This window comes from Bos taurus, chromosome 20, assembly GCF_002263795.3.
Source record: "Bos taurus isolate L1 Dominette 01449 registration number 42190680 breed Hereford chromosome 20, ARS-UCD2.0, whole genome shotgun sequence".
In the NCBI taxonomy this organism is placed as follows: domain Eukaryota; kingdom Metazoa; phylum Chordata; class Mammalia; order Artiodactyla; family Bovidae; genus Bos; species Bos taurus.
Window position 1 is genome coordinate 24,523,200 of NC_037347.1, and position 72,089 is coordinate 24,595,288.

The following is a 72,089-nucleotide window of genomic DNA, read 5'->3' on the forward strand; positions in this document are numbered from 1 at the left end:
TAGATAGCATATTCAAAAGCAGAGACATTACTTTGCCAAAAAAGGTCCATCTAGTCAGGGCTATGGTTTTTCCTGTGGTCATGTATGGATGTGAGAGTTGGACTGTGAAGAAAACTGAGAGCCAAAGAATTGATGCTTTTGAACTGTGGTGTTCGAGAAGACTCTTGAGAGTCCTTTGGACTGCAAGGAAATCCAACTAGTCCATTCTGAAGGAGATCAACCCTGGGATTTCTTTGGAAGGAATGATGCTAAAGCTGAAACTCCAATATTTTGGCCACCTCATGTGAAGAGTTGACTCATTGGAAAAGACTCTGATGCTGGGAAGGGTTGGGGCAGGAGGAGAAGGGGACAACAGAGGATAAGATGGCTGGATGGCATCACTGACTCGATGGACGTGAGTCTGCGTGAACTCCGGGAGTTGGTGATGGACAGGAAGGCCTGGCATGCTGCGATTCATGGTGTCACGAAGAGTCAGACATGACTGAGCAACTGAACTGAACTGAACTGAACTGAAGCATTCTATGGTTACCATCAAATCTAATCCCTTGAATCTATTTCTCAAGGGATTTCTCAGGGATTAGATCTGATAGAGTGCCTGATGAACTATGGACGGAGGTTCATGACATTGTACAGGAGACAGGGATCAAGACCATCCCCAAGAAAAAGAAATGCAAAAAGCAAAATGGCTGTCTGAGGAGGCCTTACAAATAGCTGAAAAAAGAAGAGAAGTGAAAAGCAAAGGAGAAAAGCAAAAATTTACCCATTTGAATGCAGAGTTCCAAAGAATAGCAAGGAGACATAAGAAAGCCTTCCTCAGCGATCAATGCAAAGAAATAGAGGAAAGTAATAGAATGGGAAAGACTAGAGATCTCTTCAAGAAAATTAGAGATACCAAAGGAACATTTCATGCAAAGATGGGCTTGATAAAGGATAGAAATGGTATGGACCTAACAGAAACAGTGGAGAAGGCAATGGCACCCCACTCCAGTACTTTTGCCTAGAAAACCCCATGGATGGAGGAGCCTGGTAGGCTGCAGTCCATGGGGTCGCTAGAGTCAGACACGACTGAGTGGCTTCACTTTCACTTTTCACTGTCATGCATTGGAGAAAAGAAATGGCAACCCACTCCAGTATTCTTGCCTGGAGAATCCCAGGGATGGGGGAGCCTTGTGGGCTGCCGTCTATGGGGTCACACAGAGTCCAACACAACTGTAGCGACATATCTGATCTGATATCTGAACAGAAGCAGAAGATATTAAAAAGAGGTGGCAAGAATACACAGAAGAACTATACAAAAAAGATCTTCACGACCCAGATAATCACGATGGTGTGATCACTCACCTAGAGCCAGACATCCTGGAATGTGAAGTCAAGTGGGCCTTAGGAAGCATCACTATGAACAAAGCTAGTAGAGGTGATGGAATTCCAGTTGAGCTATTTCAAATCCTAAAAGATGATGCTGTGAAAGTGCTGCACTCAATATGCCAGCAAATTTGGAAAACTCAGCAGTGGTCACAGGACTGGAAAAGGTCAGTTTTCATTCCAATCCCAAAGAAAGGCAATGTCAAAGAATGCTCAAACTACCACACAATTTCACTCATCTCACAAGCTAGTAATGCTCAAAATTCTCCAAGCCAGGCTTCAACAGTATGTTTACCATGAACTTCCAGTTGTTCAAGCTGGTTTTAGAAAAGTCAGAGGAACCAGAGATCAAACTGCCAACATCTGCTGGATCATCAAAAAAGCAAGAGAGTTCCAGAAATACATCTATTTCTGCTTTATTGACTATGCCAAAGCCTTTGACTGTGTGGATCACCACAAACTGTGGAAAATTCTGAAAGACTACCTGACCTGCCTCTTGAGAAATCTGTATACAGGTCAGGAAGTAACAGTTAGAACTGGACATTGAACAACAGACTGGTTCCAAATAGGGAAAGGAGTACAACAAGGCTGCATATTGTCACCCTGCTTATTTAACTTATATGCAGAGTACATCATGAGAAATGCTAGGCTGGATGAAGCACAAGCTGGACTCAAGATTGGCGGGTGAAATATCAATAACTTCAGGTATGCAGGTGACATCACTCTTATGGCAGAAAGTGAAGAGGAACTAAAGAGCCTCTTGATGAAAGTGAAAGAGGAGAGTGAAAAAGTTGGCTTAAAGCTCAACATTCAGAAAACTAAGATCATGGTATCTGGTCCTATCACTTCATGGCAAATAGATGGGGAAACAGCGGAAACAGTGAGAGACTTTATTTCTGGGGACTCCAAAATCACTGCAGATGGTGACTGCAGCCATGAAATTAAAAGGACTCTTATTCCTTTGAAGGAAAGTTATGACCAACCTAGATAGCATATTCAAAAGCAGAGACATTACTTTGCCAACAAAGGTCCGTCTAGTCAAGGCTATAGTTTTTCCAGTGGTCATGTATGGATTGAGAGTTGGACCGTAAAGAAAGCTGAGCACTGAAGAATTGATGCTTTTGAACCGTGGTGTTGGAGAAGACTCTTGAGAGTCCCTTGGACTGCAAGGAGATCCAACCAGTCCATGCTAAAGGCAATCAATCCTGAATATTCATTGGAAGGACTGATGTTGAAGTTGAAACTCCAATATTTTGGCCACCTGATGAGAACTGACTCATTGGAAAAGACTCTGGTGCTGGGAAAGATTAAAGGCAGGAGGAGAAGGGGATGACGGAGGATAAGATGGTTGGATGGCATCACTGACTCAATGGACATGAGTCTGGGTAAACTCCGGGAGTTGGTGATGGACAGGGAAGCCTGAAGTGCTGCTGTTCACGGGTTCACAAAGAGTTGGACACGACTGAGCAACTGAACTGAAATGATGGTTACCGTGTACCTATGAAATGATGACAACAGATCTATGTTAATATGGGTAACTGTATTTGGTTCCTAGGGCTGCTATAACAAAGTACTTGTTATAAACTCTGGTGGCTTAAAATGACAGATATCTGTTCTCTTACATCTCTAGAGAACAGAAATACAAAATTAAGGTGTCAGCAGGAACATGCTCTCTGAAGGTTCTAGGTGAGGGTCCTTCCTCAGCTCTTCCCAGTTTCTGGTGGCTGCTGACAATCCTTGATATTCCTTGACTCATAGATACATCACTCCAATATTTGCCTCCATCTTCACATGGCATGCTCCCTCTGTGGCTGTGTGTCTCGTTCCAATTTCTCTCCTTATAAAGACATCAGTCATTAGATCAGTCTTTAGCTTCAACTACCCTGAGGGCTACCATGTCGTGAGGAAGCTCAAGCCACACAGAGAAGTCACATGCAGGTATTCTCACAGACAATCACAACTGAGTTAACTCTGTGAGTATAAAAAGAAGCTTCCAGGTATTTCCATTCCCCAGATATTCCAGTTACCCCTAGCCATTTGAGTTTTCCTAGCTGATGTCCTAGACTTCATGGAGCAGAGGAAAAATATCCCAGCGCTGTCCTCTGAACTCTTCACCTAAAGAATTCATGAGCTGTAATAAATGGTTGCTCTTTTATACCTCTAAGTTTTAGATTGGTTTTGTGTGGCAATACATTTTGGTTTACAAAACATCATGAATAATAGTCACATTTTTTTTTAAGTATAAATGGATGTGCATGCATAGGAAAAGCTTAGAAATTTTGATCCAAAATTTTTAACCAGATCATTTGAGGGTGGGGGTGGGGGGTACCCTCTTCTTTACATCTTTCAATATTTTCTGAAGTTTTTACAGTGACTTCATATTATATAGACAATCAGGAAAAAAGAAAACAGTTTTCATTTAGAAAAAACGTACCACTTAACTCTGGGGGTTTTCAGCCACAAGAAATGAAGGACAACTGATGATGATTGAGGCCTCTCTGCACTCTAACCATTATGAACACCCAAATTATTTTGGAATCAAAGTTTATTTTAGCTAAGTCCTCTGGGACTCACACTAAGTCTAGTCTCTTCAGGGCTGGGTTATATACAAGAAGCAGGAACTATAAAAGAGGTTGGGGCAGTTTCTTGGGCACTGCCCTTCAGACCCAAAGCTCTCTCTCCTTTGGGAATGAGGAGGGCAATGGTTGTGCAGCAGTTTGGGGAGGGGAGAAGGTGGACAGGACAACAACAGAAGTGGGAGTGTGTATTGAGGGCCTAGATGATGGAGGCCAGGTGATGCGGCAGGGAAAGGCATAGCTTCTGCTTCTCCAAGGCTTAGCATAGGGATGCCCACACCTGCCACAGAACTGGGCTTGTGTACTGTTGTTATTTCTTTTTTCTGAAAAAAAGAAAAAATTATTTATTTGGCTGCACTGGATCTTGGTTGCAGCATGCAGGATGTTTAGTTATGGTGTGCCAACTCCTCAGTGCGGCATGTGGGATCTAGTTCCCTGACCAGGGGTTGAACCTGGGCCCCCTGCATTGGGAGCTCAGGGTGCCAGCTACTGGACCACCAGAGAAGTCCCCTGCTGATATTATTTCTACCACCGCTAACAAAATTTCTAACATAAAGTGTGTCACTGGAGCACATCCTTCTTCTCCAGAGATGTAGCACTTAAAGGTTAACAACACGTCCTGCCAAGAGCACAGACACAAATCTTGGCGTGACAAATGAGGCCTTGGCCCTCTTGAATGGTCACACTTTGGAGACTGAGGGAAAGCAGAGAGAAACAAAAGGCCACAATTAAAAAGCACAGTCCTTGTGACTTCCACAAAAAAATAAGTGTCAGGACAGAGCCAAGGGTGAATTAAGTATTATATGCAAGGTTTCTAAGGAAACTTTAAAAGCAAATAGTACATTAGGAGGCAGACACTCGTTACACACAGAAGAAGTTCCCAAACTCAGGGACCAACATTCCCTTCCAGCAGCAATTCCCCACAAACACAGAACATTCCACGCAGAGACCCGAGGCACAGCTGGCACACCAGCAGTCTCCACAGGGGTGGAGGGAGCCCCAGGAGACCAGGCAAGAAGTGGACGCCAAGGTACTTTGAGCTGCTGGGCCAACATGAGATACTTCCTGAGTATCCTCTGGGGTGCCATCACTCTCATTACAGCCAATAGCCACTTCTGCTAAGTCTGTGATCTTGTCTGTACCACTTGCTCGTTAGCAGATACTCTGGTGGTTTAGAGTGAACTACTTAAGCAGCTCTGGTTTCTATAAAGAGAGTAAGATGTGCAGTGGAAAGCAAGGCACATCCTTCCAGTGCCATCCTTTTGTCCTTCCCATCACATGGCCCTGATGTTTTTGTAAGGACAAAATGAACCATCTTTAACTCCCAGCCAAGGCAGTTTAGGGCTGGGGAAAGTCCCTAATCTGCCTAGTCTAAAATGCACAGGACACCTTCTGGCTGTTTCTGGTCCCCCGCTGATTTGCCTTCACTGTACAAACAGCTCCAACAGATCTTTCACACCCCGCCCCTCCTCAACCTGTCCTGGGTCAGAAAAACCTCACTCTAATTCTTTCCCAGTGACTTTGTCCTCACACACAATTCATGAGGGCCATAGCATAGTATCAACTCTCCCCACCACATGTGCGTGCACGCACACACACACACGCACACACACGCGCATCCATACTTCTGCTTAAAGGCTAAGTCACCTTTGTTCCCAAATCAGCAAAATTTGATTGTACTTGCACAAGTTTGACAAATCTAAAGAAAGAATGTGGGGTGGAGAGTATTTTGTAAAATCCTAAAAGAGAAGAAAACTAAAGAAGCAAAATTATTCCCTTCCTCAAGATTATAAAAAGAAATTCCAGTAAATGTCCACCTTAAATGTTTATGGTTTATGTTTTGTAAAGAAAGGACTTCCCTGGTGGCTCAGATGTTAAGGAGTCTGCCTGTAACATGGGAGCCCCCAGTTCAATCCCTGGGTCAGGAAGATCCCCTGGAGAAGGAAATGGCAACCCAATCCAGTACTCTTGCCTTGCCTGGAAAATCCAATGGATGGAGGATCCTGGCAGGCTACCGTCCATGGGGTTGCAAAGAGTCGGACACAACTTGAGTGACTTCACTTTGTAAAGAAATCTGATATATATGAATTTATTATTTTGTTGTAAGAATTATAATTTGTTTTCTGGGGACTTCCCTGGTGGTCCAGTGGTTAACACTTCATGCTTCCGCTGCAGGGGGCATGGATTTGATCGCTTGTCAGGGAACTAAGATCCCATATCCCTGTGCTGCAATGCAAAAAAAAAAAAATATATATATATATATCTATATATATATCTATATATATCTATATAGATATATATATAATTTGTTTTTAAACAAGAAGCAAATTGTCCCCATTTATTTATGAATAATTATGTCTTTTCTGCAATGATTTGAGGGCCTTCTTTTGCATCTACTTGTTTCCATTAAAATTAAAATCTATTTCTAGACATCATATTCTGTTCCATTGATCCGTTTAATTCTGCCTTCATGTCATACTATGGTAATTATTATAACTTTATAATAAGGCTCAATATCTAGAAGGCGAAAAATTTCTTTTGTACTCTTCTTCTCTAGAATAGCACACTTTAATTACTAGATTAAGTTTAGCATCATTTTAATAATTTCCTTCAAAAATTTACTGGAGTTTTGATTGTGTTTATATTAAATGTGGAGACTAGAGGCAAGTTTTATGATTTTTAAGACTATACTTTCTAAAAAATTCTCTCTCTCCATTTATTCATTATAATCTATAATACTCTCATAAAATTTCATAGCTTATTTTGATGTGTTTAATGTTTTTTCCTATATGTTAAGCTTTTGCTACTCTCGTGAATGATATTTTTCTCTGTGTTTTATAAATGATTATTATTTGAATATAAGGAAGCTGGGTTGAATTTCTTTGATATTAATAATAGATTGCTTCCATTATAATTATTACCTTCTAAACCATAATTGGGGAATGTTACAGAGAGTTTCAGAAAGAGATTATTACATAATGGTGACAATAATTCTTTATGAAAATATGAATTCATAGTAGAGAAATCTTTTTTATTTCACATTTTTATATATTATACCATAAATTTCTCTGTAGCTTGAAACAGCTACAGGTTTCTCATTACAGAATACACCATCCATTTTCATAGCATAAATACAGCATTAAGATCTAATGCTGGAGTTGCATATGTCTCTTCAGAGATTGAATTTCCTTCAATATGCCTTTGCACCTACAAAAAAGTAGAATCCTAATGCACTCATGCTTGTAAGTAAGAGACAGGGTCTCTATATGGTCCATCATTGACTGAAATAAATCTTTTTCATTAAAAAAATTTATTTATTTTGGCTGCTTCAGGTCTTAGTTGTGGCACATGAGATTGGGTCCCCACCTAGGAATTGAACCTGTGTCTCTTGCATTGCAAGGTGGTTTCTTAACCACTGGACCACTAGGAAAGCCCCCAAATAAATCTTAATTGTGGTTATTTTAGAACCTTTAGTAACTTCTAGATCAGAAATATTATATTCTAGATCAGAGATATACGTTATAATATTATATCTATTTACTCACACCAATCCTAATTCAAAAATCTATGAGGAGATCAGAAGAGTGTGCATAGTATATTACCATGTATATAAAAAGGAGAGACACTCTACATGAATGCTTATATATGTACAGATTATCTCTACAATGATATATAAGAAACGCATCAGTGGTAGCCTCTGGAGGATACAGGTAAGCAGGAGACTTCTTTTGTGTATTCTTTTGTACCTTTTGAATTTTCCATGACATGCAGGTGTTGTGTATATTAATCTTCTATGCCAGACAGTAATATTCCAGGCTAGCAGCACTGTGATGAGAATGAGATGGGAATTTTTAAAACTTTCCAATGGGATATAAGTTGGTACAATTATATTTGACATGTCAGAAGCCTTTAAAATTTTCCTTTATCCGCATCTCAGCTTTTTGCGGCTGGATAGACTCCTCAGAGCAGAATTCCTGCATATGGTAGGCAGAATCCTGGCTCTCCCAAATGATTCCCCGCATCCTGATTCCTGGAACTTGTGAATATGTTATGCTATATGGCAGGGAGGAATCAGGCTGCAGGTGAGACTGAGGGAGCTGAGCAGATGACTTTGAGATGGAGAGATGACCATAGATTACCTAGGTAGACACAATGTAATCACTAGGGTTGAATAAGCAAAAGAAGGGGACAGGAGAGTCAGTGTCAGACTGATGCATCATGAGAAGGATTCAACCAGCCATTGTTGTCTTTGAAGATGGAAGGGTACAGGAGCCAAGGAATGTGGGCAGACTGAGGAAAAGGCAAGGAAGTGACTCTTCCCCTAGAACCTCCAGAATGAATGCAGTCCTGCCCAACACCTGGAACTCAGCCCAGTAAGAGTAATTTTGGACTTCTGGCTTCCCAAACGTCATGCTGTTTTAAGCCGTTACATCTACAGTAATCTGTCATAACAGCAATACAAAACGAATGCACTATGTCCAAAAAGTACTCATTTATAACAGTAAAAATCTGAAAAGAATCTAAATGTCCATTAATAAAGGAATAGAAGATAAGTGATGCTACATTTATATAAAGGAATAGCGGGGCTTCCCTGGTGGCTCAGACCAAAAAGTAAATACTTCGTTGTAAAATTTATTCAATACTTCTGAGAAAATATTAACCTGAAAAAATAACTTGTATCTCGTTTCAATTATAAAAATTTCATGTATTATAAAATGCATGTAATAGATATGTCATTATTAGTCCAGGGTTCAGCTCTAGAAAAGAAGCTTTTCAAGCTATTTCAAACAGAAAGGGAAATATAAAGAATCAGATCCATACAAAAAACTGTAGGAGTGGCTCTTAAGGGGTCTCCCGAGAGATCAAACCAGTCCTGCCAGGGTTAGAGCTACTACTGCTCGGATCACAAAGCAGAGGGTCAGGTGGAGTCCTAGCTTGAGAGCGTGTATCCAAAAGGCAGAGGAGAAGAAACAGTGCCTTTTCTTACCAGTCCCTTCTCATAACCATCACATTCTACTCAAATGATATAAAGAATATTTAAATATCACAACTGATCTGCCTATATATTTATCATATTTTTAGAAAACAGGCCAGAAACAAACAGCGAAGATTATATTATCATTAAGAACACAGGCTCTGGAGTTAGATGGCATGCGTGCATGCTAAGTCACTTCAATCGTGTCTGACTCTTTGTGACCCTATAGATTGTAGCCCTCCAGGCTCCTCTATCCATGGGATTTCCAGGCAATAATACTGGAGTGGGTTGCCATTTCCTCCTCCAGGGGATCTTCCCAACCCAGGTATAAAGCTGTGTCCCTTGAGTTAGATGACCTGGATTTAAGCCCCTCTGGAGAGTTACCTCACTCTTGTTGCCTGAGCACCTTTGTCAGGAAAGGGCTCTTAGGATGGAATGAGCTCATGGAGGCCAAGCACTTAGCAGGGAGTTCCATGGGTAAAGGAAAACTGCTTAATTAATGGGAGCAATTATTTTTGTAATACTTCCCTATACTTAATAGGTATTACTTATCATGTACTAATTTTATCATCAGAAAAACAAAAACCTCATTTCAGAAAAATCCAAACTGAATGCTAAGCTTCCCCCAAATAAGCATGGTCTGATGAAAAAAATACATAAATTTTTAAAACTTGCTGCCTTGTATGAGATTTTGTCCTTTGTATATCTGCTTCCTGTTGATAAGGGGAATAATAATGACACACAAGCTCTATTTAAAAGTCAATAGTCAGAAGACCCAGAGCATTTTTCATTCTCAAGACCATGAATTCAACAAATGACATTCTCCATATGTGTTTCAGAAAAAGCACCCTATTTCAGCATTTGACAATGAATGAAGTAAGTTTTAGGAGACAAAGGGAAAATTTCTGCTCATAAAAAGGGGTAAAGGAGATAATTGGCTTAGTGATTTACTAGCTTGACTCTTTATCATAGAGCCATCTTAATATGGACATTAATAACTGATAAAATGTAAACTTCTCAGAGCTCACCTCTTGGTAGTGGCTACTCGATATCCAACTGGTCTCCTAATGAAGAGCACAAATTCAGACATCACCATCTCTCCTTTCGGGATCGGGATCCTGAAGGCTTACATTTCACACAGATTTGTCACTCAGTGCCACGCCTCCCTTTGGGATCAGCAGTTCCACATTCTCTTGCCAAAATGAGAATACAAGTCCGGTGCGTTTCCCGTTACCTCACACTGCATAGGGCACCATCCAAGAACCACATGGGGGTGATTAGTTTAAACAGCCGTCTTTTAAAATTAATTTTAAAACCTCCATGCTTTTACTCCTTTCCAATCTTCAGCAAGTTTTGGGGTCAGAAAGACATTCACTAGTACATGAGTAGTAGTTAATCCAGGACTCCCACTGAATTTCAGCATGACATTTTATGGCTTGTTCATTGTCTGCACCAAACAACTTTATGGTTCCCAGAGACGAAAAAGGCATCCAAGTACATGAACTTTAAGGGACCTAAGTATAAACTCCAATAGGAAGTGGTTTTACTTTTATTCCTAAATTCCATTACACATAAGTAAAGGAAGTAAGGCTAATAATTTAGTCAGCATTCGAGATAAGGACCAAGCAGGAAATACCTTTTTATGTGATGTCATCCAGGGCCCACGTCAGAAGAGGAACAGGAGGGGCAAGCCCTTCATCCATTACAGATCTTTCCCAGCCCTCTCTGGATGAAAGAATGATATGGGCAGAGGCAGCTCTAATTATATATATACATTATATTTATACTATTATTATACTGCTCTGTGTGACCATGATGTAGACATTCCTCTAATATTGAAAGAATGAAAGGATGGAAGAAAGAAAAGGAATTAACATCCTATTAATTAGTAAGATAAACCTTAGCTGGGGAAGCCAATGAATGTTTCTAGGAATTTTATATTTCAGCTCAGTAAGTGTGTGCCCTGTGTCACTTTTAATATGACCATGTCTACCATGTCCTTGGACAACAAGGAGATCAAACCAGCGAATCCTAAAGGAAGTTAACCTTGAATATTCATTGGAAGGACTGATGAAGCTGAAGCTCCAATACTTTGGCCATCTGATGTGAAGAGTCGACTCATCAGAAAAGACCCTGATGCTGGGAAAGATTAAGGGCAGGAGGAGAAGGGGGTGACAGAGGATGAGATGGCTGGATGGCATCACTGACTCATTGGACATGAGTTTGAGCAAACTCTGGGAGACAGTGAAGGACAGGGAAGCCTGGTGTGCTGCAATCCATGGGGTCATAAAGAATCGGACACAACTTAGTGACTGAACAACAACTTTAGAGAATATTTGGGATAGTGTTCTCAGTGTAAATCACTTTCATCTCACTCATGCACCTTGAGTGATTAGGCATGAGGACACAGGAGAAAGATAAATGTAGTTCAAATCCCAGTTTGTGTGACTCTGGGCAAGTTAATAATATCTACCACAGAGGATTGTCGGGAGGATTAAACAAATGATGCATGGAATTACCCAACACAGTTGGCACTTAATAAATGTTTGCAGTAACTTCCTCCTATGACTGCTTAGTAGATAATCATCTCTTAGATTTTTAAAAATCATGGGTAAAACACATAAAATTTACCATCTCAATAATTTTTGAGTGTACAGTTTAGTAGAATTTAGTATATTTCCAGTGTTCTACCACTGATCTCCAGAAATCCTTTCATCTAATAGCAAAACTGAAACTCTCCACCCATCACACAAGTCCCATCTTCCCCTCTCCTCAGCTCTGGCAACCACGAATCTAATTTCCATGTCTATGAATCTGACTACTCTAGGTAACTCTTATAAGTGGAATTTGTTTTTTTATGACTGGCTTATTTCAGATAATCAAATTTTTAGATTACTCTTTGAGACTTAAATTTTTATACTCAGACAAAAGTTTGGCCACTACATGTTATATCGATATATTGCTCATTTATCTATTTGACTAAAAATCATAATGTTTTCCAAAATAAAGGTAATCTATTATAATGTTAGATCATATAAATTTCAGTGGATGAATTTTACACAAGTACAGTCCATCCTCAAATCATCTGCCATGTACCAGCACTTGTGTCTTATCCCCTTCACTGCTTTGGAAATTCTTGGAGGTCAGGCAGTGCCTGGTGTGCATTAAGAATATATTAAATACTAATGAACTAATTAATAAATTAATAAACTAGTGGATTCAGATTCTATTTTATGAATTGCTAGCAAGAAAATGTTCAACACAGGGTATTTCGCTTCTCATTGATTCTGTGCCACATCTTTAGTCATCAACTGATGGTACTTAGAGAATGCAAAATTATTTAAATATTAACCTAAGCAAAGCACAGTTTCAAAGATTAAGTAGATGAAGAAAACACTTGCATTAGACCTTCAAAATGCAAACTCAATCAAGTTTTGGATCACAAACACTTTTGTGTCTCATCAGCTTCTTAATGTCAATGTACATGTCAGATTTCCTTAGTTTTCAAATTCTGGAGTACTAATTGACTTTTAAGAGTAAGACTGGCAAATGTTTAAACATTAAAGATTCAGAACTTAGGAATTCCCAGTCTAGTGGTTAAGACTCAGGGATTTCACTGCCAAGGGCCTGCGTTCAATATCCCTGGTTGGGGAACTAAGATCCTACAAGAAAAAAAAAAAAAACGAAATAATTCAAGAAAAATTTTGTGTGTCTCCCATCAATCCCCAACTCTGCAAGTTCATTTCTAGTTAATTTATTCAACAAAGACAGTCATATAAATGTTCAAAGATGTGGCTATGTTAAGCTAAATAATGGTCACCCAAAGATGCCTAGCAATTTAATCCCTAGAACCTGAATACCTGTGAGTATGTCATATTCATGGCAGGAGGTAATAAAGGTTGCAAATGGAATTACAGTTGCTAATCATCTTGCCTTAATATAAGATGCTCCTGGACGATACCAGGTGGGCCCAATGAAATCCCAAGGGTTATTTAAATGTGGATAAGGGGTGGGTGGCACAAGAGTCAGTATAGGAGTGATTCGGTGCTGGTGTGGGAAAGACTCATTCAATGTCTGCTGGTTTTGAAGATGGAAGAAAGCCAGGAGGCAAGGAAGGCAGTGATATTCAGAAGCTGGAAAAGGCAAGAAAAAGGATTCTCCCTTGAGTCGCCATAGAAAAAATGCAGCCCTGCCAATACTTTAATTTTAGCTCAATGAAATCTATTTTTGTTTTCTAACCTCCAGAACTGTAAGATAATATATTTATTTATTTTTATTTATTTATTTCCTCAACTCCTTAGTTGTAGCATGCGGGATCTAGTTCCCCAACCAGGGATCGGACCTGGGCCCCCTGCATTTCGGGGCGGTATTCTACCCACTGGACCACCAGGGAAGTTCCAATATATTTGTTTTAAGCTTCCAAGTGTGTGATACCTTGTTACAACAACAATAGGAAATTAATACAGTAAGTAAAGAGCTCACTGCAGCATCATTTGTGACAAAAAAAAAAAATTGTAAGCAAATTTAAAGTGAGTAAAGTAAAGTGAAGTCACTCAGTCGTGTCCGACTGTCTGCGACCCTGTGGACTGTAGCCTACCAGGCTCCTCCGTCCATGGGATTCTCCAGGCGAGAATACTGGAGTGTGTTGCCATTTCCTTCTCCAGGGGATCTTCCTGACCCAGGGATCGAACTTGGGTCTCCCACATTGCAGGCAGATGCTTTAACCTCTGAGCCACTAGGCAAGCCCAAGCAAACTTCACACCCATTAATAAAAGCCTGACAAAATATTGCATTGTTACCATGGATGTTGAGGATGTTAGGTTTTCACCAAAGAGCAAGCTGCTCCCCACGAGGTACTCTCTCTTTCTGTTTTTGGCAGGGGCCTGCCCATCAATTTAAAATAGAAAAGAGAGGGCTGCCCTGGTGGTCCAGTGGTTAAGAATCCACCTCCCTGTGCAGGGGACACAGGTTTAATCCCTGGGTGGGTAAGATTCTACATGCTGCGGAACAACTAAACCCATATGCCCTAGAGCCTCTGCTCCACAAGAGAAGCCACCGTAATGAGAAACCCATGCACTGCCACTGGAGAGCAGCCCCAGCTCGCCGCAACTAGAGAAAGTCTGAGTACAGCAACGAAGAGCCAGTGCAGCCAAAAATGAAATAAAAAAAATGTTAAATAGAACAGAGGTTCTAGAATATAGCAAAGAGATTTCAGTTAATCGTAAATGCATAACAAATAGAACACACACAACACTGAGATTATAGTACTCTGGGTTCACCCAGTCTAATTTCCTTCTTATAATCGACCTATAAATACACCAAGCACTTGTTAAACCCTGGAAAATACAGAGAAAAGCTGGCTGACTAGAGGAGGAAGAGAAGAAGCAAAAGGATATCATTCAGTGCAAGACATGGCAAAGCAGAGGGAAGACTGGGTACCTTGGGGGCACAGGAGGTTCTCATGCAGGAAGTGAGGGTGGGAAGGCAGGACAGGGACAGTTGCCAGGAGGAGGCAAAGCCTGAATCCAGTCCCACAGGAGGCGTGAGATTCAGCCAGACAAAGAAGACTTGGAAGCCCGTCCCAGTAGAGGCAACAGCTTACACAAGGCTGGTTGGTATGAGGTCCACTGTGGGTGTGTGATCCAGGTGGCATTTGAAAAAACCAGTCAACTTTAAAACCCTACACAAGGACTTTCACATAATTAGCTTTGTTACGTTCTCTGAACCTCAGTTTCCCCACCTTCATGACAGAATCATAAAAATCTTCCTTTCAAGAGAGAATTAGTGGATCTGCACAATCTTGGGTGGGAAAAGGAAGACCTGGCTCCCAGAAGTCCCTGCCCTGCACTCTGCTCTGCAGGCCGAAGCCACTCCTAATTCTCCAAAGCCCTGATGGATTAAAGAAGGAAAAAGATTTTATGGTATATTCTATATTTAACAGATCATTCATTTTAACACATACGAAACACAATGAAATAACATTATGTATTAATTCACAGTTCATGACAGACCATGTGTTCTGGGAATGGAACAGATTTGAAATTTATATAATGAACGGTTTCTTCTTTCAATCCCTTCCCTGTATCTGACTCTCTGTAAGGCCTCACGTAGAGGGTACATTTGAAAGCCTAGTGAATAAGATGCTGCAACAGCCTGCCGGTGCCAGGCCCTGTTTATATTGACTGGAAGAAAGACAGCCAAGTTGTGCATCAAAATCATCTGAGGAGCTCACTTTCTAGATTCCGATTCAATTGATCTAGAGTGGGGTCCAGGCATTTTAATATATATATATATATATATATATATATATTTTTTTTTTTTTTTTTTAAAGCTCTTGAAGTGATGCCAATGTAAAGCCAGGGTCAAAAAATACCATAAATGAAAGTAGGAGAGACTACGCAGGAACCCCTTAAAGTTTTATCAATTCATTTGTGATATTCAAAGAAAATGGTAAAAAACCAAAACAAAACACAGATGAACAAATGGGAGCCAAAGGAAGTTTCAATAAAAAGTCTCACTAAGGACAGACAATGGTACCACAGGGGCACCCTGGGCGCCCAGCGGGTGTTGGTCATGGTGCAGGCCCGACCATGAACAGCAATGCATCTTCATGCGTTTGCAGATGCATAGTGAGAAGGACTGTGAACAGTCTGTTAAAGTTGTCTATTCAGTTTGCAAATATCATGTGGCAACATCCTGACTAAGCAATTGGGAGGTCCCCAGGGTGGATGGAGAGGCAAGCACTGGGCCCTCAACCCCTGTGCTGGAGATCCCAGTACTGGTCAGAGGTAGCCTCCATGGCAACCAGGCAGACATCACCATGCCAAGAGAGAGACAAGATTCTCAGGCTGTGACCAGGATAGTCAAGCTACTGTTGAAATACAGATGTGTGCATACAGAACCATGGAAGTTAATATTCTGTGTCAGAGCTCTCAGGTTCTTATACCTGGGGACAGTGATGAAGGGGCCCCTAGGGACTTCCATAGGGTATTCTCTGAGAGCTTAGTTACAAAATCAATACTTAATAGGAAGAGTCATGCTAAGGAGAATGAATGGCTCTTGAATCAGAGCAAGACGGACTGTGAAATTACAGAGTAAGAAGTTATCTAATTGGAAGGAGTGGTCATCAGCCATGGAGCCACAGAAAACCAGGAAGGCACTGTACCTGTGCTTCATAAGTTCCATAGTGGGGACACAGCACCCCGGTCAGGGGTCTCCACCCAACTGTCCTCATCTCCCACTGCCTCCATTTTAGTGTGGCCTCCACTGTGTCTGCTGCTGCTGCTGCTGCTGCGTCGCTTCAGTCGTGTCCAACTCTGTGCATCCCCATAGACGGCAGCCCACCAGGCTCCTCCATCCCTGGGATTCTCCAGGCAAGAATACTGGACTGGGTTGCCATTTCCTTCTCTAATACATGCATGCATGCTAAGTCGCTTCAGTCATGTCCGACTCCCATTGTGTCTGGACTAACACAAAGCCTCCCAACTTGTCTCCCTGCTTCTGCTTTTGCTGCTCCCAGCAAGCAGGTAAAGTCACCCTGTCAAAATATGAGGCAGGTCATGCTCTTTTCCCACAAACCTTTCATTGGCTCCCATCTCAGAGGAAAAGCCAAAGTCCTTACAACAGCCTATATATGGCCACCTATGACCTGAATCCACACCTCTGGGCCTCATCTCCTCCTACTCAGCCCTGTGTTACCTCTACCCCTCCCCCCACTTCTCACTCCCACCCCACCCTGCCTTCCTTGGTGATCAGTCATCATTTTGACTGTCAAATCCTCAAACATGCTGAGGCCTTTGCATTTGCTGTTGAATTTCTGGAACGTTCTTCCCCTGGGTGTCCACTGGGCTTACTCTCCAGTCCTTCAGGTCTTTACTTCAGGTTGGGAGGCCTGTCCTGACCTCTTTATTTAAAATAACAAATTCTCCCACCTCTACTTATCCCCACCCCCACCCCAGTTTATTTTTATCCATGCCACTTATCATCATCTAAATATACCGTATTTCACTAATACATTGGATTATTATGTCTTCCCCACTAGAATGTAAATACGTGAGGGCAGAGATTTTGGTTGGTTTTGTTAACTGCTATATTCCTAGAGCCTAGCACAATACCTAGAAAATAGGCATTCAGTAAATATTAAACAGCCAGGATATCTCTACTGTGCCAATGGATTCATCAAGCTTTCCAAAGTAAGTGGTGATGTTGGGGTGACTACATTTTCACAGCAACCTTTTGATGAGGGTTTGGTTTCCCATAGAGTAGAGCAGGAGAGGATATGCAGTCTAGTTCCAGTCAAAGTTTTCCTATTGAAGGAGTAAAAAAACACAGCAGGGCAGTGGTGACTTCCTCATCTTATTTAGGGCTTCATACTCCAAACAGCTTCCATTGTACTGAGTTCTCAGTGTTGACCCATGAGACCCTCTGCCCCAACACTCAGAGGCCAGGAGGCCAGTTTTCCTCTTGATTCTGGAGCTCAGCTTGTGCCTTTGTGTTTAGGGAAACTCTGCCAGTTGTGTTTAGGGAAAACACACAGCAGCAACCTGGCGTTTGTGGATTTGACAGGCAAAACGATGGCTCATCGCTGCTTTGGGCTGACTGCACTGCCATTCCCCAGCCTCCTCCTCCTGCGGCCACAGGCTCCTTCCTCCTGGAACCAGAACACAGGTCTGTCTTTGTGGAAAACGGCCCTCACAAGTAGGCTAACCACTTAGGCTGGTAGTGTGAAGGCAGAGGGCTAAGATTTTTTTGGCCTTTCCTTTTTTCCTAAAATGCAATTTGGTGTAATTCGTGAACCGGGCCAGTCCCAGACATCTTTCGTTCTCTAAGCACAGTCCCCTCTCCCGCATTTACTGCCTGGGCCCTGCATGCTGCCTGCTGGGCCCCCAGGAGGAGGACAGGGTGGGTCCTCAAGGGGAATATCACACCTACTCCTCCTAGGCTCAAGTAGTTGCACCTCTGTTCTCAAACAGGAGGACCGAGCTGTGGGGTTAGGTGATCCCGGAGTCAGGTGAGTGCACGTGTGCTAAGTCGCCTCAGTCATGGCCGACTCTTTGCAACCTCATGGACCATAATCCACCAGGCTCCTCTGTGTATGGGGATTCTCCAGGCAAGAATACTGGAGTGGGTTGCCATGCCCTCCTCCAGGGACTCTTCCCAACCCAGGGATTGAACCCGTGTCTCCTGCGGCTCCTACGCTGCATGCGGGTTTTTTATTTCTGAGCCACTGGAAGCAGCGCTGGAATCAGGTGACCTGGGTTCGGATCCCAACTCTGCCTCTTTCTGGTTAGTGTAACCATCACAGAACGTCTAGAAGCCTGTATCCTTGTTTGCAAAATGGTTTTGTTTAAGTCAGTTCTGTAGATAAAGTACTTAATGGCCAGTAGTAGTACCACCCCTAGAGCATAACAGACACTCTAGATGTAAGCAGCAGGAAAAAGAAATCCATCTCAGCCCAGGATCCATGCATGCTTATTTGCTAAATGTCATCACAAAAGTGACAGGGGTTCAGGGAAGGGACCAGACGCAAGGGCGCATTGTGGAAGGTTTCACTGGGCAGGGAGGAAGGCAGGAGAGCAAACTGGACTACAGAAAACAGGACTATGGTTTGGCCCTACCTCGCTTCACAGTCTGGCTTACCTAATAGCTTGGTTGGGAAAGAAACCATCTGCAATACAGGAGACCCGGGTTAGGCTCTTGGGTTGGTAAGATCCCCTGGAGAAGGGACAGGCTACCCACTCCAGTATTCTGGGCTGGAGAATTCCATGGACCGTATAGTCCATGGAGTCGCAAAGAGCTGGACAGACTGAGCGACTTTCACTTCACTTTCACTCTTTAGTTTACTTTACCCATGCTGGTAACAGTATACTTAGTAATGCTGTTGCATTTCAACAAGGACTATCACAATGAAGGCTAATTTGCTCACTATTGTGAGTCCATTGTCCACAGGAGATTGTTCCTTCTACATCTGGACAACCTGCTTCCAGGTCTCAGAGGTGGCTCTAACCTCCTTTGTATATATATATATATTTTTGACTAGTACCTCTGTCAACTTTAAAATTTATCCTTATTTTTAAAATAGAAAATACATTCAACCTTTCAAAGATATAAAAAGTCATATAACAAAAAAAACTCACTCCCACCCCTGTCATCCAGTTCCCAGACCCCAAAGCAAACAATATTACTCTTGTCACCAATTGCTTGTCTCTGCTTCCAGAAATAATCCAGGCATGTATAACCAAATAGAATTTCCTCTTTTACTCAAAGGGTAACACATTCTTTTTGTCATGTAATTTTTCTTGAGAAAATTCTATGTTAGTATATGAAGATATTTCACTTTTTAGATGTTTAGATTTTTTTTTTAGATATTCTATCAAACATCTAAAACAGTTATCCTTCAGGTAACTGTGCAATTTATCATGGGATCACCTATCAGCATGGATACCTAAAATGTCGTATTTTCTTTCCATGGATTGTAGAATAGAAGCCATTAAAAAGCAGCACTTGTTAAGAAGCCCCCCCGCCCCCCCCCCACCCCCCGCTTCCCCCAAGGGAAGGCTTTGCTTTCCCACAGGTATTTGGGTTCAGATAAAGGACATGGACTTGGTCTCACGTGGCTGCAGCTTTCTACTGAATATGCAGCTAGCACCTCACTACTCCAGGTGACTCAAAATGAGTTCACAGAGACCAGGACATAAGTGATCAAAACTACAGACTCTGCACATCAGCAGGTACACTGAAACACTGCAGGATTTAAGCTGAAACTAATTTGCTAATACTAAACCATACTCCAACTTTTAAAAAACATTCTTCTCCCCAAGTGAACCATTCTGAATTAAAAACAAAAACTTTGCATTTCCTAAAACTGTGAGGTTGAACAAAAGCTGAACTACCAAGTTGTCTAACCAAACTTGGTTACATGGATGTCTTCTTTGATACAGGGCACGGTTGCTCCAAAAGTCATTCGAAGGTATTAAATTCAACTTCCCAGAATGAACACAATGACAGCCATTTAGAAATGTGTCTAAATGTGCATGAGGTCAGGGCTGAGACACTGAACACAGAGCATGTTGCCCTTCTTCGTTCATCCTAGGCCTCAAGTATATAATTTTAGGGTGTGAACACAGCAGACATCAATAAAATTGTTATTAATTTGGTGAACAAAAGCAGAATTCTGAGCTGTCTTCTTCATCTTGGTAAGAGCTACAGGACAATTTTGTAAACATACTGGTATTTAAACTCTTTAAAACCAAGTAGGGAGCCTTATGGACAAGGGCTGATCTCTAGAGAGCTGAGCCCCTGCCCACCCCAGCAGGAAGAATTTAGAGTCCGAGAAGCAATGAATTATGCTGTTAGGCAGAGCTGTGCTAGGATTCTGGGAACCTAGAGAGGGGTTTAGACCTGAGCCAGAGCTGCATGGGGGAGAGCTGGCCAAGACAGGTACAAGGTGACAGTGGGAACTCCTGTCTGACAGGGACTGGGGTGTGGGTTCTTTATAGCTTATACGAGGTCCCTAAAACATCTCATCCCTTCTCACATAATCACCATCTATCATTCTTACTCTTGCCATGCACTGGGCTCAGGGCTCTTTCTGTGTCATTCAATTCTTGCAATTTCTGTGAAGCAGTCTATCCTATTCACAGACAGAAAACTGGCTCAGAGAAGTTTAGTGACTACCTCAAGGTCACACAGCATTTGGGAACATTACTATCATTTACTAAGTACCTACTTCTGGAGTTTTTATCACTTCCCATGGTTGTTATTTAGAGAGGGAATACGCTGAATGGTGAAGGACTGTACATACTGGTTAATCCACTACTGTCAATAATTCAATAAAATCTAAGTAGGCCTGTCTTACAATGGAGGAAATAGAAGCTCAGAGATGGGTTGGTGAGTTGCCTGAGGTCATTCAGAGAGGAGCTAGGATATGACCTCTGGCTCCAATGCATTCTCTTTCTCACAGACATGCTGGGTCAGCTTCCCCATTATGTTGGCAGAGAAGTCCAGCAACTCAGCAATTACTAAGTCCTGAGAGCTATTTCTTGGAGTAACTGAAAATTTAAACCACTAGGAAAATAAGATCTGATGCATCTGGCCACTTCAAACTTAGAAATCATTTCCACATATGCTGATGGGATGCACAGCAAAGGAATGTCACACATCTTGTGTCTTTCTAAGTTCCTTTTAGGGTAGCTTCACAGGTAACGCTGGCTTCTGGTACAAGTTCATCCAAGGAAATGGAACTTCCTCAATGGCTCAGCAGGTAAAGAATCTGCCTGCAATGCAAGAGACCCAGGTTTGATGCCTGGGTTGGGAAGATTCCCTGGAGAAGGAAATTGCAACCCACTCCAGTATTCTTGCCTGGAGAATCCCATGGACAGAAGAGCCTGGCAGGCTACAGTCCAAAAAGGCACAAAGAGTTGGACATGGCTGAGTGGCTAAACATAACTTAATAAAACAAGCCACTTTTGGAAGCTCTATCTCTGCCACAGGAATAATGGGATTGGGAAATCAAGACCAAGTAGGAGGAACTCGTGATCCCTAGAAAGGCTTTAGCTATGACTCAATCCTAGATTACCTGCCCACAAAGTCAGAGGCCCGGGATAGAGGCAAATCCCCGAGTTGGGTTTTTCCAGGAGCCTGATAGCACCCTTCTGTACTCTGCCTAGAAGTTTACTCCACCACTCCTCAGACTCATCAGAACTTACCACGTGGAAAATCGTGTGTTGCTTCTACCTGTGACCAAGGGGAACTTGTCATGGCTAATTCTGACCCTGACCAAGAGGAATTAAATGCTGAATTTCACATTAGTTCCTGTGGCCTCCTTTCTTCTTTCAAACACCCTTTAAGAGACCTTCTCCTTCTCATGTCCCACCCTCCAATCTTGAGCCACAGATGACGTCTCCAGCTTGGGTCAGGTTTCCACCACTGATCTAAGGAAATCTGTGAACTGCAAGATAGCTTGGCCATTTTAGATGTATCAGAAGAGGCTGAGAAAGCCAAGCCACAGGAAAATAAATAAATAAAATAGACCCATACAGATAAGACCCTGACAGATTACAAAGCCCCACATGGATGGCAAGCTTAGTTCTAGATGGGGAGTTTGGCCCTGTGTGGGATTTCCAGGTCCCTGTACCCATCGCAACCCTTCACATTTCGGATTAGGCTAGTTGGAGCTGGCTTGCCGTTGGCAACCAATAGTGACAATTCCCAACAGGGAAAACACATAACTACTTAAGCACCTACTATGTGTCAGGTGCTAGACACACAGTATCTACTATTTCAAAACACCTCACTCACAATTTATTGTTATAAGTTCAATAGTTACTGAAGTTACTAACACAAGCAGATATTCAGTGGGACTTCCAAATGGCTTACGGATTTAAATTAATCAAACAGTACAAAATTTCATGAACAATTTATATGGCAACTGCAGATGGACACTTAAGACAGTGAATTCAGTCTTCTATTTTTCTGTTTAAGTCTTTCACATTAAATAAATGCCTCCTTGATTACTGGAGAAAAAAATAATTATAATATTCCATTGAAGCTGAGAAATAAAGCAACCTTTGTTTATTTTTTAAAAGATAAACATGGCTGATCTGCACTAATCATAATATTTTGAAGGAAATAAAACAATATTTGATATTTTTAGTCTAGAAATAAATAATACTCTGTTTTACTTAGTCTGTGCGCCAAAGACAAGGTTGGAAATGAGAATACTGGATAATGCCTATGGATTTAAAAGTATCAACCATGGTTACTCAATTCTGAGGAAATAAAAGCATAAATGGATAAGCATTAAAAGCATAAGCTTATTGCATAAGCATTATGCAATAAAAGCATAAGCATTAACTGGCTTAGTAAATTAATAGAAAAAAATGAACTTAGGAAAGAATGACATTTAAAGGTTTATATATAAACTTTACATGCTTCATTTGAGAGACCAAAACATTTTTCAAGTCCTTAATGATGAGAACAGCAGCAAAATTCAAGACAATTAAAAACTGGCATTTAAGAAACTGCTGTATTGTTATGAATAAATGTAAGACAACAGTACTAGTGAAGCCCAAGAAAATCCCAGTTAAACTCCATTCAAGCCAGTGAGCACTGGCTTTCCATTTCACTTTCCAATGTGTTCCCTTATTCCAGGTTTGAAACATACCTTCAGATAAGAGAGCCTAGAAGAGTAAGAGTCCCAGCGCACAGCTGCAGAACCAGTCTTGCTGCATTACAGTTTCAGCACATGAACAACTACAACTGTTTCTAATTAAAATAGCAAAGCCAGGCTCAAGTGCACACCCTGTTCTAAATACATATTTGAATCAAAACTTATGAATTATAGAAAAAAAGACAAATAATGGCATGAAGGGCATGATAGTTTATTTTTAAAAAATTGTACCACACTGATCAAAATGACCAGCATACACATTATGATGGCTTTTCTCTTGGGTATTAACATCGCAGTATTTTTGTATACTGAAATGTTTCAATAGGACCAAGAACGTTAGAGAGATAAAAACCTTAGATGAAAATGAACACTAATGATTCTGGTGTCCTACCCCATAGAATTAATTTAAACCCCTTATGAATCAGTGGCATTATCATGTTATGTAGCTCTGAAGAATGAAAGTTCTCTTCTAAATAGGCAGCATGAACCTATACCTTCTTCCTCTTTTATCTTCAGCTCTTACAATTTGAACTATGTCCACCCTGGCCAAAGCACAATCATACAAGACACCTCAGATAATTTCCATGCTACCATTGCACAAGTTTAGTGATTTTTACTTAAACAAACAAAAAGTCAAACCACTGTCAAAAAAAGGAGGCAAATAAAAATGATTTTCCAATCATTTGAAAAGCATAGTGCTTATTTGTCCAATACAGACTCAAACTTAAATTAAATGCTATCATTATCATCTCTAAACTTCTGCAATAAAATTAACATATATATATATATGGGTTTCATTTATAGAACTGTATCTTGCAATCAACAGGAGAAAGTTATTTTTTTAGAGAACAATATATTTGGTTACAGTTCCACATGTCGGTAGTAGAGACAAAGCCACATGATGTTAAATCTGGCTCTAAGTTACCTAAGGTATAAAATTTTGATCAAATCTGATCTTAAAAATTCAACCCATGTGAGATTACTTTTTAGAGTAAATGTGCTATTGAGAAATCATTTCAATAACCTTCACTTTGTATGACTATCTGCAAATTGACCCTTTTCTTTTAATCAATGTGACTCACCAACATTTCAAACTGACCTCTTTACTTCTACGTTACCACTTGAATACCCAGGGATTTCTGAGGCAGCATAAGTTTGACTTCATTAAAAACAGTAGACAGTTTAACCTTTCAGTGACAGCTTTACAATCTGTAAACTCAAGAATCACATTATTGAGCTCAGCAACTATAAAAACATTGAGATTCTGGTATTTCAAACCAAAATCTCTTTGTGCTTTTTAGATTAAGCTGCTTTTGAATATTTTTGGTATTTATCAGCCATTTGTATTTCCCTTATAGAAATAAAAGAATACACTTAAAGTAATTTTTAAGGTTAAATGTCCTGGGGGCTTATCAATACTTAAAGAAAAAAATTACTTTTTTCCATCAGCATTTGGAATAGTAGAAATTATTTCTGGTCCCTCATTAGATCAACCAACATTACTTTTCATCACGTGTAACACTGAATTTTATAGACATCCCTGAAAAAGTTTTTGATTAAGTAAACAAGTGAATCACAGTGGAGTCTCAATCAGTTAACAGTGTAGATCCATTAAAACACACACACACACACACACACACACACACACTGAATATTAAAAAGAAAAATTTCAAGCTAAAAAAAGAAAAAAAAGAAAACTCTCATAAGAATTAAAACCGAGTGTGTATTGTCACTGATTCTGTGCTCGTGTCCCCAACAGATTAGACCCCTTCTCCGGGTTGTAAGACATGTTCGATTAAATCTCCACGTCAAGTTTCCAGGACACTTGAGTGAAGAGACTAGCTACTGCAGCATCTAAGGGAGCAGAGTGGCACCATTTTCTTCCCTAACAGACACCCTGTCTGAAGGTGAACGTGAGGCTCCCTCCGCTGTGCTCGCCAGCATCTATCAGGAGACAAAACTCGCTGGGCAAGCTGGTGACAGCTGATCCTCCCGCCCTGCCCCCAGCGCCAACAGGAGGTTCCCAGCAGTTCGTCATTACGGGCACTGGCCTTTCACTCTTTCCATCAGAAAAGTTGTGGTTGCTTTAAAAAGAGGGTACGGGGTGGAGAAATGAAAAAACCAAGAGTCTAAAGGCACAAAGTCGCATAGCTGCTCTAGTTGGAGTTTGTAAACAGAGAATAGGCTGAATTTAGGTAATCCCAATCTATGAGAGTAAAAAGGCATCCACAGCAGGCTTTTAACCAGCCAGCTTCTTTGAGACCCTTCATGGGTTTTGAGGTCTACAAAGTATGCACTAAAATACCCATACTTCAAAAAGCAATAAGGCAAATAGTATACTCATTATTCCAAAAGTTACAATGGTAGTGTAGGCATACAGAGTATAATTTAGTTACAATGTGTGGTACTGTTTCTATTATATAAACATATTAACTGCTTCTTTCCTACATAATTATATATTCAGCCCAGTTTCAGTTGAACACAAAACCATCCTTGTACCACTGCTGATAGTTGGCAATAGTTCTTTGATAGCAGTTTGTATTCTGCTGTAGAAATTATCCTTGAACTGAAAAAAAAGTCCACAATCCAACGTCCAGTCATTAAACACTATCATATTTGTGAAGAGCCTCTTCCAACTTCTGCGTCACTTTTTGGAAAAATATTATTTGTTGTTGTAAGAAATGCTGCATTTGTGATTTAAAGTCTCTTACTCGAATTTGATGGAAGTGGTGAATTTCAGCCAAAGTAGCAAAAGAAATAGTGTTACAGCGATCCTGAATGCCATCAGCCTTTTGGACTTCCATCTTCCCTTCTTCCACGTGTCGCCTACTCTCCTTTACTTTGGTAAGAGCTCCTGTGGTTTAAAAAAAAAAATTAATTAAAAAATACATATAAAAAAATAAAAAATACATATGTATCCCAGTGTTACAGCTACATAGTAAACAGAATGTTGGGCATTATAAATACTTGCCTGAACTATTTTGAAGTCCTTTGGCATTTAAAGGGGTGACTATAATTATTTATTAAAAAAGAAGAAATCTGGTAAAGTTTCTGAAAACACCTCCACTGCTACAAATTCACTTATCAAAACTAGCCTTTGCCATTGACCAAATAGTATGTTTCATCTCTTCCAACAGCAGAGATATTATATACTATAGACAAAAACTGCAAGGAATTTTTCCTAAAAAGACAAACCAAGAAACTCTGCGATTTTAACATTCTTAAGGGACAAAGTGTAACACCACTCTGTATGTGTGTGTGTGTGTTAGTCACTCAGTCACATCCAACTCCTGGCAACCCCATGGACTAGCCCTCTAGGCTCCTCTGTCCATGGAATTCTCCAGGCATGAACACTGGAGTGGATAGCCATTCACTTCTCCAGGGGATCTTTCCAACCCAGGGATCAAAACTGGGTCTCCCATATTGCAGATAAGATTTTTTTTTCTGTCTGAGCCACCAACACCACTATATACACATACATTAAGAAGGTCATCTCTAAAGTGGAGCATACTGCAGGCATGCCTGATTCTGACTGCACATTCTACCAGATCCATACCTGTAGCATAATGGCCCTGTGCAGTAAACATATGCCTCCTTCTCCTTACAGGCTGTAAAGATCAGTGAGTGTTGAGTTTGCCCTAACAGTCACCTGGGAATGAAGCCAGAAGTGTCATAGCCTCCGGCCAAGAAACATCACCAGAGGATGCGGGCCGGGGGGTTGGGGATGGGGTGGGGTGGAGAGGACGGTTTCTGTCGCAAGTGCCACAGGAGGGCAGATCTTCCCCTAGAAGCACAGTCATAAAAAAAAGCACAAAAGCCTGAGGATGCATAGGAGGTAGGAAAAATAAAGACTATTCATGTGTTCTTAAAAATGAGTGATGATAAAGTTCAAATCACTTGAGCACAGCCAGCTCAAGAATCCAGATTCCTGACCCCACATGCATCCATTCTACTGAACCACAATGAAAGACGAGAGAAACACTTAGGGCACCAGGCTTGCTGGTCTGAGGATGTGATGATGCTAAGTGGAGGGAAAGGGAACCTGTTTAGAAGGCAGTGGGGAAGCTGAGCAGCTTTGTTGTGGAAATGTTGTTTTAGCCAATGGTGAAATATACAGGGGAAAAGCCCTGTATCTAAATTTCTTCAAATCTACAAAATAGAGTAAACCTACTATTAAATAAAATCCTTAAAGACTGTTTTGTTTTTTTTGCACAACTCAAAGACCTGAGAAATTAAAACTCATCAACAACAAATGTTACAGATATAAATGTATGTATGTTTGTATATTTTCATTTATTTATTCTAAAAATCTTTACCTGAAAAGCAGGAGAGCCCTGGAGCAGAGAGAATACCCTGCTTCCCCCGTGACCACACAGTGGAGATGTCATCCATGTTAACTGGGCTACAGGAAGACCCCTACCCAATCCCCTAAGTAGCCATCACCTTGAATGGCCCTGTTAACATCTCCCCCACAGCAGACAAGACTCAAGAAGCAATGCAACCTGCCTGCCTGTGGTCTACACTAAACAGAGAATGCTCCTCCTCCTTAGAGACAGAAAAGAATAATTTCTTATAGCGAACTTATGTTCATTATATTTGTACAAGTGTCATCGTTAATATATAAAAATTGAAGTTGAATAAACTAGGAAAGCATGAGACAGAAAACTAAAAAAGAAAAGAAAAAATTACCTAAAAGATGACTGAGAATATGAAACTATGAAATTTACATTGAAAATGGTTGAGAGAGAGCTTGCTGTTATTGTTTAGTTGCTAAGTCATGTCCGACTCTCTTTTTGCAACCCTGTGGATTATAGCCCGCTGGGCTCCTCTGTCCATGAGATTTCCCAGGCAAGAATATTGGAGTGGGTTGCTATTTCCTTCCTCAGGAGATCTTTCTGATCCAGGGAAGGAACCTGTGTATCCTGCTTGGCAGGTGGATTCTTTACCACCGAGCCACCTGGGAAGCTGAAACAAGGCCTCAAGAGAGCAGAGTCTCAGGCGATCTGACTGTTCGTGTGATTCAGGGCCGAGGTGCCTGCTATTGAGCATGGAGGACAGGCACTGGAGCCCTGCCCTGCACAGATCCCTGGGCAGCCGTGAAGCAGCTGGGTACCGGGAATATGCTGTGAGGGTCACTTGCTCTAGTCACTGGAGTCCAGCACAGAGCAACTCAGAAACCTGGCCCTGAGCGGTGCCAAGGTCAACGAACCTGCAACTCGTCAGCCTCCAGATGAGATCACCATCTTCTCAGAAACGACATTCTATGACACAGGCCTGCAGACACGCATCCGTAAAAACCAATTTACAAATGAACAAGCCTGACGTTTTCACAACCTGAATCACATCAGAATACATTTTCAAAACTCCTGGACACAGTACAAGTATTAACTCTCTCCAAGGCCTAAAGACCTTTTGGCATTTGTCGCCTTCAAGCTTTCTGAGTGTACATTCTAAAAAGGATCTGTGAATCGAAGACTCACTTTTCTCCCAGCTATGAATTTATTTTGTAAATAACACAGAGCCCTGAACAGTTGGGTTTCTGGGGCAATAATCTCAGCTCATTTACCAGCATTTGTGGAGGGCCTGGCTTCCCCAGTGACTCAGCGGTAAAGAATCCACCTGCAATGCAGAAGCTGCAGGAGACATGAGTTAGATCCCTGGGTGGGAAAGATCCCCTGGAGGAGGGCACGGCAACCCACTCCAGCATTCTTGTCTGGAGAATCCCCATGGACAGGGGAGCCTGGCGGGCTACAGTCCGTGGGGTTGCAAAGAGTTGGAAACGACTGAAGCAACTTAACACACACAAAAGGACAGCACAGAGCTGGCAAGGGGGATGCACATGGCGGGGCTCACACCAAGTGTTCAAGTCCCCACCCTCCGGAACTCTCAAGGAAGACACCTTGAGAAAGCACACTGAGGGCCAGCGCACAGCCATGGCGTGAAGTGACAGAGCCGCAAAGCATGGAATTCTGCATGGCAACTGACTGTGGCTTCTTCCAAGAGAATGTAATCATGTCACAAGGGAAAACGCTTGGAGGACCTGCTCTGTGCCAGGCAGTGCTGAGGACGAAGGGTGCCAGGGTGGGGGCAGGAATAAGCGGAGATAACAGTAAATGGGAGCTGCCTAAAACAGTCATCAAATATGCGAGGCACGTTCTGTGTACCAACTCTAACCCTGCTGCAACTCTGCTACAGACATTACTGCTGTTTTACAACAAGGAAACTGAGAAAGCCACCCACATTCTTTGAGGCCCGAAGTTAGCAGTAACCCAGTAAGAGGTGGGAGAGATGGGATCTGAATACAGAACTGACTTCAAAGCAAACACCACAAATATTCAGAAAAGAAACTGGAGACTGAAGAGACAAAAAGGCACAGTGGGCTGGTAAGCAGGGTGCTGGGGATAAGGGCAGGGGCTCCTGCCCTCCCCTTCCCTCTTTTCACCTTCCTTGCTGGTCCCTGGCTTTTACTCTGACGTGCACATCAGGAGACCTTGTGAGCATGTAAAATAAACCATATAGGTGCTGAAAATTTCCCTCTGGAATCTTAGTAGCCTCATTCAATTCATTAATTGTGCCTGTAAAGCCTTTTAATATTTATAAGATGTCTGATTTTCTTATCTTTGAAGCATACAATTAGGGTGCTACAAAAAAAAATCGAAAAGGCAGCACATATTTCATTATTTTGAAAATTTAAACTCAAACTTACATGGGGGGGTGGGAGGTTTTGTCTTCCCCCCACCTCCCCCCTTCTCACCGACTTAGATTCTATTGGAAAATTATATAAGTCAAGAACTATCACCAAAAATAGTAACATACAATCCCTGGATGGGCTTTGCCTTTGTTTGCTCTAGTGCAGCTGGATAGCCCAGCCAAAAATTATTTTGCAAAATAGGAAGAACAGAACAAACCACTGAAGAGAAGCACCCAAAGGGCAATTTCACTTGGAATTTTGGTTTAAGGCACTTAATACAATTCAAATCTATTAGCATAATGCATCAGGATTGCAAGGAGCAAGGAAACAGGTGAAATATGTTTATCAGAAAGAGACAAGGTTCCTATTTTAGGGACTCGAATTGTTTTTTGAGGTGACAAGATTTACATGCCTGAAACCATTAAAGACCTACACAAGATAGAAAATGAAGGTATTGAACAGCATTCTATAAATGTACAAACTGGTAGAAGAGGGAGTGCTCGGTGTAATCAAGGAAGATTATGTCTTCACAAAATTGGACCCATGAATTTGGAGCAAATTTTAAAACCACAACGTCTTTTAACTAAAATGTAGTTACATTGGTTTCCCTCCAGATCCACCTTCTGAAGAAAGATGATTAACAAAAAACAGGCTGACAGCAATATACTTTTTGAAAAATCGAAAGAGTTCCCGAGTTGACAGCAATCCAGTTCTCTAAGCATCTGGCTGTTACATTTCAGGATGACAACCCACAGACCTTCAATCCCAAGCCCCCCAAAAGTAAGTTATCTTTTGTAAAATATTATTGACAGTTAAAAAATTATTTCCTTCAAGAAGAAAACCATTCTGCGTTTAAATATTCACCTCACAAGCCTCTGATTAGTTTTTCCCATACAGTTTTAACAAATACTAAGGGTTTAGTGTGTTTTCTTATGAGAAAGATAAAGTCAAATCATTCAATAAGCTAATTATGGAAGTTAATTAGTTTACTGTCTGAGAGTATACAGAAAAAAAAGAAAAAACCACTGGGGAATTGATGAACAGAACTACTTTCTGGAGTTTCCCTGAAGCTCCCCTCTACCCCACTTCTACCCACTGCACTTCTAAACTCTGGCTTCTCTCGAGGTCAAAGTGGGAACATACTTGTCCAATAGAAATGTATTACAAACATCCATTAGATATAAGTAAAATAGTTTTACTATTAGAACTAGGACTTACGTTTTGTCACAGACGGTGTATTCTTGCAGTTTATTTGCCAGTTCTCAAACTGGGAATTATCTGTACACACATCTACGCTTCCCATATTTCCAAATCTAAAATATTAAACATCACAAGGCAGAGAGAGCCACATTTTCAATCAGGTTTAGCTTCTAAAGAGTGAAGAGTTGGAGAAAGAAAACTATTGGGGGCAGGGTTAGATCCCTACAGACTTGTTACTTCTAGGATAGCTTAAAATATTAACTTGTAGCTAAGAATCAACTGCAGAGGTACAATGTAACCAGCTGCAGAGTTGTAACAAACATTGCGGCATATTTTAAGTACTCTCTCAGCTGTACCAAACCCAAGAGGAGTGTAAATAAAAGCTAGAAACATGGCCCAGAATCTAAAGACCAACAGGAATGCATACTTTTACCACGCAGTCAATACAAAAACAGGCAAAGGTTTTCAAAACCTGTATTTTTTTTTAAACTTTATTTTGCATTGGGGTACAGCCGATTAACAATGCTGTGATAGCTTCAGGTGAACAGGGAAGGAGCTCAGCCACACACATACACGTACCCATTGACCCCCAAACTCCCCTCCCCCAAAAGCTGTACTTTGATAGTGGCTAATTTAGGAGGAATCTAACCCTACCAGGCCTCTGCTGTCACAAACATCACACTGTCACCCTGCTTTTGTAACAGTAAGGAAAATCAAACAATAAGGGGGAGAACTTATAAAATAAAGCCTAGGGTGAAAAGTGGTTGCTTCTGGATTAAACGAAAGACCCATAAAACTCATGGGTAGGGCAACTGTTTTAAAGTGAAAGAAAATTAAAAATAGGAGGGATCAGAAGGAAACATATTTCAGAGTAGGAACACAAGTACATAACTACAAAATTATTTCTCGGGCTAAAAGACAAACATTATATGGGGTTATATATGGACAAAATAAGATTTTATCAAGAAAAGAGAGGCAATCATTAAATTCTGATATTAAGTAAGAAGAGGCTGACATTACAGAACAATGAACACATTCTTCATTAAGATACTTATAGCCAATAGCAAGACAAAATAACAAGAAGGTAATACATGAAAAATGGTGCAGCCTCCCCAAGTTACACAACTAAAAATAAATTCTTAAAGGGTATTAGAAATACAGGAAAAGGTATTCATGAACGTGGGCAATGTATTTCCATCACACCCATGACTGTGCTCCCCAACAGGCAAAAGCAATCTAGTTCCCATGCAGGACACTGGGCTGAGTTGGACACATTTCAGGTGTTTCTTCCCCAGGGAATCTCTGGGGTGGGGAGGCAGAAAGGAATACAGAGATGCGCTTCCCAGGTGGCGCTGGTGGTAAAGAACCTGCCTGCCGATGCAGGAGACATAAGAGATGCGGGTTTGATCCTTGGGTTGGGAAGACCCCCTAGAGAAAGGCATGACAACCCACTCCAGTACTCTTGCCTCGAAAATTTCATGGACAGAGGAGCCTCGTGGGCTACAGTCCATGGGCCCCAAAAAGTCTTTTCATAATACAGAGTCACCCCTCCTAAAAAGGCTTCCAGGCTAAGAAGGAACTTGCAGCTGAGCACTCAATCTAACTATTAAAATAGTTGGACAAATTATTAAAGGATTTCCACAGGATAGAAAGTTCACTCAGGAACTGATCAGCCTAAACCTTTATTCCAAAGGATGGAGCAGGACCATGACAGACTTCTACCACTACCACTGGGGAAGCTGGAAGAACTGAGTCCTTTGGTAAGAAGGGCAGAGTTGGGTCTCCGATTTTTTTTTTTCAATGAGCTATAAGGTTGTGAAAGTTAAACGAGGTTTTGGTACAGTTTTTTTCAGTCTCTCTAGCAAGAGGCTGTGACTTGCCCAAAGTCCCACAGCTAATTCCTAGCAAAGAACTTGCCCTTCCTACCTGCCTGCCAGCCCTGCCACTCTCCACTTAACATTCCAGTCAGGGCCTCTGCTCCACTCTCTTGAAAAGGGTCCTTCCCTTTCTACATTTGGAGTCATAAAAGGAAAACTAAACCAGTATTTCAACTTTGCTTTAGGACCTGCTATTAACAAATCTCCCAGACTTTTTTGGCATTCTTAGCTGACTCTGTACATGCAAAATTCCTAACTGCGTTCATTTTGATACTTATTGAAATTACTCAGGCTCAGAGAAAGGCATTTTGCCCATTTCCCATCACCAAACCCAGCAGAACTCATGTCATAACTTCATTCCCACTCCTCTCCTCCCATGCTCTGGGCATTTTACCAATGTGAGCATAATTTTAAAGCATGCTCAGGTCAGAAGGAGCATCCTAATTAATAACCCACATGCACTCAATTTTAGAGTAATGATATTATGCACACTTGTGGGGAACACAAAATAATGACACATAAAAGAATCCAATCACATGATTAAGTTCATTATTATTATAACCTTAAAGGGCTCAAACTCATAGATCAATTACAATCCAGGAAGTCAGCACCATTTTCAAAAGCATCACATTATTTACACAGCATGCCATTGAATTATGTACATCAGTAAAACTGTTCAGGAAGCATTTCATTGCCATTTTGGTTTTTCTAGAATGAGAGCACTGAAGCTCTGGTATCATCTAGTCAAAGAGAACATGTGAAGAATAGCCAACAGTCAGGAACAGTCTTCACTTCTTTAAATTTTGAGAGCAATTGCTTAGGGAAATATGTTTGGAAACTGTACGCAGTTTTCTTTTTAAAAATATAATGTTTATTTTTTCCCTTGCAATTTAAAAAGTAATACACATACATGTAGAAAATGCGGTAGGATTTCAGGCTTGGCCAGAGACTGCCTTGCTCTGGAAGGGATGTCTGAGCCCTAGAGAGCGAACAGTGATGCCAGGGCAGAAGAGAACAGGATGGCAGTTAGCGACAGTCAACCAGCTGGCTCTCTGTTGCCCTCAAGCAACGACGGCTGCTCAACCCTGTTTTCACAGATTTGATCATTCCGTGTTACATGTGTCAATTTTGATCGGTTCCATGAGCTGAAGTATAAAGCACATTAGCCGATACTGTTACACTACACTGAACCCTGCTGTATCATCTCCTTCTGATTTGCAGAAAGAAAGCACTGCCCTGGCAACTTCTGACCCAGCAAAACCAGAAAGGGGCAAAAAAAAAAAAAAAAAACCCAACCCACTCACATACTGCAGTGCCTCAGACATTTTAACCAGGGAGGCTCTAAACTCAGTTGAGTTTATCTGGCCTCCCTTCAGTTTCTCTGGTTAAGGCCCTCTCCTCCACCTTCACCTTCCCAGGCCCCACCCTACCCCCTAGGCTTGCTGGCTGCTCCAAAAGCTCCCAACCCACTAGTCTCTGCACCTGAACGTTGCCCTCCTTTCCTTAACCAAATCTCTTATCCTCCTATGCTTTGTCCCTCCTCAGACCAATTATACAAAAGGTTCAGTCACTAAGCAACAGGGATCCAAAGGCTACATTTTCTTCCTTAAAAAAAAAAAAAGAATTAGAAGAGAAAAGTAAGCGCTTCATTTAATTTTGAAATCATGAATGTGCCAAGAACATTAACAAGATTTTGTCTTCCTGGGGCCCTGGCCCAGAAAACGCAGGCAGTGAGGAACAGAACAGGAGACGGGCTGAAGGGCACAGGGACAGCTGTACAGAAGCTGCATGAGCTAGACCTGTTTTTCTTCATTCCCTGGTACTTGTGAACTGTTGAAAGAAAATGCTAATTTGGCCAACGTGGCCTATTTCGCTCCTACCCTCCCATCACTGGTACCCACCCCTGGGTCCCTGCTAACTCCCCAGTAACTCCTTCCCCCTAAACTTTCCTCCCTCCTTTCGGTTTCCATCCACCCACTCGTTGACTCTTCTTCCCCTCTCTCTGCTCCAATATTTACTTTTTTATTTATTTTTTTTATTAGTAAAATAGCTCCCAAAACAAAGACTGACATTTACATAAAAGGGGCAGGATAGGATGGCTATCCATCCAGGGAACACAAGTCCCATGTGAGCACCTGCTCTATGCAAAGCTCTGGTCTGTACTCCGCATGTCTAGCTGTTGTTTTTTTTTTTATCTTTAACCTGGAAAGAAAAGCAAGGATGACTCTTTTGTTTTCAGAGGTGGACAAGAGGCTTAAGCAAGGTAAATAACTTTACAAGGTGTCAGCTACATGTGAATCTGGTCTGCTTCCTAACCCACGCAGTTCCCTGTACCTGCCCAACTGGGGCTGCCTCCTGCCTGAGACCTCAAAGCCCCACAGACCAGGCCCAGAACACAGGGCACCACACCACCCCAAGCCTCCAGAAGCCTCATGTTGGGATAAGCAACCCATGAATCACCTCCATGGAGAAGGAAAGGGCAACCCACTCCAGTATTCTTGCCTAGGAAATCCCATTGACAGAGGAGCCTGGAGGGCTACAGTCTATGGGGTCACAAAGAGTAGGACACGACTGAGCAACCAAGCAGGCACGCACGAACCGCCTCCAGGCCCTCACAATTCTATTTATTCCTGCATCAAGTCTGACTAAGTGGGCTCCAGATTTGGACCATGTAAATAAACTTGAGAGCGTGCAAATAGTACCACTGAACTCGACGGTGAGAGCAACTTTTTGAAGGGACAAAATGTCCCTAGAGCCAAGAACTATCAAAATTCAAAGATACAAGTAATTTAAAATTCACTTTCAATTTCAATTCACAATGAGAACTTTTGAGTCATTCAAAAAAAAGAGAGAGGGTCAGGACCAGGATAATAAATTACAAAAAAAATAAAATAATAGTAACAACAACAAAGACCTGATTGCTTGATGATGAAAAAAATTAAAGAACCTTAAAGAACTCAGGCCTCTAAGTTTGGGTCCTGAAGATACAATAAGAAGCTGTTTGTTCTGGTAAAAGTCTTATTATTTCCTAATTAAGCAGCTCTTTTAGCTCCATTCAGCAATCAGCAGAAGTGTACAGGAAGGATGACATTTAGTATGAATGAAAACATTCACTGCCGTGCACCACATCTTAAAACATTGGATTACTTCTACTCACTATGTACATACATCCATACAGCTCACCTTGTCCAGAAATGAAGATGGAAATCATATGATTATATCTCTTGTGGCTCATTTGGTAGCATAGGTTGTTCTGTTCACAGCTAGGAAATGTTATATATAATAAAGGTTCTCGTGTTTCAGCTTATATTAAGTGTTAAATACATGATAAAGATACTAGGGTGATAGATTCAAGAGAATACTGTAAAAATAGTGTTTTTATTTCAGAAGACTCTGGATACAATGGTGAAAACGTTGATGTGCTTATGGCCAAGCAAAGAGAGATAAAGACCAAAATTTGAAGATTAAAAAACATGTATCATTTTCTTTCTTAAAGGTTTTCTACCCACAGAATCATAATAAAATAAGGTAGAAGGAATATTCTTGATAATCATGAACATACAATAAAACTCGAATAAAACAACTGATGCTGTAAAACAGAATCCATAGTGTGGTTAAAATTCAGAGAATACACTTGATGCCTGAGGTGCACAGTGGGTAGTTCCTAATTCCTAATCCTTTTGTTTCCTGATATACACACATGGGTATAGGTCTGTACAAATAAAGCAGCATTAGGGATATTTGCAAGCTGCCAAGCACTTTGGATTTAAATGACCTTTGACATACAACAAAACATACCTATACCTAAGACTAAAATGGACTTTGGAAACTACCTTTAACCAAATGTAAAACCTTAAGTTTCTTTTTTTCTAGGAAGATAAAGGGAGGCCCAAGCTAAGAGGTGGTGCAGTAGTAAAGAATTCGCCTGCCAATGCAGGAGATGCAGATGCAATCCTTTGACTGGGAAGATCCTTGGAGAAGGAAATGGCAACCCACTCCAGTATTCTTGCCTGGAGAATCCCATGGACAGAGAAGCCTGGTGGGCTATCGCCCATGGAGTCGTAAAAGAGTCACACTACTGAGCACACACGCACACAGACTGACATAAATCTAACAGAAGCTGCTAAGCAGACAGGCCCTTCTCTATGGGGGAAGGAATAGAGTGAGGTGGCACTGGCCCTTTAGAAAAGAGACAGACATGTTAGGTACACATCCAAAGCCAGGTCCGTGGTTCCCAGGACCGCTTCTGAGAGGGCTGCAGTTACTACTACAGTTAGAACAATGTTTTCAAAGGATCTTTTTCTTTCTTTCAAGTATTCTTCCCAAATAATATCTAGTTTTTAACTTTAGAAATGTAATTGTAAACCCCAGCGTTACCAGCTGCTACTTAAGCTACAGTGGGTACTAAGTGGTGAGCAGCCCAGCATTAATGGCTTCCTACAGTGCTGTTTGCTGTGGCCATTATGATCGGCACTTCACATCACTTTACAATCATTACACTTTGGGGAAGATTCCTAAATCAACAGTTTTAAACTTAAGCACACTCTTGGCCCTGGGGTGTCCCTGCTTTCTGCCAATGGCGGGGACCAGGTTTCCACTGGCCACATCTAGACTTCTTGAACCAATCATAAATAAACAACTGAAGTCAAAACAATCTACCAATAGAAATACAGTATTTTAAAAGACATAAAATATAACTCAAAACACATGAAAACTTATAGATTACCCATGCTGACATTTACTAGCATTTATAAAGATTTCTCACTGCAGGCAATAGGTGGGCTTTTGTGAAAATCACAAATGTCAATATAACGAAATATAATAAAAAGTCCAGAAAATGGGATTTTCTAAGGATCCCTTCATCCCCATTCCTTCTCTTTCCCTCTAATCTTTCTTTTCTTAAACCTACCTATTTCTATTCTTGGCATCACTACTTTCTGTCACTCAAACTTAATACTTCAAAGGTAACTCTTGACTCAAGCTTCCCTGGTGGCTCAGTGGTAAAGCATCTGTCTGCAATGCAGGAGATGCAAGAAATGTGGGTTGGATCCCTGGGTCGGAAAGATCCACTGGAGGAGGAAACGGCAACCCACTCCAGTAGTCTTGCCTGGGAAATCCCATGGATAGGAGAGCCTGATAGGCTAGAGTCCACGGGGTCACAAAAGAGTTGGACATGACTTAGCAAGTAAACAATAACTCTAGATTCAAGAGAGCCACCCCTCACCAGTCCTACCACTCTCCCTGACAGGTGTCTTCAGTTCACCTGCTCTTTCAAAGCCTGCCTCGAGCCTGGTCTACTAACAAGCCTCTGCAGGTCTGTACTCAGCCAATAGGAGCAGCTTCCTGGGAACCAGGTTGCACTCGGGGGACGCATGCCAAGAGCTCACCATTAGGTTCTATGGCTCACCGCCTTCCTGCCGGCAAAGTGGGGATACGAGAGAATTTACCTCAAAATCTTCCATGAGGTTTAAATAGATATAATCCAGTGCAAAGCACCATGCCTGATGCACAAAAACCCTCAATGTACATTTGCTACTTTTATCACAGTTCAGAAGTCACTCTTTAGTTTCAAACCTTTAGTGGCTGCTGACTGCCTATAGGATAAAACAATTTTCTAGCAGGCATCCTACCTATTGTAGCATAAAGAGTACTGACCTCAGGTCAGGGCTAAAAGTGAACTCAAATCCTAGGTCTCCTTATTAGCTGCGTGATTCTGGAAATCACTCAACTTCCTTGAGCCTCACCTGGCACCCAGTTGGGGAGTTAAACAGCTATACTGGGTTGAACAGTATCTCCTCACAAAAATTCACATCCACTTGGAAACTGTAACTGTGACCTTATTTGGAAACAGGGTCTTTGCCCACATAATTAGTTTGGGTGAGGTCACACTGGATTGGGCTTCCCAGGTAGCTCAATGGCAAAGAATCCACCTGCCAATGCAAGAGACGCAGGTTTGATCAAAGATCCCTGGGGGAAGAAATGGCAACCCACTTCAGTAATCTTGCCTGGGAAATTCCATGGATAGAGGAGTTTGGCGGGCTACAGGCCATGGGGTTGCAAAGAGTCGGACATGACTGAGTGACTGAGCACGGAAGCACAAGGCCATACTGGAAGAATGGGCCCTAAATCCAAAGTGGTAGAATCCTTAAAAGAAGGAGATGAGCACACAGGGAGAATGCCAGGTAAAGATGGAGGCAGAGACTGGAGCCATGAGTCTACATGCCAAGAACAGCAAGGATTGCCGGCAACCACCAGAAGCTGGAAGGATCCTCCAGCCTTTGGAGGGAGAGCGGCGCTGCCGATGTCTTCATGTCAGACTTCTAGACTCCGGAACTGGGAGAGAACAAACTTATACTTTTCTTAAGCCACCCAGTTTGTGGTAATTTGTTACAGCAGTCCTGGCAAACTAACTCAACAGCTAATCATTATTGCTTAGAGACATATTTGCCATAGAAAATGGTTATTCCAGGTGTCACACAAAGAAACTGAGGCTGAGCGAAGCTGCTGGTGGGAACTCAGCCCCATATGGTTGAGGTCCAGGCTCACGACCACTCTGCTGCCACACCCACCCCTGAATGGAATTAGATGCAATGGATGTGACTGCCCGGAATACTGCTGCTCACGCAGTAAGTACTTAAAAATGGTAGCAACAGCCACACATACATCAACTCCCTAACCTGCTTGACCTCCAAGTCAAGGGTCAGCAAACATTTTCTTTAAGGGTCAGACAGTAAATATTTGATGCTTTGCAAGTTGAGGCAAAATTGAGGCTTATACAACCATTAAAACAAATATACATATATATATAAAACATCCTTAAGCTCAAGTGCTATAAATGAACAGGCACCTGGGTGGGTTTGACCTGTTGGCTGCAGACCCCGATGCATCTTCCGGCATCTTTGCTGGCAGCTCCACAGGCTCAGTGTGCAGGGCATTTTATTCTCCCTGCCCCTTCCCCCACTCCTGTTGGCCAACACCTCCTTCTGTCTCCTCTTCCCCACCCCCAAAGACATTCTCTCAGGTTAGTATTTCACCATGTCTTGCCCGAACTATTCCAAGAACTTCCCATCTTGCCCCACCCCGAGCCACCCTTCACACCCGTCACCAGGACTGCAGGCCCGATCACATCAATACCCCTGTTGATCTTCCATGAGGCTCCCTCCATCACCTCCAGGATCAAAACCACGAGGACCTTTCTTAAGAACACCAGTGTCTAGGCTACATGTTCCTGCCTTTCAGATTCAGTGCATCCAGAAGGGGCCCTATGTCCAGCTGCAACCATGCCAAGGCTGATGTGAGAGGCAGCCGGGTTTAGTCCCTGATTTTTGTACTTATGGTTCCCTCTGCCCAGAATGCCCTTCCCTGCGCTGCCCACCAGGCAAACTCCCAACTGCTTTTCAAAACTCTTCTTCAGCTGAGACAGGGAGGAGCCACCCTTGAACTCTGCATAGTTAACCACACCTCCTCTGTCCTACTTCACACCATGGCATGTGCTACCGTGCCTGTATGGGTCACACTGTATAGTGACAGCTAACTCACCTGTCAGCCTCCCTCAGTGACCTAAGCTCTGGGCATGGAGCCTATCAGCTCTTATATGCTTATCAAACCTATCCTAAAGCATTTCCAGATCAACCATGCACTGTCCATCAATGTTCCTCCAAAAGGCAAAATACAACTATCTTTCAAAGGGAAAACCAATGCTACCACTCAAACCTCTAACACAACCCTGGACTCTCATGCACTATTATTACACAGGAACTAAGTCAGATCCACCTCTCATTTCAGTTTTCTGCACACACATTCTCCCTCCCTCATGGAACTGCATTTTCCCTGAGGGCAGGCACCTCCTGCCCAACACCCACACCCAATGGTTTGTGCATCCAAGTCACTCAACACCCTGAACACACAGGCTCTAATTCACATGTTTTGAATTAAGCAAAAGGGACCCCAGGGAAAGAGTAGTATCATGAAAGCTTACCAAAGAGGAGAGAAACATACGATACACGAGTTTAAACACCAAGAATCAATATAAAGTTCAATCATGAGGTACATAATTCTTCTGGCACATAAAATGAAGCATTTTCAAACTTCCTCTCCTCCTCCCCACTCCAGTGAATTTTGGAAAGTCATTTTGTAGATACTTAAGTCTAAGAATTAAACTGCTCACATGTTCATGACTTCACCCATAAAACACATCCAAATCCTATCTTTATTTCCTGTACGCTTTTAAATCCTGTTATCCATCATCACATAAATAGAAAAACAAAAACATTCTATAAATTACAGAAGAAATCTATTTCAAAATTAACCAAGAAGTACTTTGGAGTGCCTACTTCATTAATTCAACAAGCATTCATTAAATACTTACTATGCATGTATGAAATAGTGGAACTTTATACTTGAGGAACGTAAAAACACGATCCCTGCACACTAACCAAGCAACATACAGTCTCTGGCACACCAGTCAGCATTCTATCAGCAAAGACGACTTAGAAAAGGGCTGGGATACTCCAAGGACAGGAACTTGACCTGGGGCTTGACTGTGAATGCGCCGGGTAGGGGAGATGTGGAACAGAATGCAGGAGCCTGTCCACCCTCAAGGCTTACACTCAAGTCCTAATAGCCCATCCCCACCCCTGTGTCACTCACAGCCTTCCTCATCTCAGCTGATGGAAACTCCATTATTAGCATTGATGAAGCCCAAATCAGACTCACTCTGACGTCTCCTCTTCCTCTCAGGTGCCACATCTGTTCCTTTAGGAAAACCTGCTGATTCTATCTTTAAAATAAATCTAGAGTGAAACCTCACTATCTCATCATCTCTCAGCCACATTATCAGATTTACTGGCCCCTAGCTACATCTATGGGGTCACACAGAGTTGGACACGACTGAAGTGACTTAGCAGGAGCAGCAGCAGCAGCTTCTACCTTTGACCTCCCCACCCTGCCTCATCCCTGCCCATTCTCTTCTTAGCACAGCAAGTGGAGTAAGTCTGTTAAAAGGTCTACTGGTATATCACTCCTTCCCTCAAAACCTGCAATGGCTCCCGTCAAACTAGGGCTTTCACTCCAAATCCTAATGGCCTAGGAAGCCCTGTAAGTCGAACCTTCTGGGCCCTCCCCTCCCACTCAGACTCTCTTAGCACCCATCACCTGTCTCCCTGCCGTTCCTCAGCAGGCCCAGCACACACCCACGCTAGCACCTTTACCCCAGCTGTATCTCCTGCCTGAAGAACTCTGCCCCCATACCTGTTTGGTTACCTCCCTCACCTCCTTAAATCTCATCTTCTCGATGATCATGCTTTTCAATACGTACCTCATTCTGCCTCCTGCCTCCGCAAGTCCACTTGTTCTGTTCCACATCTATTTTCCCCCTAACATATACCATGAGGTGGGTGACTGTCACTGCGCTCCAGATTCAAGCTCCTGGGTCGCCTCATCAGGTCGACCAGCATCGCCCTGTGCCCCTCCGGCCGCAGAGACCAACTGACTCAGCCTTACCTGGGCTGGGCCACCGTGGTGGGCACGGAGAGGGTCTTCTGTGCCCAGAGCGCCTGTGGCTTGGTGGTCTAGCCTACTTCTGTGCCACCCTTAGGAGCGTTCATTCCCCCTCGGCCCCAAGGTCCCCTGCTCTGGAGGTGGGGACAGGCCCAGACTGTGGCGTTGAGGCAGGTGGTGGGCACACCTGGGGCCCGGTCGCCAGATTCTTTCTGACCGAGGTGTTTTTCCCACTGCACTCTGGAGGTGGGGGCCAGCCTGGGTCGTGAGGGGTGACCCAGAGAGGCTGCTGTGGGTGCAGGTGCGGTTCCCCGAGAGTCCCTTGGACTGCAAGGAGATCAAACCAGTGAATCCTGAAAGAAATCAACTGTGAATATTCACTGGAAGGACTGATGCCGAAGCTGAAGCTCTAGTACTTTGGCCACCTGATGCGAAGAGTGACTCACTGGAAAAGACCCTGATGCTGAGAAATTGAAGGCAGGACGAAAAGGGGATGACAGAGGACGAGATGGCTGGATGGCATCACCAACTCAATAGACATGAGTTTGAGCAAGCTTTGGGTGATGGTGAAGGAGAGAGAAGCCTGGCATGCTGCAGTCCATGGGGTCGCAAAGAGTCAGACATGACTGAGTGACTGAACTGAACACATATCATACTTGGACACACATTATAATTACTCAGTGTGTGTTTTTTCTTTGTGTCTCCACCCTGCTAGAATGCAAACTCTACAAGGGTGGTGATCTTTGCTTTGACTTCTGGTGCAACTGTAGCATCTTTACTAGTGTCTGATGGGCACTTAAATATTTGTTGAATAAGATCAGGTTTACCTTTCAGAGGATCCCATGAATAAACTGAATGATGCTAAGCTCTCCTCCCTAACCAGTGCCTCCCTACCTGCTAAATAACAAATAAAACTTCTTTATCAGAAGAAAAAAGTCACATCACAGTGAGAGATACAAAGTTCCAAGGAAAGGGAGAAGAAATGACATGTGGGCTAAAAGTCGTCCACCTTGAAGCTTAACCGAGCTACAAATGCAAGATCAACAATACAAGACTGGCTCTATGTCTGAAGAGGAGACAGTACTTAGAACTCAAGGTGAACTACAGCTTGTAGGAGGGAAAACAGCCCATCACACCTTCTCTCTTTGGTGGCCCTATTAATTACACCCTCATCTGGGTCAGAGGAAAGCTGCTCCAGCCACCCAGCACGCCTTGGCGTCAGCACACCTGGGAGCTCTCATCACAGGCTGGAGGCCAGGGAGTCATCACTTTCACATTCGCAACACCTGGCAGGGGAAGACCTGGATGCCTGTTTGCTGATCTGAACTAAATGTGCGTGACTCTTCTTTCATGCCAACCCATAAAGGATTTTCATGCCCCGAGATTACAGAGACACATAAACAAATAGAATGCTCTTGAAACTAGCCTGAAACAAGGTCAAAATGTTCACTATATACTTTGGAATATTTTATTATTATTATTTTTTTGATATTTTGTTTTCAACGCAGGAGCGATGCTATTAAAAGAGTTAACCAACAAAACGACATCTAGGAAACCGTGACCCTCAGGGTTTCAGGTGACAGAACTGAGGCTCAGAAACGCCAGCGCTTGTGCAAGGACACAGGAATCTGGAGGAAGAGAGAGGCTGACAAGAGACAATTTACATAAGCTCCTTAATGTGAACCACAGCAAACTGGTGACTCCAATAACACCAATGATTACTCCAGTCACCATTTTTCCTGGTGTGCAAAACAACAGCTGCATTAAAATACAGCACTCAACTATTGTACCTGTGACTCTATGGGGTTTTACACTGTCTGCAATTCTGGCGGTAAAAGGCCACCTGAAGGGATGATAAGATCTCTGGAATTGTCTTTTAAGGGAGAGTATCTCCCATCTTAAAAGTGTCTTTATACTTTGCAAAATCAATTGCTTAGTGAGCAACTACTAAGAACCATAACATTTGGTCCTCAGGATGACCTTATGAGGAAGTGTTCCCTCTGTCAGGGAGAAAACGGGGCTCACAGAGGTTAAAACAGCTGCCCAAGGATCCCCTCACATCTGGTCACCCAGATGTCAGGCTGGCCCATGGTGACCGGACTCTGCTGTGGGGCTCCAGAGTTGACTCAGCCCCCCATCAGACCCAGACCAACCCCATCTGCTCTGTATAGCCCCGGGGACTCTCAGCACCCTGGAACACAGCTTCCCTGCCACCAGTCAAAAAACTCCGTGATGGGACTTGCTCTGCACCCCCACTGCAACAACAACAAAAACCTCCATGAGGATCAGAGTCCTGTCTGTCCCTCTTGCTGACACAAATCGAGTCTGTGCTCTGCAAACATGGGATGACAAACAGTTCAGGTCTTCTGGGCACAGTGTCTCTAAACAGAGCTAAGCATTAGTGTGCTATTTGTGTGTGTGTGTGTGTGTGATCATCATAAATAGATAGCAAATTAAGTCTAATTTGATATGAAACTTTAGTTTTAAAAAACACTTCGAGAGACAGCAGATTATTTAGCCTGAAAAGAAAAGTGTCATGTTGGTAAGGGTTGTTTAGGTTCCACACGGTCTTTGAAAATTCAAAAATGACCAGATAGGAGGCTGTGCATATGACACTTCAAGAGGACAGACAGTCCAGCTGAGCCCAAGATTCCTCAGAAGACCGTGAGTGGCAGTTCAGGTCCATGCCACCTCTGGGCTCTACAGTGACCAGCCTAACGGACCAGACTTCCTGATAGGATTCTGTAGAGGGCTTCACGGCTCAAAAAAGAAGTCGGAAAAACCAATGACAAGGTGATGTGAGTAGTGTCCCCACCTAGATGGTGACCAAGACATTCAGTGGCCAGTCACACTGATGCTTTAACCAAGGGATTCAGTCATGTAAAACAAAAACCCCAAAGGCAAATTTGTCTCCACTAAGAAAATATAGATTGGGCCAAATCTTAAGGCTGGAACTGAAGTCTCCTTAAAAAATAACTAGGAGTGGATGGGAGAGGAAAAATGGTACAGTTATAGATGAGACAAAAGCAAAAACGGTGAATGACCTCAGTTGCTAGCCCAGACGTTTCAAAGTAAGGATGAGCTTGTAAACAGCCCGCTTAATAGACCTCTTCTCTGTATTTCTGGCACCACCATCTCAGGGCTATGTTTAGACACAGGAGAATGGGGAGCAGAGAGGGAAGGGCTTGCTGTGGCCCAGCCTCACCTCGAGTGCCCTGCCGGGACTCTGGCTATCTTTAATTAATGTCTGGGGGACAGAAGACCAACCCTCCCTGTGCTGACAGGAAGCACAATGGTGAAATTCTACCCACAAGACTGACAGGCTCACTACTGGTGTATCATTCCTGAGGTCCTGGGGTTGTTTTTTGTTCAAAAGGAAGCTCCGTCTGGACCATTTACAGAGGGCAGTGAAGTAGACCCTGCGTGTTTAATTTACGAGCACAGAAAACAGGACTGCCTGTTTATTTGTCTGGTTCTGCATCCCCACTTCACATACTCAGACTATACCAACCAATCACCTTTACATGATTTTATACCTTTTCTCTGGAATACAATTTCCCTTTAAGTCACTGCCTCTGGCTATCTAGTCCAGATTCATAAACAAAGATGAAACCAACATTTCTCATCATCTAACATTACAGTCTTTCCCTTTCACAGAATTCCCCAAGAGATAAGCCCAAAGCTTTTAAACCACCATCACTCGCTGCCTTCCAGATTAAGCTTCATTAAATACCAGCGATTAATCGTATCTTTGGAAACAGAATTGAATATGCTAAGAAACTGATAGTGAAATATATTCTACACACCACACCAAACTCACTAACACTGGCATTATAAAAGCATACAGCAGGCAGGGACGATGAAGAGAAGGGGATAAGAGGCTGCCATTTCAAGAAAAGAAAATCAAGAGCACAGGGTTACAAAGCTCACTGATAGACCTGTGTAGGCTGGTTATCAGCAATCAATGAACCGTCCATGAACAAAGAATTTAAGGGGCTCCTGTGACAACAAAGCAAAATATGAATAAAATTCAAGTTCTGAATTCCATCTACTGTACCTCAGACTACAGAAAACTGCCTTCTTCCTACACTGAACTCCATGAACCAAAATAGGTCTGTTTATCTAAGACTTCATCAATAGATTAAAAAAAAAAAAAAAATCAGAATTCTAACATTCCCTTTTCGCTGAAGGAAACACAAGGCTCTCTTCATTTTTGCAGAAAGCACTTATGCTAAAACCATGATTAAGCAGTGGCTTCAGTGCTAAGTATGGTCAGTGAACCCCAGCTGACCACACTGCAGGGTGTTCACGTTTCCCACCCTCTTTCTGGAGATGGTTCCTTATGAGCCTCAAATGTCCATCCGGAACCCAGCTGGGTTTTCTGAACGGGGCATGAAGGCAGGCTGCAAAACCGGTGGACTTCCTCCCACTGCACAAGTATTACTCAATGGTTGAGTACCCGGGATGTTCTGTAGAGAAGGATCTAGCAGGACCTGTTTCCCCGCCTATTTTTTATTCCTTAAGTCCATACAGAGAGGGGATGCCAGGTGATCGAGAAAAGAAAACTATCTGGAAGTATGTGAAAAGATCATCGATTTGCCAGAGAAACCCATGACAGGATGTACAGTTAAACTCTGGCCAAGAGTCCAGCTCAACACGGTCCAATGGGAACCTCGAGCAAGGAAGGAAACAGGCCTCATCTCTGTTGTCCAGTATGATAGCCGCTGGCTATAAAGCACCTGAAGTATAGCTAGTATGACAAAGGAACCGAATTTTTAAAATTTTATTGAACTGTAACTAACTTAGAGAGTTACGTGTGGCTTACAGACTCAGCATGGAAGAACTCAGGTCCAAAACTCTGGGAAAGCTGGCTGATGGCAGCAGTCTCCTGGATAAGAAAAAGGCTCCAGAGGAGCCTAATGGTCCCGTCCTCTCCCCCCAAGGACAAAGGGAGAAAAACAACTAATTAACTCCCCTTCATAACTGCTTTAGTAATCAAAAAGTACTTTCTAATCTTTTTCTGACTCAACTGAATGTGGGTCTCTTAATATAAGATTGCGTGTGTGCTAAGTCGCTTCAGTCGTGTCCGACTCTGTGCAATCCTATGGACTGTAGCCTGTCAGGCTCCTCTGTCCATGGAATTCTCCAGGCAAGAATACTGGAGTGGGTTGCCAAGCTTTTCTCCAGGGTAATATATGATTAGAACATGTAAAATGTAAAAGGGATAAAACCACTTTTCTCTTACTGGAAACAACAAAGACTTAATAAAAACTTTGGGCCAAATACTCACAACAAAAGATCGCACAAACTGCTTCAAGATTTTCACTTTTTTTTTTTTGACTCTTCTCTCAAAAGTCACAGTAAGGTCTACAATATGATTATGTTTTGAGATCCTGAAGGAAAAAACAACTTGCAAACACAATTCCCAAGTGCTGAGATGAAGATTCATCCCAACAGCAACTGTGTAGTGGGGGTGGGAGGGGGATGTTTCTTCTGCTCCATACAATCATGTGAACATCCAGAACATGTTCAAAAAGCTTCAGCCGTGCTTAAAGCTCATCTGTATTCCTAAAACGGCCAACACTAGCATCCTTAATAAATGCTGGCTGTAAACAAATGCTTTTAGCTTTATGCACTGCACGCTGTAGCTTTAAATGGCAGTACATTCTAAAGACATGTTATCCAGGGACACACGCTCCCTGTACATCACACACCAAGGCTACAGCAGAAACAAACCATGTTGAATATCAACTGATGTTCTTTCTGAAGTTCCTGAAGATTATGTTTAGGGCCCTTGAATTGTTTAAACAATGTAAAAATGGTACTGGTTTTAATGAAGGAAGTCTCTCAAATCCCAATAGGAGATGATTTTAGTTCTAGTGTTAAAAAAAAGAAAAAAAACTATGTACATGGCTTAACAGACTACATATAAACTCAAAATAGACTTTATAGCAAACATCAAGTATTTTCTAATCACTTCGACAGCAGAGCCACTCAGCAAGGCTGAGTGTGTGGACAGTAAAACCACTGAATGAACTGATGCTGCCCTGTAGTAGCCAGCCACCTGTGTGTGACTGCAGGCGTCTGTACCTGGCTCCACCCTTTCAACTGTTTACCAACAATCTGCATAAACTCACAGAAACATGTAAAAAGGTACCCAGCACTGGATCCAGAATGATGTAACACAGTGGAATTTAAATGTTAGATCCCGCATTAAAGGCTCAGAGAGTCAGTTGCACCAGCACCGACTAAAATATCAAGAATCCAAAGCAATTTATGCAAAAAAGGGGGGTCACAGGGAACAAAGATGCAGGTTCAACGCAGGTCAATAGTGATATGGCTGCCCAAACAGCTAATTTAACCTTATACTGCACTTACAAGATGTAAATTGTCAAAAAAAGTTAGTCTTCTCCACTGAATCTCGTATTGCAGATGTTTGGGGCAGTGCATTTTAGCAGGGACTACACCAGCATCAGCAAGTTTGCCGGACCCCCCTCTGGGGAGTTAGAAGCCTGTCACCTACTCGGAAGAGGCAGGAGTGCAGCAGAGGGAAAGGAAGCTGCTTTTCCAAAAGTTCTGATGGGCTGACATGACAAGGAAGAAACTTACTTTGTGTGTTTCCAGGGAACAGAAAGAGAATTAAGAGAGGCAAACTTTAGCTTAATACCAGGAAGAACAGGTTAAAGATCTGGGCTGTTTGTAAATGAGCAGTCCCACCTGAAAGGGCAGCGAGCGACTCATTACCCAGGGCCAGAGGCACTGGCCCAAGGAGGTTTCCACCCCCTCAGGAAGGTGGTTAGTGACGTCCTCTTCCCCTCCCCCACACTGAACCGAAGACCTTCTCAGCAAGGCTGCCTCCCCACTCCAACCCCTCCCCATTCTCCCTCTCTCCACGCAGGCTATCAGAATGCAAGCCAGCGAGTAAGGTTAAGGCAGGAATTACTGCTCTAATTCTGCTCTAATTTATTTTCTAAGAAAACAAGCTGCAAACTTCAGTCTTTAGGGACACGAACGACGACTAAATAAAACAAGCTCCGACAGCTGGGCAGCTAACTCGCTGAGATACCAGAAACACTGCTCTCAGACACAATACTCAGATCCTATACATTCTACATCTTAATTTCAGTCGGTTAGTAGACACCAAATTCAAAATGACCAAGCTTAAAGAGAGTAATTTTCTTAAAACTTCCTGAAATTTGGCTGAGTGTTTTACCTTATTTCACAAAGGTCGCAAGCAAGAAGCCTGTGCAGGAAATTCCTATGCCGCCCCATTTAAGTAGTACCTACAGAGAACTGACCCTAATTTCTCTACCAATGCAGGGGCTGAGACGAGCAGAGGGGCGAAAGCAGGACTTACCTTTATCTGCAGATATCCACTCTTGCCCCTGATTTCCACACTTCCCGAAACCCACGGCTAAGTGACACTGCCAGTGTTCAAATGGATGCCTACCATGGCTTGGGTCCCCTTCTGATTCTACCCTAGACACAAGATGACCGATCCCAGAAGCTCATTACCCAACTATTCAAACTCTAAAATGACAGCACTGTCGTCAAAAGTGCTCTCTCAACCTCCTCTGAAGAGAGTACCCGCAGCCTGTCTGGAAAAGCCTGTCTGGAAATATTTTAAGGAGGAAGCTACCAGCCCACCATCTGCCCTACCCTTGGGGCACCGCCTGGCTGCCCACATCCCTGCCGGGATCCCGACCTGTGGGATATTAATCTGAAACAGACAATGGGACTTCTGTCAAAGTGACCCTCTCAGCCTGAACAACACATCCCACACCGTCCGCTCTTAAGGCCAGGCTTTACCTTTCTGGACGTGGATGATGTCGGGGAAGTTGGCCAGGTGGCCCTGATACAACGCCAACAGGTCCATGACCGGGTCCAGGTCTTGCCTGGGCTGCTCGGCGAAGAGCTCGCCGATGGCATCGTAGGCATCTCCGGTGAAGGCGATGGCCTGGTTCAGGCCGGCCGAGAAGGCCTGCTGGTCCAGCTCAAAGGCCTGGCTGAGGCCGCGGAAGGACTGCCCCACCCTCTGGTACTCCTTCTTGAAGCCGGTCACCTGCTTGCGCGCGAACTCGTTGGCTGTGTGGTTGAGCTGCAGCGCGCTGTCGTCCATCTTCTTGGTGAAGCACTTGAAGCCTTCGATCTTGCTCTCCACCTCCTGCAGGTCGAGGGCGGCGGCGGGGGGCGTGCTCAGGGTCAGGAAGAAGTTGGCGCCCACCATCTCATCCTTCTCGGCCTTCCTCTTACCCTGCTTCCAGGCCTTCTCGTCGGTGCTGCTGGGGCAGGTCAGGAAGTGCTGGAAGACGTCGCACTGCGCCAGCACCGGGTGGCTGGCCATGTGGTTCATCCACCAGATGAGGCCCTTTCTGCGCTTGGAGATGAAGTCCTCCTCGAAGCGGCCGGTGGCCTGCTTCTCGGGCAGGTGGGGCACCGAGATGACCGGGAACTTCTCGGCCAGGCGCGCATACAGCCAGTCGAAGTGCTTGTAGCGCCGGTGCACCGGCACCTGCGTGTGCGTGGGCACAAGCTTGTACGAGATGTAGCTCTTCATGCCCTTGAACTTGGTCTGCTTGGTGGGGTCGTCGATGGTGCACTGGAAGGGATAGGGGTTCTCCTGCCACTCGGGGCCATAGGGGCCCAGCACCACGCACAGCTTGTCCCCATCCTTCACGAAGCCCGATGCCTCACCCAGCACGAAAGCCTCCCCGCCAGACTTGACGAAGGTGGAGAAGCGGTTGAGGTTACGGCTCACGGTGGCCGAGCTCTTGGCCCCCGACGGATGGTGCTGCGGGGGCGCAGAGCCGCTGCGGGAGCCCAGCGACAAGTCGGAGCGCGTGGACAGGCGGTAGCGGCCAGCAGCGCCGACGCCCCCAGACGACGAGCCGTCGAGGTCCGGGTAAGCGCCGCTCCCCAGTGCGCCCGGCTCGTCAGCCACGGTGGAGCTGTCGTCCCACTCATCATCCCAGTCATCGTCGCTGCCCTGGCTGGCCTGGTAGCCGCCGCCGCCGTAGAGCTGCTGCGGCGACGGCTGCAGGGCGCTCCCGCCGTACGAGAAGCCCGCGCCCGTCGGCTGGAAGGTGCTCACCGGCGGCGCCTGCTGCGGTTGCAGCAGGGGCTGGAAGGCTTCGGGCGGCGGCTTGAAAGAGGTGGGCGGCGCGGCAGGCAGGGGTTCGAAGCCCCCGGGTGGCACGTTGGCGTAGCGGGCCGGGGCGCCCGGGCCGCCGTCGCCCGCCGGGCCGGGCTCGGGGGCGCGGATCACCTGCACGTAAGAGGCCGGGAAGAGGCCGCGGTCTCCGCGGCTGTTGATCCCCTCGAGCCAGCCCTCGATGTCCTGTTCGCTGCACAGGCTCAGCACCTCGTGCTCCCGCAGTGAGATCTCGCCCGGGTTCTCCGACCTGAAGTCGTAGAGCGCCCGGGCGCGCAGCGCCATGGTCCCGGCACCCCGATGGGCTGCCCCCCCGACCCCCGGCGCCCTGAGCCTGGCGCCCGCCCGAGGGGCCCGCGGTGGTGCCCGCGCCCTAGTGCGCGGAGAGGAGCCCGGAAGGCAGTACACACTCCTGGGCCCCCACCCGCTGGTCGCGCCCTCCGCGCCGCTCCGCTTGCAGCGCAGACTGCCGCGCTGGGCCGCCGCCGCCGCCGCCGCCGCCGCCGGTCGGGGGCGGGGCCCGCGGCCTCCCACGTCCCCAGCTGCGCTAATCCAAGGCCGAGAGCCGCGCGCCAGGCGAGAGCAACCGATGGCCGAGCCGCCGCGCACATCCCCAGATTCGACTCCGTGGCCGCCACTGCCCCCTTGTGGCCAGTGCCGTTCAGTGAGGCGCAGGGGTGAGAGCTTGAGGGTGAAGGTTTCTTTTCGGAAGTGAACTGAGATTTTTCTTTTTTAGGCTTTTAAGTTGAAAAAATATATATATCCTAGAAATAAGTTAATATTTTCATTGCTGATTAACGTTCCCACTCTGAGCGCTCAGTGAATACTCATACAATGACATAAACCCACGCGTCTGTTGAAGGATTTTCAATGAATGTTAGCTATTGCGCTAAGAAAGACGCGAGGCGGGGAGGGGCGCTGTAAACTGACGGAGCAGCTCCCTAACATCTACCCACTGGAGGTTTTTGGTCAAAAAAGAGAGGAGCGTGACAAGAGCAAAGTAAGGAAGGCGCTGCGTTTCAGCAGTTAAGAGGCTAAGGGTGGTGCGGCGGAGGGAGGCATTGGAGAGTTTACACTAAAATAAATGTGCTGAGAGAGCTTGCGTTTTGCCTGTGTCCTTTCCCCTTCCTAAAACGCTTGAATGAGAGAAGCTTCCGCCCCAGGCTACTGGGGTCGATCTGTCTTCTGATAATCCCTGCCTGTATGACCTTGAGCAAGTCACTTTTTGCACTCCGGAATTTGTTGTGGGGATTTGATAATCGTGGAATCCCTATTTACAGATGAGGAAAATGAAACGGAGAGCTAGCATTATAGGTGGGAAGCACAGTTTAAGTGTTTGCTGCCGCTGTTGCTGCTGCTGTTGTTATTTTGAAAAGCAAAAACCTCGTCCTCCTTCATAAGAAAGAAAGAAAAGAAAGCGAAGTCACTCAGTCTTTACGACCCCATGGACTGTAGACCACCACGCTCTTCCATCCATGGAATTTTCTAGGCAAGAGTACTGGAGTGGGTGGCCATTTCCTTCTCCAGGGGATCTTCCCGACCCAGGGATCAGACCCAGGGATCAAAGCCAGGTCTCCCGCATTGCAGGCAGACACTTTACCGTCTGAGCCACCAGGATGCTAAATTGCTTCAGTCGTGTCCGACTCTTAGCGACCCTATGGACTGTAGCCCACTAGCCTCCTCTGTCCATGGGATTCTCCAGGCAAGAATACTGGAGTGGGTTGCCGTTTCCTTCTCCATCATAAAGAGAATAGGGGTCCTAAAATTACAGTCCCCGGATATGTGCTGGAGGAAGGGTACCAGTGCTCAGACCCCTGCTCCTAGTCTTGACTCAGTGACCACCCCTCTCCATTCATTTGTCTCACTATGTTTATATTACTTTTAAGGTAAGTAGATAAAATCACTTCCTGAAGTTTTAATCAACTCCAATCTCCTAGAGTTGCCTTATTTCACATCTGCTTTTCTTTCAGAGTATAATTTGCCTAAAGCTTTTTCTTCTCAGAATCCCCTCTTATTAAGTCTAGCCTAATTATTCCTTTGAAGATACCTCTAATTGGGTGTTAGCATTCATATGTCATTAATTTCATCCTGTCTTCTGACCCTTTTCAAGCAAATCTGGGAAACAAGCCAGAAGAGTATACAATCATTATAAGAGCTGTGGAATTCTAAGCTTCCTGCACAAAACCACCAACCCAGTATACCAGAGTTACTCCCACAGTATTTATCCCTAATACAAACCCTTAATTCAGTTCAGTAAGCAACTTCTGAATTACACCACTTGTAGCTGAAAATTCTGGGTTAGGATGGTTCTCACAGCAAGCAACAGAGGTCACTGAATTTTGATGTCAGCAATTGATGTGGTCAGAATCATGACGTCAACCTGTATGAAACATCGAGAATACAATTTATTTTACTGATTAGCTCCTGAGAAGCTAATCCAAAATACTTACGTTAAATATATTCTGTTTCACCTTTACTATTCATCTGGTAGTTAACCTTTTAGATTAAAGAGTTATTAAAGTAGCATGAAACTTGCAATGCTTTGGAATTTCAAATAGGGAGGAAAACTGAAAATCTGTTTCAGGTGTGAATGTTGCTGAAATTTGAGGGGATGGCATTTATAGACAGGTTGGGCTTCTCTGTAGAGTCATGGCTGGGGAATTGCTGGATTCCAGAGGTTGTTTGCGGAACCAGTGCAGGAGCAAATGTTTAGGGGTCATGAATGACAGGGACATGGTTCCTAGCTCCATGGCACCCTAATAGCAGGAAAGACGCCGCCCCTTAAAGGCTGTGGATAGCTAGAAAATATACTCAAGTATTAAAAACTTATAAATGTTCACTCAAGGAAGTAGATACACTAGTACATTGTAAAGAGATTTCTCTAGAAAATGAAGCATATTATTCATAACTAAATTTACAGAATCATCATTATAACCATCAACTATTTCCATCTCATTATGCTTTTCGAAAAACAAGTCACTAGGGAATACTAAATGGCTCCAAACAATGACATTTTCACACTTCTTTCCTAGGCCAAAGAGGCCTTAGGTGGCTGGGCTCCTGCCCCTCTTTCTATCCCTCTCTTCCACTGGAGAGAAACCACAGTGGTTTCTTTGCTATTTCTGGAACAAGACAAGCATGCCTTGCTTTTTTTTTTTTTTTTTTCAGTAGACTTTGTTTTTTTAGAGCAGTAGTAGGTTCATAGCAAAACTGAGCAGAAAGTAAAGAGATTTTTCCATATACAGCCTGCCACACTACTACCACCCCCATACACAGCCTCCCCATGGACACATCCATCACCCAAAGTCCAGAGCTTCTGTTAGGATTCACTCGGTGTTGTACATTCTATGGGTTTGGACAAATGTATAATGACATGTATCCACCATTACGTTATCATATAGAATACTTCCACTGCCCCAAGACTCCTCTGTGTTCTGCCTGCTAATCCCTTCCCTCTTCCCTCCCTCCTAATCCTTGGTAAACACTAATATCTCTTCTGCTCCAAAGTTTTGCCTGTTCTAGTGTGTCATATAGTGGGAAACATGTTATGGAGCCTTTTCAGATTGGCTTCTTTCATTCAGTAATATGCATTTAAGATTCCTCTGTGTCTTTTCATAGCTTGGTAGCTCATTTCTTTTTAGCACTGAATAATATTTCATTGCCCGGGTATTCCACAGTTTATCCACTTACCTACTGAAGGGCATCTTGGCTGCTTCCAAGTTTTGCCAATTATGAATAAAGCTGCTGTAAATATCTCTGCACAGGTTTTTGTGTGGCTGTAAGTTAGCAACTCCTTTGGGTGAATATCAAGTAATGTGATTACTGAAGTATGTTCAATTTTGTAAGAAAATGCCAATGGTCTTCTGCAGTGACTGTACAACTTTGCATTCCCACCAGCAATTAATGAGAGTCCCTGTAACTGCACATCCTCACTCTCATTTGGTGTTATCAGTGTTCTGGATTTTGGCCCTTCTAATAAGCAAAATCAATACCAGCTGTGGATGTGACTGGTGATAGAAGCAAGGTCCGACGCTGTAAAGAGCAATATTGCATAGGAACCTGGAATGTTAGGTCCATGAATCAAGGCAAATTGGAAGTGGTCAAACAGAAGATGGCAAGAGTGAATGTCGACATTCTAGGAATCAGCGAACTAAAATGGACTGGAATGGGTGAATTTAACTCAGATGACCATTATATCTACTACTGCGGGCAGGAATCCCTCAGAAGAAATGGAGTAGCCATCATGGTCAACAAAAGAGTCCGAAAGGCACTACTTGGATGCAATCTCAAAAACGACAGAATGATCTCTGTTCGTTTCCAAGGCAAACCATTCAATATCACAGTAATCCAAGTCAATGCCCCAACCAGTAATGCTGAAGAAGTTGAAGTTGAACGGTTCTATGAAGACCTACAAGACCTTTTAGAACTAACACCCAAAAAAGATATCCTTTTCATTATAGGGGACTGGAATGCAAAAGCAGGAAGTCAAGAAACAGCTGGAGTAACAGGCAAATTTGGCCTTGGAATACGGAATGAAGCAGGGCAAAGGCTAATAGAGTTTTGCCAAGAGAATGCACTGGTCATAGCAAACACCCTCTTCCAACAACACAAGAGAAGACTCTATACATGGACATCACCAGATGGTCAACACCAAAATCAGATTGATTATATTCTTTGCAGCCAAAGATGGAGAAACTCTATACAGTCAACAAAAACAAGACCAGGAGGTGACACTGGCTCAGATCATGAACTCCTTATTGCCAAATTCAGACTTAAATTGAAGAAAGTAGGGAAAACGACTAGACCATTCAGGTATGATGTAAATCAAATCCCTTATGATTATACAGTGAAAGTGAGAAATAGATTTAAGGGACTACATCTGATAGATAGAGTGCCTGATGAACTGTGGAATGAGGTTCGTGACATTGTACAGGAAACAGGGATCAACACCATCCCCACGGAAAAGAAATGCAAAAAAGCAAAACGGCTGTCTGGGGAAGCCTTACAAATAGCTGTGAAAAGAAGAGAAGTGAAAAGCAAAGGAGAAAAGGAAAGGTATAAGCATCTGAATGCAGAGTTCCAAAGAATAGCATGAAGAGATAAGAAAGCCTTCGTCAGCAATCAATGCAAAGAAATAGAGGAAAACAACAGAATGGGAAAGACTAGAGATCTCTTCAAGAAAATTAGAGCTACCAAGGGAATATTTAATGCAAAGATGGTCTCGATAAAGGACACAAATGGTATGGACCTAACAGAAGCAGAAGATATTAAAAAGAGGTGGCAAGAATACACAGAAGAACTGTACAAAAAAGATCTTCACGACCCAGATAATCACGATGGTGTGATCACTGACCTAGAGCCAGACATCCTGGAATGTGAAGTCAAGTGGGCCTTAGAAAACATCACTACAAACAAAGCTAGTGGAGGTGATGGAATTCCAGTTGAGCTATTTCAAGTCCTGAAAGATGATGCTGTGAAAGTGCTGCACTCAATATGCCAGCAAATTTGGAAAACTCAGCAGTGGCCACAGGACTGGAAAAGGTCAGTTTTCATTCCAATCCCAAAGAAAGGCAATGCCAAAGAATGCTCAAACTACCGCACAATTGCACTCATCTCACATGCTAGTAAAGTAATGCTCAAAATTCTCCAAGCCAGGCTTCAGCAATACATGAACCATGAACTTCCTGATGTTCAAGCTGGTTTTAGAAAAGGCAGAGAAACCAGAGATCAAATTGCCAACATCTGCTGGATCGTGGAAAAAGCAAGAGAGTTCCAGAAAAACATCTATTTCTGCTTTATTGACTATGCCAAAGCCTTTGACTGTGTGGATCACAATCAACTGTGGAAAATTCTGAAAGAGATGGGAATACCAGACCACCTGATCTGCCTCTTGAGAAATTTGTATGCAGGTCAGGAAGCAACAGTTACAACTGGACATGGAACAACAGACTGGTTCCAAATAGGAAAAGGAGTTCGTCAAGGCTGTATATTGTCACCCTGCTTATTTAACTTCTATGCAGAGTACATCATGAGAAACACTGGGCTGGAAGAAGCACAAGCTGGAAGCAAGATTACCAGGAGAAATCTCAATAACCTCAGATATGCAGATGACACCACCCTTATGACAGAAAGTGAAGAGGAACTAAAAAGCCTCTTGATGAAAGTGAAAGAGAAGAGTGAAAACGTTGGATTAAAGCTCAACATTCAGAAAATGAAGATTATGGCATCTGATCCCATCACTTCATGGGAAATAGATGGGGAAACAGTGGAAACAGTGTCAGACTTTATTTTTCTGGGCTCCAAAATCACTTCAGGTGGTGACTGCAGCCATGAAATTAAAAGACACTTACTCCTTGGAAGGAAAGTTATGACCAACCTAGATAGCATATTCAAAAGCAGAGACATTACTTTGCCAACAAAGGTCCATCTAGTCAAGGCTATGGTTTTTCCTGTGGTCATGTATAGATGTGAGAGTTGGACTGCGAAGATAGCTGAGCACCGAAGAATTGATGCTTTTGAACTGTGGTGTTGAAGAAGACTCTTGAGAGTCCCTTGGACTGCAAGGAGATCCAACCAGTCCATTCTGAAGGAGATCAGCCCTGGGATTTCTTTGGAAGGAATGATGCTAAAGCTGAAACTCCAATACTTTGGCCACTTCATGCAAAAAGTTGACTCATTGGAAAAGACTCTGATGCTGGGAGGGATTGGGGGCAGGAGGAAAAGGTGATGACAGAGGATGAGATGGCTGGATAGCATCACCAACTCAATGGACATGAGTTTGGGTGAACTCCGGAAGTTGGTGATAGATAGGGAGGCCTGGCGTGCTGCAATTCATAGGGTCGCAAAGAGTAGGACACGACTGAGCGACTGAACTGAACTGAATAAGCTTGTAGTGGTATGCCATTGTTGTTTTAATTTGCACTTCCCTGATAACATATGATATGGAGCATCTTTGCATGCTCTTATTTGCCATCTGTATATCTTCTTCAGTGAGGTGTCTCTTAAGGTCTTCGGCCCATTAAAATTTTTTTTTAACAGCTTGCCAGTTTCCTTATTATTATTATTTTTTTATTTTTTAACTTTACAATATTGTATTGGTTTTGCCATATATCAAAATGAATCCACCACAGGTATACATGTGTTCCCCATCCCGAACCCTCCTCCCTCCTCCCCCATACCATCCTTCTGGGTCGTCCCAGTGCACCAGCCCCAAGCATCCAGTATCGTGCATCAAACCAGGACTGGCGACTAGTTTCATATATGATATTATACATGTTTCAATGCCATTCTCCCAAATCATCCCACCGTCTCCCTCTCCCACAGAGTCCAAAAGACTGTTCTATACATTGGCCCATTTTTAAATTGGGTTACTTTTTATTTTTTATTTTGAAGAATCTTTTGAATATTTTGGATAACAGTCCTTTATCAACTGTGTCTTTTGCAACTATTTCTCCCAATCTGTGGCTTGTCTTCTCATTTTCTTGATATAATCTTTCACAGAGCAGAAGTTTTAATTTTAATGAAGTTGAACTTATCGATTATTTTTTTTCATGGATAGCACCTTTGAAGTTATATCTGAAAAGTCATTGTCATACCCAAGGTCACCTAGGTTTTCCATGTTATTTTCTAGGATTTTTATCATTTTGCATTTTGTACATTTAGGTTTCTGATCCATTTGAGTTAATTTTTGTGAAGGGTATAGGATTTATGTCTAGATTCTTTTTTTTTTTTTTTTTTTGCATGTGGCTGTCCAGTTGGTCCAGAACTATTTATTGAAAAACCTATCTTTGCTCTTTTGTCAAAGGTCAGTTGACTCTATTTATGAGTCTGTTACTGGGCTCTCTGTTTCACTGATTTGTCTGTTTTGTCTTTCACCAATACTACACTGTACTGATTATTGCAGCTTTAGAGTAAGGTTTGAAGTTGAGTAGTTTCAGCAGTCTTAACTTTTGTTCTTCTCCTTCAACTTTGTGTTGGCTATACCAGGTTTTATACCTCTCTGTATAAACTTGAGAATCAGTTAGTGGATATCTACAAAATAACTTGCTGGGATTTTGATTGGAATTGCATTGGATCTATAGATCAAGTTGGGAAGAATTGACAGCTTGGCAATATTCAGTATTCCTATTCATGAACATGGAATATCTCTCCATTTGTGTAATTGTTCTTTCATTTCTTTCCTCGGTTTTTATAGTTTCTCCATGTACATCTTGTACATGTTTTGTTATATGTATGCCTGAGTAGTTCACTTTGAGGGGGTACTAGTGTAAGTGGCATTGTCTTTTAATTTTAGCTCCACTTGTTCATTGCTAGTGTGTATAGGAAAACAGTTGGCTTTTGTATATTATCCTTGCATCCTGCAACCTTGCTATAATGTATTATGGATTTCATAGTGGGATGGAATTTGTTGTGATTCTATTGGATTTTTATGCATAAATAATCATATCCTCTGCAAACAGTTTTATTTCTTCCTTCCCAAACTGTATAACTTTTCCTATTCTTCATTGCCTTAGCTAGGACTTCCAGTATGATGTTGGAAAGCATGGGAAGAGGAAAGATGGGGACAAGTTGTGCATGGCGCTCGGCCCCTTGGCCCCAAGTGGCAGGAAGAACCCCTACCCCTTCCAGTGCATCATCAATAGCCCCACCTAGCAGACAAGTTCAAGGGCATGAAGAGCTTCATCTCCTACAAGCTGTACCCATGCACCCTTTCCTTTCTTCAGTCAAGTGCAATCTACTGTAAGTCCATCAAAGGCGTTCTTCATTTCTTTACAGTGTTTTTGAGCTCTAGCATTTCTTTTAGTTCCTCGAATTTCCATTTCTCTGCTTGCACTGCCCATCAGTACTTGTATACTGTCTCCTTTATTCATCAGAGCCCTTAGCTTTTTAATCATAGTTGTTTTAATTTCCCAATCTGATCATTCCAACATCCTCGCCATATACGAATCTGGTTCTAATGCTTGATCTTTCTCTATTCCAACTATATTTTTGCCTTTTAGTATGCCTTGTAATATTTTCTTGCTTGCCAGGCATGATGTATTGGCCTTTAGTGATATATAGTAAGATGTAGGGGGCTGGGAAACCTTTTAGTCTATGATTAGGTCCCAAGCTTTTGGTGAGGTTGTGTCTCTGGATTGTGAACTTCACATGTGCTTCTCTTAGGTGAGGCTAGATGGCTAGAGGGTGCTGGAATTGGGCACTTCCCTGCCCCCAGATTAGCTGGGCTCCATTAAAGCCCAAGCAGCTTAGGCTCTGGTGAAAGTTTCTCCTGAGGAAAGTTCTTGTGAAGAAGAACAGAATGCTCTGGAATATTTCAAAGTGGTTCCTTTTTCCCTGCCAGAACAACTCTTTGACATTCACTGTGAGCACGTGGTAGAGATACAAGAGGTAAAACTCACAGATGTGTGGGATGCCCTGATGACTGGGTCTCCCTGGGGTTTGTGACTCTCAGAGTTGTCCACACTAAGCCTTCAGCAATTCCTGAATTACAGTTCAGGTTTTCCTATCCAGCCCTGGTTCCTGCAGAGGTTTCTACTCTAGGAAGTTGTGATTCTCTATATTCTCCCGTGGGTCTCTCCAATTTGGGGAGTTTGCCCTGTGACCCCACTTTTCTTACAGATCTAAGAAGGGTGGTTGATTTCCCACTTTGCTCAGCTTTACTCTCTTTGCTGTTTTCTCTGTCTGGGTTCCTCTTTCCCCAAAGGGCCACCATACTGCACCTTCACTTCATTCCAAATCAACGTGAATCTTCCATCGCTCCTTTCTTTTCCTGCCTTGGAGAACCTGTAAGTAAGAGGCAGGGAGCTTGGTCCCCTGAGTCACCAACTGCAATTGGATTTTGTGAGAGGAAAAAAAACCTTAGTTGGGTAAGCTAGTGACATTGCATGGGTTTGTTTATTGAGGCAGCTGTCTTCAGTTACTCTGATAAATATCACCTCCCCTTTCCCCATCTCCTTCTTTCATCCTGTGCTACTTCTCATCATAGCACTTACTACCTAATATAAACACATTAATATAGTCACGGCAGCAAGTTTGTTTGGAGGTACTAAGAATACAGCAATGAACAAAACAGACATGGTAGGAAACCCACAAATATTTGTTCAGTGTACAAATGAGGGGATGTCCACTTCTTATCTCCCTGGAAGTCAGCTCTTCTCAGTAGCTCTTCCTGTGTCTGGCTCTATTTGCCTGTGCCTCTCAACTGCTGGCAGAAACTAAATGTTTCTAAGGACAGCTAAATGTATTTATGGGCTTCCTCAGTGGCTCAGTGGTAAAGAATCTGCCTGCAGTGCAAAAGATGCACGTTTGATCCCTGGGTTACGAAGATCCCCTGGAGGTGGGCATGGAATGCACTCCAGTGTTCTTGCTGGGAAAATCCCATGGACAAAGGAGTAGGTGGGCTACGATCCGTGGGATCACAAAGATGCAAGCACAGCTGAAGCAACTGAACACACACACTCACACACATAAATACGTGCATGTGCTAAGTTGCTTCAGTTGCGTCCAACTCTTTGCAACCCTATGGACTGTAGCTCATCAGGCTCCTTTGCCCATGGTGTTTTCCAGGCAAGAATACTGGAGTGGCTTGCTTGACCTCTTCCAGGAATTCTTCCCAACCCAGGGATGGAACAAGCGTCTCTTAGTTCTCCTGCATTGGCAGGCAGGTTCTTTACCACTAACGCCACCTGGGGAACCCATATATGTATATGTTTATGGTGGCTCAGATGGTGAAAAAAAAAAATCTGCCTGCAATGTGGGAGACCCAGGTTTGATTCCTGGGTCAGGAAGATTCCCTGGAGAAGGAACTGGCAACCCACTGCAGTATTCTTGCCTGGAGAATCCCGTGGACAGAGAGCCTGGCAGACCATGGGGTCACAAAGAGTCGGACACTACTGAGCAACTAGATGATGTGATATATATATATATATATATATATAATTTTTATTTATTTATTTGGCTGCAGGTCTTAGTTGTGGCACATGGGATCGTCCATCTTCCTTGCAGCATGTGGGATCTTTAGCTGCGGCATGCAAACCCTTAGTTGCAGCGTGTGGAATCTGGTTCCCTGACCAGGGATCAAACCCAAGCCCCCTGCAGTGGGAGTGCAGAGTTTTAACCACTGAACCCTGAGGGAAGTCCCAAATGACACCTCTTTAAAGCAACATCATTAAAGCTAACTCAACCACCTAGAACACCACTCCACATTTTCTGAGATTGCTGAAAATTTCACAGCTGGCTAATCTGTTTGTATCCAGTTACTTGTATAATATTATATAAAACACTGTATTTACAATTTACCTAGAAGCTCTTCATTTACTGTATCAAGCATTACACAAATACATACATAGGATTTTACAAGCACTCGCATCCGTTAAAATCTTATTTGCTGATGTATTTTCACAGAAGCTTTTCCATAAACAGAGCAGATGTAATCTCACTGTCACAGATGGCATGGAGGGCTCTCTGCTGAGGTCATGAAGCTGGGGAGAGGGCCAGAGGCTACTTAGCTGCCCTGAGAACTTCCATTGTCGTATGTCTGCCCCCTGCTGGCTCCTCAAAATTGCTACTGCTAAAGAGTACTGACCACTTGCTAGATGTTTTGTAAAAGATTTAACAGGAGGCCTGGATTCAAGGACAGCTCTGTGTCTGAAAGGAAGGCTAATTATTATGTCTCTGTGACTACTTGATTTCACCAGGAGAATAAGTTCCATGAAGGCAGGGATTTTTTTGTCTGCTTTGTTCATCGTTGTATGCCCAGTATATTAAATCAAATAAATATTTGTCACATGAATGAATGAATGAACAAACCTTTCTGATCAATTGTTCCTTAGTGTGAAAGAATGAGAATAAAAACAACCCAATTCATAGGTTTGCAATAGGATTTAATGAAGTACTTAGTTCATGTGGTATTTTATAATATTCAAAGCATAAAAGTAATTTTAATATAATTTTAAACATGGAGAAGGCGATGGCACCCCAATCCAGTACTCTTGCCTGGAAAATCCCATGGATGGAGGAGCCTGGTGGGCTGCAGTCCATGGGGTCGCGAAGAGTCGGACACAACTGAACGACTTCACTTTGACTTTTCACTTTCATGCATTGGAGAAGGAAAGGGCAACCCACTCCAGTGTTCTTGCCTGGAGAATCCCAGGGACAGGGGAGCCTGGTGGGCTACCATCTATGGGGTCGCACAGAGTCAGACACGACTGAAGCGACTTAGCAGCTTAGCAGCAGTAAACATAGTCCAATTCTTTATTAAAATCAGTTTTCCAAATTGTGCAATTCATTCCTGAGGTAAGCAGAGAGCTCAGTGACTTAAATACACTTTCGTATTTGGATTCTATGGTATTTGCTTCTTCTGCAGTGTTATTGAATATAACACAAGGACCTAAAAAACTATTGAACAAATCCCTCGTTTTTCAGTACTGGACCTCTTTCATACACAGCTCATTCCTACTCCAAAATCAAATCAAGAACCTGATTCAATATTCAATTCAACGACACCTTTTATAAATTTTCCATTTTCTTCGAACATGTGTTTCCTAAGTTAACTCAGCTATCAACTGATGAGGGTGTTCTTATAGATAGATTTCCCCATTTGCTTTTTTATTTTTCCCTTTCAAATGTGGCCTCTGTCTCATTTTCAATATATACAAAAATTGATAGTGTTTCATTTTGGTTTTGGCCACGTGGCATGCAGAATCTTAATTCCCTGACCAGGGGTTGAACCCATGCCTCCTGCAGTGGAAGAATGGCATCCTAACCACTGGACCACCAGGGAATTCCCCACAATCTGATGGTTTAAAAGTCAACATTCTTCAATGTTGTACTGTAAATTACAATTTGTCAAGCTAAAGCCTGAATCTGGCCTAATGTTTAGTTTGACCAGCTTTCCTGGTCAGGTAAAGAAACCACCTTTTCTTTACCTTGACCAGGTAAAGAAACCACCTGCAATGCAGGAGACCCTGGTTCAATCCCACCCCAGTATTCTTGGGCTTCCCTGGTGGCTCAGATGGTAAAGAGTCACCTGCAATGCAGGACACCTGGGTTCAATCCCTGGGTTGGGAAGATCCCCTGAAGAAGGGATAGGCTACCTACTCCAGTATTCTGGTCTGGAGAATTCCATGAACTGTATAGTCTGTGGGGTCGCAAAGAGTCAGACACAACTGAGCAACTTTCACATTCTTTAGTTTGCTGCTGCTGCTAAGTCACTTCAGTCATGTCCGACTCTGTGCTACCCGATAGACGGCAGCCCACCAGGCTCCCCCAACCCTGGGATTCTCCAGGCAAGAACAATGGAGTGGGTTGCCCTTTCCTTCTCCAATGCATGAAAGTGAAAGTGAAGTCGCTCAGTTGTGTCCGACTCTTAGCGACCCCATGGACTGCAGCCTACCAGGGTCCTCCATCCATGGGATTTTCCAGGCAAGAGTACTGGAGTGGGTTGCCTTTGCCTTCCCTGTCTTTAGTTTGACCAGCATTTAAAATGTAGGAGATTTCTCATTCAGAAATATATTTATTTCTGATTTCTTTTGGGAAAAAAAAAAAAAAGAGAGAGGGAGATCAGAAGATCTGGCTACCCTGGAGTAGCACTTCTTCAAAGCAATTGTTTTTTAGATAGGGACATTCTTGCTAGTCCTTGTTACTCATTACTGGAGACCACCTTCCATCTCAACTCCTACAGACATGGAAGAATGTGCCCCTCACACATCCTCCAGAGCAGAAGCAATCACCCCAGTGGCATCACCATGGATAAGTCACATCTGTCTCTGCCATAGACTTCTTCCAAGCCCATACTCATTTTTAAACGTAGAATTCCTATCAGTTTGTCCTTCCTTCTTTGCTTCCTTCCATCAAGCAAATAGGCAGTAGGATATAAAGAAGATACCTACTTCATCCTTTGGGGAGTTGGTGGATGAACTCGTCGTGGAAGCCATCTGCTATGAACTATGACTAGAGCATATGCAGAAAATTATAGCATTTAGCAGATCATGGAGGGAGGTGGGATGATAGTTAGGGAAGTATTTCTAAAGCAAACAGTGCTTGGTTTGATCAATTCAGACCAAAATGGGATAGGAGGAAGGTAGAGAATGGCTTTTATTCCAAGAGGATTGACAGGAGTCAGAAACCTAAGGACCCAATCTGCCCCCTTCCTTTGTTGTACCTATACACATCTGCTATGTGTGGGCCACTCACTGTGCTAGTGGTGACCAAGACTGACATGGTCCTGTGAAACTTAGAACTGCGAGGAGCCTGGGCAACCAAGTGGATGGAGGAGTCATCTGCTGAGATGAGACGAACGTGGGAGCAGGTTTGGCTTTCGAAGATGAGAGTGCAGTTTTGGACATTGAGTTTGAGACGCCTATAGAAGAAAGTAGGGAAAACCACTAGACCATTCAGGTATGACCTAAATAAAATCCCTTATGATTATACAGTGGAAGTGAGAAATAGATTTAAGGGCCTAGATCTGATAGATAGAGTGCCTGATGAACTATGGAATGAGGTTCGTGACATTGTACAGGAAACAGGGATCAAGACCATCCCCACGGAAAAGAAATGCAAAAAAGCAAAATGGCTGTCTGGGGAGGCCTTACAAATAGCTGTGGAAAGAAGAGAAGTGAAAAGCAAAGGAGAACAGGAAAGATATAAACATCTGACTGCAGAGTTCCAAAGAATAGCAAGAAGAGATAAGAAAGCCTTCTTCAGCGATCAATGCAAAGAAATAGAGGAAAACAACAGAATGGGAAAGACTAGAGATCTCTTCAGGAAAATCAGAGATACCAAAGGAACATTTCATGCAAAGATGGGCTCGATAAAGGACAGAAATGGTATGGACCTAAGGGAAGCAGAAGATATTAAAAAGAGGTGGCAAGAATACACAGAAGAACTGTACAAAAAAGATCTTCACGACCAAGATAATCACGATGGTGTGATTACCGACCTAGAGCCAGACATCCTGGAATGTGAAGTCAAGTGGGCCTTAGAATGCATCACTACGAACAAAGCTAGTGGAGGTGATAGAATTCCAGTTGAGCTATTCCAAATCCTGAAAGATGATGCTGTGAAAGTGCTGCACTCAATATGTCAGCAAATTTGGAAAACTCAGCAGTGGCCACAGGACTGGAAAAGGTCAGTTTTCATTTCAATCCCAAAGAAAGGTAACGCCAAAGAATGCTCAAACTACTGCACAATTGCACCCACCTCACACACTAGTAAAGTAATGCTCAAAATTCTCCAAGTCAGGCTTCAATAATATGTGAACTGTAAACTTCCAGATGTTCAAGCTGGATTTAGAAAAGACAGAGGAACTAGAAATCAAATTGCCGGCATCCGCTGGATCCTCAAAAAAGTAAGAGAGTTCCAGAAAAACATCTATTTCTGCTTTATTGACTATGCTAAAGCCTTTGACTGTGTGGATCACAATAAACTGTGGAAAATTCTGAAAGAGATGGAAATACCAGACCACCTGACCTGCCTCTTAAGAAATCTGTATGCAGGTCAGGAAGCAACAGTTAGAACTGGGCACGGTACAACAGACTGGATCTAAATCAGGAAAGGAGTACGTCAAGGCTGTATATTGTTACCCTGCTTATTTAACTTTTATGCAGAGTACATCATGAGAAATACTGGGCTGGAAGAAGCACAAGCTGGAATCAAGATTGCTGGGAGAAAAATCAGTAACCTCAGATATGCAGATGACACCACCCTTATGGCAGAAAGCAAAGAAGAACTAAAGAGTCTCGTGATGAAAGTGAAAGAGGAGAGTGAAAAAGTTGGCTTAAAACTCAACATTCAAAAAACTAAGTTCATGGCATCTGGTCCCATCACTTCATGGCAAATAGATGGGAAAGCAATGGAAACAGTGACAGACTTTATTTTTTTTTGCGGGGGTGGGGAGGGGGGCGCCAAAATCACTGCAGATGGTGATTGCAGTCATGAAATTAAAAGACGCTTACTCCTTGGAAGGAAGATTATGACCAACCTAGACAGCATATTCAAAAGCAGAAACATTACTTTGCCAACAAAGGTCCGTCTAGTCATGGCTATGGTTTTTCCAGTAGTCGTGTATGGATGTGAGAGTTGGACTATAAAGAAAGCCAAACACTGAAGAATTGATGCTTTTAAACTGTGGTATTGGAGAAGACTCTTGAGGGTCTCTTGGACTGCAAGGAGATCCAACCAGTCCATCCTAAAAGAAATCAGTCCTGAATATTCATTGGAAGGACTGATGTTGAAGCTGAAACTCCAATACTCTGGCCACCTGATGCGAAGAGCTGACTCATTTGAAAAGACCCTGGTGCTGGGAAAGATTGAAGGCAGGAGGAGAAGGGGACGACAGAAGATGGGATGGTTGGATGGCATCACCGACTCAATGGACATGTGATTGAGTAAACTCTGGAAATTAGTGATGGATAGGGAAGCCTGGTGTGCTGAAGTCCATGGGGTTACAAAGAGTCAGACACGACTGAGTGACTCTAAACAAACAGAAAATATATAGTTCTAGAGTCAAAGCTATGGTTTTCCAGTAGTCATGTATGGCTGTGTGAGGTGGACCATAAAGAAGACTGAGTGCTGAAGAACTGATGCTTCAAACTGTGGTGCTGGAGAAGACTGTTGAGAGTCCCTTGGACCACAAGGATCCAACCAGTAAATCCTAAAGGAAATCAACCCTGAATATTCATTGGAAGGACTGATGCTGAAGTTGAAGCTCCAATACTTTAGCCACCTGATGGGAAGAGCCAACTCATTGGAAAAGACCCTGATGCTGGGAAAGGTTGAGGGTGAGAGTAGAAGGGGAAACAGAGGATGAGATAGTTTGATGGCATCACTAACTCAATAGACATGAGTTTGAGCAAACTCTGGGAGATAGTGAAGGACAGGGAAGCCTGGTGTGCTGCAGTTCATGGGGTCTCAGAGAATCGGACACGAGTTAGCAACTGAACAACAACATAGGAAATATAAGCGTAATACAAAGAGACCATTAGCCAACTTAGGTAGGAGAATCAAAGGAGATGTTTGGGAGAAATATGGTGAGTTTCAGTTCCTGAATAGAAGTAGGAAGAGTTTTCCATTTTCATCCTTTAGCTCAGGAAAGAAAAAAGTCATCCTGTAGAGAGAAGCCTTTGCATTCCTCAAACCATGGTGGCTCTCCCTGGAGCAGCCATGTCCGTCTCTCTCGCCAATTAATTCTGATTGTCTAGGTATCTCATGGTCATTTCAGAACTACATTCATCCACCTTTGCCTGGACGTCAGAAATTGCAGGAAAATCTAAAATTCAGAGAAATAAACCAATAAGCAAACTTAAAGGATACACAGCCAAACAAAACCTAAGTGAAAATTTATTCGGGATCAGTTTTCACAATATCTTAACTCCTCCAAGATACCTATCAAAACACACTACAAATGTCTCTAAGATGAGGAAGTAAGTTGGAAGGGAAATGAATATGTTTGAAATAGAACATTTATCTCCCTGAGAACTTAAACAGCACAGCAGTCTAGGAGGGTGTTGCCATTTTTTATAATACAAGGGTAAAACTATGTGCCAATCCACTAATCTAATTTACCTGAGGTGGGTACAGAGCAGACCTATGGTTTAAATGTGAAACATAGATACTGAAGTATGAGAGATAAATTACATTTTAGGTGAGAAATCATTGATTTAAATACCTGCATGAGACAGAGAAGTAGCGTAAATGGGACTGGTCCGGGCTGGGGTGGTGAGTGCTAGAAGTTGGGGCCCTATGGTGAAATGAGGGGAGCTCACTTCTTCTAAAGGGGATGCTGACACTCAGCACTGCCTCTTGGAAACATGTCTGCTGTAATACAGGCCTCGTATTTCCATATGCCTTAATTTTTCTAAAAAGCCAGAAATCTTGGTTTGGATGTAAAATGTCCCTATTTTGAAGACATGTGAATCTAGTAACGTGTTTCTAAGGGCAACATGTGCTCTATTGCCTTCCGGTTTGCAGCCACGTGTTTTGAAGCCCAAGTTACTTCTTACCTGCCTAAATCCTGGCTGGAGAGAGAACGTCTGTGCCCTGTTGAAGAGAAGCTGTGTAGCATGAACTATGCTTCTCCTGAAACATACATGTATGTATTTTATATGTATAGGTGTGTGTGTGCACGCATGCACACATGTGTGTACAGTTGACTCAAAAAGCATGGATTTGAACTGTAAGGGTCCATTTATATATCTGAATTTTTTCTCCCCAAAATATAGTATCTATATTTTCATTTTATACATCCTTATTTTTTTAATTTTTTATGCAAGTTGATTTACAATGTTGTGTTTCTAATGTACAGCAAGATAACTCAGTTATATAAATATATTTTTTTCATATTCTTTTACATTATGGTTTATTACAGGACACTGAATATTGTTCCTGGAATCAAGATTTACAGAAGAAATGTCAATAACCTCAAATATACAGATGATACCACCCTTATGACAGAAAGCTAAGAGGAACTAAAGAGCCTTTTGGTGAAAGTGAAAGAGCTGGCTTAAAACTCAACATTCAGAAAACTAAGATCACGGCATCCAATCCCATCACTTCATACCAAATAGATGGGGAAACAATGGAAACAATGACAGACTTTATTTTCTTGGGCTCCAAAATACCTGCAGATGGTGACTGCACCCATGAAATTAAAAGACACTTGCTCCTTAGAAGAAAAGCTATGACAAACTTAGCATATTAAAAAGCAGAGACATCACTTTGCCAACAAAGATCCATCTAGTCAAAGCTATGGTTTCTCCAGAGGTCATATATGAGTGTGAGAGTTGAACCATAAAGAAAGCTGAGTACCAAAGAATTGATGCTTTTGAACTGTGGTGTTGGAGAAGACTCTTGAGAGTCCTTTGGACTTCAAGGAGATCAAACCAGTCAATCCTAAAGGAAATCAGTCTTGAATATTCCTTGGGAAGACTGAAGCTGAAACTGCAATACTTTGGCCACTTGATGTGAATAACTGACTCATTGAAAAAGACCCTGATGCTGGGAAAGATTGAAGGCAAGAGGAGAAGGGGATGACAGAGGATGAGATGGTTGGATGGCATCACTGACTCCATGGACAAGCTCCGGGAGTTGGTGATGGACAGGGAAGCCTGGCATGCTGCAGTCCATGGGGTCACAAAGAGTCAGACACAACTGAGTGACTGAACTGAACTGAACTGTGCTATATGGTAGGAACTTGTTGTTTATCTATTTTATATATAGCAGATGGCTAATCTTAAACTCCTAATTTACCCTTCCACCACCCCCTTTGGTAACGATAAATTTGGTGTGTGTGTTTTTTTTGGCCATTTTACATATCTTTAAATGTGGGGGAAAGTTTGTTTTCAATTAGTGGTCACCGTATCTGGAATCAGCAGATCTAGGATTTGAGTCCTGATTCTATCTAAACTGTTACAACTTTAGATGAGCCATTTACCAATTCCTTTGTTTTTCAAACAGAGTTAGCAGTACTTGGGTTTTTGAGTGCGTGAGGTTTCAGTACCCCTCACCCCCGTGTTATTCAAGGATTAACTGTGTGTGTATATATGGGTGTATATTATGTAGATATATGTCAATATGTATGTATAAAATGCCAAGTGCTGATTTTATTTAAAGTACCATGTTAATTACATTGCAAACATCATCGCAATGTGCATCTAGAAGTGTTACTTTGAGGACTGTTATTCCCAAATTATAAGGAGAAAATTGAGACTCAAAGAACACATGACTTTCCTCAGTCAAAAAGTTGTTTTAAGTGGAGGCATGGGATTAGATCCAGACATGTTGGACACCAAGCCTCTGCTCCTGGCCACTGCACTGGACTTCCTCTCATGTGAAGGAGACATAAAGGAGCAGGGATACTGCTTGAGGTTTTGTTTTTTGTTTTTGTTTTGAGTCTTTTGAATAAGCTCATCTAATTCAAAACTCAACAATATAAAGTGTGTGGTGGGAAGTCTTGCCCCTGTACTGTCCTGTCTCCTTCCAACCCTCTCCACTATCCCTGTTCAAAAGCAAAAACTTTTAGTTAATTAATTAATATGGCCGCATTGGGCCCCAGTTGCAGCATGCTGGATCTCCCTTGCATCATGTGAGATCCTTTGTCATGGCACACAGACTCTAGTTGTGGCACATGGGCTCCCGAGCACACGGGCTCAGTAGTTGTGGCCCGAGGGCTTAGTTGCTATGCAGTATGTGTGATCTTATTTCCTTGACTGGGAATTGAACTCCTGTCCTCTGCATTGCAATGCAGATTCTTAACCAATGGACCACCAGGGAAGTCCCCCAAAGCAAGAACTTTTATACTTTCTTATTATCATTCAAGAGTTTCCTTCAGTTCAGTTCAGTTCAGTTGCTCAGATCAGATCAGATCAGATCAGTCACTCAGTCGTATCCGACTCTTTGCGACCCCATGAATCGCAGCACGCCAGGCCTCCCTGTCCATCACCAACTCCCGGAGTTCACTCAGACTCACGTCCATCGAGTCGGTGATGCCATCCAGCCATCTCACCCTCTGTCATCCCCTTTTCCTCCTGCCCCCAATCCCTTCCAGCATCAGAGTCTTTTCCAATGAGTCAACTCTTCCCATGAGGTGGCCTA

General features: G+C 43.0%; 1 protein-coding gene across 1 annotated transcript; it reads right to left on the minus strand.

The window, feature by feature from the left end:
* Nucleotides 1–23,278: 23,278 nt before the first annotated feature.
* Nucleotides 23,279–51,919, minus strand: SNX18 (sorting nexin 18). Its single transcript, NM_001083731.1, is given in 2 exon segments — nucleotides 23,279–25,937; nucleotides 50,159–51,919. Coding segments are annotated over 2 exon segments (1,881 nt in total). The 5' UTR covers nucleotides 51,786–51,919; the 3' UTR covers nucleotides 23,279–25,683.
* Nucleotides 51,920–72,089: the final 20,170 nt, after the last annotated feature.